This window comes from Lonchura striata, chromosome 4, assembly GCF_050655825.1.
Source record: "Lonchura striata isolate lonStrDom1 chromosome 4, ASM5065582v1, whole genome shotgun sequence".
Classification (NCBI taxonomy): Eukaryota; Metazoa; Chordata; class Aves; order Passeriformes; family Estrildidae; genus Lonchura; species Lonchura striata.
In genome coordinates this window covers 8,094,072-8,166,160 of record NC_140706.1, presented here as the reverse complement: position 1 = coordinate 8,166,160, position 72,089 = coordinate 8,094,072, and the positions used below count along the sequence as shown (strand labels likewise).

The window sequence follows — 72,089 nt, the reverse complement described above, 5'->3', positions numbered from 1 at the left end:
TAGATTTAAAGAATTTTCCAGATGAAGTGCCAGAGCACTTTGAACTGAAGAAGAAAGGGGTTGCTGTGAGGGGACTGGTTGGTGCTGGGGAAGGCACCGTGGGGTCGTGGGGGCTGGCAGAGCACCATTAACTCTGCTGTGGGGCACAGTGCAGTGCTTGCAGTGTGCTGACCAAAAGCCACACAACAGGACTGTGTGTCCAGTGATGTCCTGGGGGAATGGTCCTTCCTCAGAGCTGCAGGGATCTCCTGTCCATCTCTGGGGCCTGGAGGAGCCTTGCCCAGCTGCTGTGGTGCTGTCACATGTAGTATGAGCAGCTGATGGGGCAGAGGGAGCCTCCATCCCCCTGAGCCCTTGCGCAGACATCCAAGTCTGCATAAAGAGCAAAACCCCTCCAAGGGGAGGTAGCATGGGAGGAAAAGCTGGAATTACAACAAGTATGCTTCCTGTGTCTGTTCTGTGGCTTTCTCAGCCAGGGAAGGGGCATTGGACATCACTGGAGTCAAATGTTGCTGCTACTAACAGAAAAAGGGATTATCGAGGGCAATTTCTCCTTCTTGTCCTCCAAGGGAAAGATTCCACTCTGCTTCAGCACTGAGGGTATCTGGGCAAGAAGATGAGCTGCCACAAAGGATAAATTACTCCTGTTATCCCCAGATGGATCAGGTCTCTGACTGATGATACCAGCCCATGTGAAGGAAAGTTCTAGGGAGATTTGTGGAAGCACTTGCTCTGTAATCTCTCAGAAGGTGCAGAGTAACCTTCTGGCAATGGGCTGTAGGTAGAGGGAGTAGTGGAGGGAGGAACAAGATTTAATAAAAGGAATAATATTTTTTAAAATCTCCTTTGTATTTAAGTAACAGCTCTTCCAACATTCCCAGACCAAATTAATTAATGAAAAATTCCTGGCAGGTGGTTATGAATTCCATAGATAGGTGAAAAGAGATTTGGAGGTAGAATGAATAAACAATTTTGAGTAATGCAAAATGGTACTGGAGTGGGTAAAAGAAGAACCCAGGACTCCAGCACCTCTCTGGCTGTGTTTTCCATATGCCTTTTGGCCTTCAGGAATACTGTGTGCTCTGTGTGAGTTTTGTGTTTTTCCTGGGAGAATCTTTGTTTGAAGAGCTGCAAGGCAGCATGGATGGTCCTCAGGAGACTGCAGCACTTCAGAAATCCAATGCCACAGAGCAGAATCTTACCTTTGCCTGTTCAGGCTTGCTCACCCTTTGGGGTACGTGGGTGTGAACATGTGGGGCAGTGCAGGATTATCTGTGGTCTGGGGCAGTGCAGAAGGTAACGTCAAATCCAAAACTTGGCAACAACTCAAAGGCTGATTTTTGGGTGCTCAGCACCTGAAATCAGATTGATCCTTTCAGAACTCTTAATCACACTCCTGGGCAAGCTTTCAGGGTGGTTGCTGACCTGTGATCTCTGATGAAAAACATTTGTTTTGAAATCTAGCTGTGGTTTGAATTGTGAGCTCTTGGGAAGTTTAACACTTGATGCACAGCCAGATCAAATACAAAGACACTGAGTGTATGACAACAGATGCACAACACAGTTGTTGAGATACCTTGGATCCTTTTCATCAGTTTTGGGTGTCTATTTATTTATTTTTTATTTTACTAAGGTAGCATCCTATGCCAGTGGCAGGTGTAAGATTGTGTCTGGGCTCCCAGCACATCAGTCCCTGCCCTTAGCAGAGTAAACAGAATTGACAGCAGACGTGATGATGCTGAGCTCAGTCTTCCTCACAACAGGCAGCTCTGCAGCACATGTCCAGTCCCAAAGTCACCACTGAGCAGTTCCACAGGTCCACCTCAATGGGATAAAAAACCTTGCCCTTCAGTAATAAACTGCAAATTTAGAGTCAGAGACTCAGAACTGTGCTATTGTGGAGGATTCCTCAAGGACATCTTTGATTACAACACAGGAGAGAAACTGTGAAGTAAAATTGCCCCTTGACTGTACAGAAAGGCTCAGAGCTCTTACTTCAAACAAAAGGAAAGAGCCCCACAGCTCCTGCCAGTCTGGGCTGAGAGAGGCTGACTGTTGGTCTCAAATATTGTGCCAAATGTACCCTGAGCAGGTGATCCAGGACAGTGTTTAACATCTCCATGAGGATCAATCCCTCTGTCCTTGTCTGCTTCACCTTTACAGCTGTTATCAGCCTCAGGTGCCTCTGAGGGAGGTGAGGCGACCCCAGCAAAAAAAGAAGAAATAAAATACGAAAGAAAAGCTCCTCATGGGTTCTGGGGGCACCCATGCATGACCTCCGGTGATGGTCAGTCCCATGTGGAGAAGGACATGAACCTGCCTGGCCACCCAACAGCCCTTCTCAGATACATGAACTAATGGGGCTGTCATGGGGTTTTCACCAGTTAGAGGCAGAAAGGGCTTGGTTTTTAGGGTGCTGAGCATCCAGACCCACTGAACCTCAGACCCAAATCCTCAGGGAACCACTGCTGCTTCACCAGTGCAAAGCAGGCAGCTGCAGGCAGAAAAGACTGAGGGCAAAGGCAGGGTTCTTTACAGCTGTAGCCTTAAAATATTGCAGCACAGGTTGGATTTTACCCTGGAACGCTGCCTCGGGTGCCCAGGGCAGAGGGGGGCATCCTGCTTTCGCTGCCTCCCTCCTCGGAGCTTCACCAACACAGATGTTCCTTCTCCTCCGACAAAAATCATTCATGAAACATTCAATGGGACGTTTCTTCCCCCTCTTTCTCCCTCTCGTTTTTGTTGTATTCTTGACAAGCTTGAACTCCATAGGGGGGGAAAATAAAAGAGCAGCCCAGCCCCTGATCCTCCCGGCATCCTGCTGCAGTGCCCATTTTACATGGTACAAAGGTCATTTAGCATAGCATGGAGCCCTCAGCAAGTTGCACAAGGCAATTTCATCTGATCCGTGATGGAATTCCACTCAGCCAAAGTCCTTATTATTATGCATTTTTTACACATTAGGATTTTCCTTTTGTTGGCAGCCAGATCTCTTCATGAGGTGTTAAAAAGTGCAGAGGGGCTCTCTGCTCCACTTCGGGTAGCTAATCCTGCCTTTAAGGCTGGGATAACTGTTTCATTACGGGATGGGCTCAGCTTTAGAGCCGCTGATGTTTGCTGACAAGGATCTCAGAAACCAGCACAATACCTGAGATGGAAGCAAACCCATTTCTGCTTCTTGTAGGACAGCCACAACCCAACAAGGGCTGTGAGACTGGCTGTAGTTTAAGTTTCTTTTCTCTCTCTCTTTCTTTTTTTTTTTTTTTTTTTTCCTTCCTGAAGTCCTAGCCCCTAATTTTCTAAATGTTTTCCAAGCTGGCAAACATGCAATGACTCATTTGCACCTGTGAAAAGCAATCCTCCCAGTTTGATGGATGATATTGCAAACTTTAAAAAATAAAGGTTAACTGGTAAAGTTAAATAAATAGATTCTCTCCCAGCACCGAATGGAGCGATGTCACAGGCAGAGCAAGCATCTGCTTCATGCCAATCACAGCCACGTGTCTCTTGAGCAGTCAGAAAAGCAGCTTTATTAAGTAGTGTGGTCCTCAAGTAATAATTAGATAATACCTGAGCCTATGAAAATACATAGCTTTTGTTCATAGCCCACATAAAATAATACTGAGATTTATTACAATGCTTCTGGCTGGAAAAATAATCAAATGCAATCCTTGAGTCAGTGGGATATTTCAGTGATTTTAAACTGGTTTGACTTTATCACAAAAGATGAATTCAAACAGGAACAGGTGCAGAGAAAAGCAACTAGGATGGAGGATAATCAGGGCCTGGAAAGCCTGTTTTATGAGACAGGACTAAAAGAGATTGGCTTGTTAAGCCCAGCAAAATGAAGGGAACATGACTGCTGTCTATAAATACAGCAGGGATGTAAATACAAAGGAGGGAAAAGAGCTATTAAAGCAAAAGGCAGAGTTGGTACAAGAACAAATGGCTATAAACTGGTCACTAATAAATATAGCCAGAAAATCAGAAGATGTTTTTCAGCCACCTGAGCAGCACTGCTCTGACACAGGTCTGGCAGCAGTGGAGGGAGAGAGGGCTGGGCTGAGCTTGGATGGTGCCTGGCCAGCTTCTGGCAGGGATGGTGTGTCCTGAGAGCCAGGACTGAATCCAGAGCCCTGGGAGAACCCTGCCATCCCACCTTCATTTGTCAATGCAAATACTAAATAACAAGTGGGCTTGGAAGGAAAAAAAGATGGAAAATTGTAACAATGCTGGCAGCTTGCTGGGAAAATATTGCTTCTGGGATAAATAATTTCTCAGTGAGTAGAAATAAACAGTGAGAAAGGTTCAACCAGCAAGATAAGAACAGATAATATATGTGCAGTAACAATGAAATGTTTTTTTTTTCTGGTTTAAGCAGAGAGAAGTGGCATAGTGAAATAACCTGAAACCTCATTTCTTGATGACAATATGAATTTTCTTGCCTGAACTATAGCAAAACTCAGAAAAATTATGCAGGACAAGATCTTGTAAGTCTGTAAAGAGACCACCTCAGTTGCTAGCAATGAGCTGATAGCTCATAAGTTATGAAAGGATACACTTAATTTATCTCTTTCTTTCTTCCACCTTCCCCATTGAAAAAGATGGACAAGGACTTCCCTTTGACACCCTGCCCAAGGAACATGGGGAAGGGGTAAATTAGTGCAACTATTTAATTCCCTTGCTGAAAGTGCCTTTTTTTCCCTTTTGATTTAGACAAATGGAAAAGTTTGAGCGAATTCAGCAGTCTGGCACAGTCTCCTTGGCTGAAGCTGGTCTGCTGCATATGAAATCCTTAAACGGATTTTGGCTCAACAGAAACACACTGTTTTTGTTTTGTGAGTAAACCCAAGTGTTATTTGGAGTCATCCTCTCACAAACACAGGCACAGAGCAGCATGTTTTGGTCAAGCTGATTCAGTTCCTGCCTCAGCAAAAGGATTTTAGTTAATGGGTTTTTAAGTGATCTAATGTTCATCTTGTGAATGATGAGAGGACAAAAAAAAGCCTCTGTTCTGGTTTTATTTACAGATCAGGAAAACCTCTCGTATTCCATGGAGATGTGGGGATACAGAGGGAAATAAGTGGAAGGAGATCTCGATCCCACTCTCAGCAGCTCCTCTACAGAGTCACTGACTCTGTAAGAACAGTAAGTTTCCCTCAAGACATTGTTCCTATCCTGTTTTTCTGGTTTATCAGGTACCTGTCCAAGTCTTTTTTTGCAATTAAGAACACACTGGTCCCCTTCAGTAATAATAAAGGCAAAGAGAGGTAATGCAAATAGTTACCAAAGGGGAAGTAAGGCAAGCGTGACACTTCTAAATAGGCAATAACCCCACGTCCTGTGGCTGCAGCATATCAACACAGGCACACATCAATACCAGTCAATGCTGTGCCAGGAGCCAGCACCCAGCACTGTCCCACAAGCCATTACCACTCATACTTCAGCCACCCAAAAGCAGCCCAGGTGTCTGCCCTGGTTCCGAGATGCACAGAGCCCTTTTTCCTATGACTCAGTTAACTCAGGTAATGCCATGGAGAAATTACACAGACCTAGCATTAGTAACCAGGTAATAACCTGTTCTTAATGGTCCAAATGCAAGATCAAAGGTGTTTAGAGAGGCATGGACAAGGAAACTGCTGTGTTAAAACACAGTTAAAACTAAATGACAACCCATCGCTAGGAGACATTTGCTGAGAGACATTTAGTCAGAGGCATTTACTGCACGTATTAGCAGGGGTAATGCAGAAGGGACAAATTCATTACCTGGGTAATGATTTTACATTACTATTTGCCTTCAGTGGATTGTCTCCAGGAGCCATTTTTTCTCTGTCCATATGTACATACTATAATTTGTACCTGTTTGCTTTCATGAAGATCAAATCTGCAGTGAAACTTGAGAGAAAGGCAGAACACAGAAATGTGGCAATGGCCTTCAACTCTTGATTTGCTCAGAAGTGGGATGAAAAAGTACTCTTAACATGCTTGCAGACTGGGTAGCTGTCAGGACACAAAGAAGCACTGGTGTTATAGGTCTGCAACCCAGGTAAAGCCTCACTGAGGTTTTGAGGGTGAGGAGTTCACTGAAGGTTGTGCAGTAATTGTGGCATGACAGCTGCTTAGTCCTATTGATCTCCTGAAAAATGCCTTTGAGTGAAGAAATCATCCATGGTATGCACTGTACAGGGGAGAATAACTTCTGGTTTGTGAGTTTCTTGTTAGAAGGATGCACTGATAACATGCCATACGCATAAATTAATGATTAGTCTGCTGCAGGAACACTTATTGATCTGGTTTGTAAAGTGCCTTTTCTTTCTGTCCCAGAAATGCCCTTGCTGCTTCTGCTCATCTTTTAAATTGAAATTCTTTAAGAGAATGGAAATCCTCAAAGTACACTTGAACTCAAAATTAGACTTTCTGTGACAAGGTCATCATCTAGAAATGGGACAGGGTGTGCAATTTCATTTAGAAAGATAGAAAGAAGGTGGTCAGGATGAGAGAGAATAAGAAGGAAGAAAGGAGGAAGCTGTAAGGAAGGAAAATATATAGCGGTGAATCAAAAGTGTCAAGCTCAGATCCAGTTCTGGAGCCTGGCCTATCCCTGTCCCAGCCCAGCTTCAAATAGCCAATTTTTATGGAATTAATTGATAAAAATTGAAGTGAGGCTTTTGGGTTGGTCACAGACCCAGGGCTCCATGACAATACAAATCAAGGTGCAAATTTGGATTTCAAATGTCCTCAGATCTGGGTGTGTTTAGATGTGCAGTTTGGCATTACATTTCCAATAACGAGTTGCTTGAACAACCATTGAGCCTCAGCTCAGGGAGTAATCACTTTTCTGGCCAGGCTTTGCTTTGCAACTGCCCCATGCTGATATGGCCCCTCTTAGCTGCCAGCATCTTTTTTTTATCCTGTACTGAGGAAGATCCTTCTTCCTCTCTCTGCCTTTGTCCCTTTATCCCAGCCATTTCTCTGCCTTGAAGCCAGGAGGAGCCCATTGCAGAGAAGGTGCCTGGCCAGACACCATTGGTGGATAAATGAGGATTCACACACACCAAAGTACACCTAAACAGCTTTTTTGAAGTGAGGCTACACCAAAAGACTTGAGCCTGAGTATGAAAGAAGTTTTATTGGCTTCAGCCCAGTTTTTTCTTTTTTTAAGATCACTCCTGGTAATTCCTTGTGGCCTATTTTGCACTTTTCAGACTGAGACTCCTGGGGTGGAGGGTTCTCACTGTTCTGGGCACGAGGCTGACTCCACACATGGGAATCACACTTTGCAAAGGCTCAGGGTGAGCACATCAGCTCTGTTGGTACCTGTGGCCAGCCTGCTGAAATCCCTGCCATGAAGGTGTTCAATGCTCTCCCTCATGGACTGGGGACCTGCACAGACTGGCCAGGCTGGAAGTCAGGTGGGAAAACAGGGTGATGCTGCTCTGGAGTCTGTCCCCATGAGATGCCAGCCTAATGTGGCATAGATGTCAAGCAGCTGCTGCACTCACAGGGCTCTGCTTTGTGTTTCAGGGCTTCTCACTGTACCCAAACTGTACTGCTAATATAGGTGTCTTCTGGCTTGGATGTGACCTGAAAGCAAAACTAGACAGTATGTTCAGATCACCAGAGCTCAGAGGGCTACATCTCCAATCCTGATATTTTTATTATCTATTTATTCCTCATATACAGTTAATAATTTCTGCCAGATGATGAAACTACTTTGTGTCATCTGAAACCCAGCAAACCTACAGAAAGGAGGCCAATAACTACATATATGCATAGTACTGCATCATGACTGCCTGCTCCTAGATGATTATTGCAAGGACCCCCAAATTTCATGCTGCCGAAATGTATTTAGACATGAATATCAATTTGAGACTTCAGTTCTGATCATGCTAGATGACTCTTAACAACCATGACCAGCCTCTCCTCAAATCATTACCATTCCTATAGCCACAAAAGGCAAACTTGATGAGAGAATGCGAAGCTAGTAGGGTCTCAGGCTAAGCATACAACAGTGGGATAGCTATAAATGAACCTTTTCAACCATAAATTACATGTGGCCAGTAATTCCCTTTTCTCCCTCTCTCCCTCCCTCTCCATCCTCCCCCTCCACTCTGAAAACCCTGGGACAAAGGCTTGCCTCTCTGAAGGATGCCTTTCTGGAGGATTAAGCAGCTTTTGTTGACAAAATACAAATTACAACTCCTTTGCTTGGTGTCCCGCCTTCTCAGCTGGGCTCCAGTCCCTGAGGGACAAGGCTCTATTACCCCTGCGTAGATGAAGAGCTCAGAATAGGCAGATGTAATTATTAACACCATTCAATGGAGTGTCTTTCTGAATTATCAATTAAAAATCTCTACTGTTTTTTCCTCGCACTAAATAGAAAGCTGACAGCAGTTAATCTATTGTGCAGCAGAGCTTTATATGCATATTTAAACAGCGCGCTTCTCTGCTTTTTTATTCCAGGGGCAGTGTGGGGTGAGAGGGACTCCCATGAGGTAGCACAAAGCCCCCTGTCATTTGATTGAGAGAAGAGTCTTTGGAAAAATATTGTCGCCTTCCACCCTGGCAAACAGGTCCCGTGGAGAAACCCAAAGAGGCCGAGCTGCCGATCTTGTGGTGATGACAAACGAGCCCCCCCGGCCCGACCAGCGCCGTGCGGCCGAGCCGCTGCTCTGACATTAAAACACAGAGTTCACAGGCAGCAGGCACATGGGCACGGGGTGAAAACAGAAATTAAAACCAACAGCCACGCCAAGCTGGGCTGCCAAGAGCTGTCGGCTTTTGGCTGACGGGAAGACCGATGAGCTGGGTTTTGGGGAAGGGGCTGCGAGGATGCTCAGGAGCGGGAGGTCGTGGGTAGAGTTCTGTTAATTCTCCTGCTGCCCCACAAGCATGTCTCCACTTCTCACCAGAATAAACTGCCTTGCCAATCTCCCCAGACAGCGTGTTTCAAGTCTGCTGAGAGCTTAAAATTTTCCATTGGTGGCACCAGGATGTTGAGCTATCACTTATTTATTATCATGTACTGCTAACCACAACTCTCCACTTGTCAGCTCCAAAGTCCAGTCCTAACATTCCTAAAAAATATTTTTTCCCCTCAAATCCTTTTTTTTTTTTTTTTGGGCAACTTCTCTCCAGTCATAAAGTTGGACCTATTGTTTGCACAGAGCAAACTACTGATATATGGGTAAATTATATCCATTTTTTTCTTGCATGTATTGTGTATGTCATCCTTTTTCATAGCTGGGATTCCCACCAAATCCAGAAGCAGAGTGAGACAAGTTTTTAAACATTGGAAAAGTGGCATTATGCATATCAGGAATTTCAGTTTAAGGGTTTCAATTTCCAGGGTGGTGTCAACTGAAAAAGCATCCAAAGAAAGACAAAACATGCCCAATTTGGAAGTATCTCTGAGCTTGGGGAAGTAGAGTTAAAAATGCTATATCAGACAGAGAAAATAACTGCTAAGGAGCTGGAAAACATTTGGGGCTGGACATGTGCCTTCAGCAGTTTAGAAGCTTATTTTATTAGCACTTAAGTCCTAGAAGTAGCACTGAACTCTTGACATGTTGGACCACTTCCACCTATTGTCTAATACAACCCCTATTCTCTTTTTCTAGCACTTCAGAGTTACCTAAGAACATGCAATACCTGGGCTGGCAACTTTTTTTTCCTTTTTCTTTTTAATTATTAAATTCCCCTTGCCCCCAGAAGCCAGACCCCAGTAATGGACCCTAATGCACATGCAAGTGTTTCCAAGCTGCAGTGCTCTGCTCAAAAGCCTTTCTCCAAGATGAATAGCATTTGAACTTTGTCCAATTTTTCTTATGTGGTATGTGCCCTTTATTTACTCCGTCATGTATATCTCACTCCATTTAAAATATTCACAGTTTGTTTTCAGAGCTATCTGGCTGGCCTTCAGTCTGAGTTTAACAAATGTTAGGCGTTATATTCACTTGCATATATCAGGTTTTGTCATGAACCAGAAGGGGAAAAAAAGAATTTAAAAAATTGCCTTCACCATGATTTAAATAACATGTTCAGATCCTTTATTTTTTTGTTTTAAATGCCTTCATCTCTTGGCCTTATAAGGTGTAGACTGTCTCACACTGAACTCTAGCTGGGTGGCCTCAGTCAGCCAACAGCCCTGCAAGCTCATCCCATTAAAGTCATTATGTTTACTTCTTATTTCAACAAACCAACCTGGATTTTGAGGCAGGAAAAATTGAGGGAAGAAATCCTAGATCCATTTCAGAGGGAAAGGGTGTGAAATTCAGTCACTGCTAGGCTGCAAAATGAAAGCTCTTTGCATTGCTACTAAAAATGCAGGTTGTTTTAGCCTGGCAAGGGCTGTCCTTTTTTTTTGTAAGATCTAAGGAACCAATCAGTTCATATCTGAGTACCACCACTTAGAGCACCTCTGCACCAGACCTCTGGTCCCACTCCATGAGGAGAGTGTGCTCCTTCATAATAGCACTGATAACCTAAGTGCTTGGGAAAACTGAGGCATGGGCCCTTCAACACAAAATTGCTGGACAAGTCAGGGAGCAGACTTGTGAAGAGCAATGCACTGGGGACTGGAGAGGGGCTCAAGGCTCATGTGCACCAACAAGTACCACCTTTCACACTGGGGACACAACTTTTCCTCCTTGCACAGAGGATGCCTGTGGTGCCTTGTATACGTAGGGAGACTGTGATCCTTTTCCCAGGGATTTGTAGTCCAGGAGTCAGAGAGAAAGGACCAGAACCTGCTGACAACAGGCCTTGAGGCAAAATTGTCAATGCAAAGAAAATTATTGTAAGGCTGCGGTAAAGGGGAATGAAGCAAAGAAAACAAAGAATTCTGGGTTCCTGGTAGAGGGCCCTTGTTGATGGGCTGGGCTCAAGGTCCTCAGTCCCATCTCAGAGTGGCTGTGCCACCATGTCACTTAATTTCCCCATAATATTTTTCCTGGGGCAAGGGTGAGTTTCCAAGGCAGTCTGTGAAGAAAGGAGCCTTCAGCAGAATGGCTCTCCTGGATTGCATATAAAGAGCCAGGAGTGGATGCTTGGGAGTGAGGCAACCCCTTCAGAGCTGGACACAGCCCCAGCTACCTGTGACTTCCCTCAGGCTGTCACCATGTGCCCCATTTCCCTCCTGTCCTCCAGATAAATAGGACAATAAAAGGAAGATTGAGGAGTTGAGCTGATAGAGTGTCCAAGTACATTCCAGAGATACCAGGCACTACAAGGGCTTTTCAAATTCAGCTGGAGAGCAGCACAATAAGAACCAGTAAGAAGAAGCTCAGCCTGGAATTTCAGGGCAGTCAAATTCACAGGGGAGATAAAGCATGGAAAAACAATTTAAGCAATTAAAACAGCAAGGCCGATTAACCCTGAGCACAAAATATGGAGGGGAAGTAAGACATTTACCAATCTATTTCCAAATTCTTCAGTCAAACCCCTTTCTGGAAGGCATGTTTTGATCATAATAAAAGTGTTTGTCTCAACAGAAGGAAACCAGGGTGAAATCCCCCATGGATGGTGATTTCCAGAGGACCTCGCCAGCTGATCAAATTGATCTTTTTGAGTTTAACAATATCCTGAGCTCTTCATTGTTGAGATTTATTTTTATAAACTCAGTTCTGTCAGTTGTGTGACAAGAAGTGTCAGCACTACCCTGGCAGTTTATAGGAGGACTTTTATCCTTTTGTGTCTCACAAATGTCTCTGTGCACAGGGAGCAGGAGAAGAGGGGAGGAGAGGGTGCTGAAGTGACTCATTCCATGGAGCTGGAGAAGAATTCCAGCAGTCTGGTGGAAGGCTGCATCCTGCCAGTGCTTGCAGCCGGGAAGAATTGCTTAGCAAGCTCTTCTGAGGTGAAACAGCAAAGCAGCAGATGCAAATGGGTGAGCTGGATAAACAAAAACATCCCCCTAAGCAAGCTGTGGGAAAATGGATGCAGACTACTCCATCCTAGAGAAGCAGGAGCTGGCTGTGCTGCTGGAAGGAAGATCCAGCCTGTGCTTGGAGAGGCTCTGCAGGAATGTGCTCATGTACCAGCTCAGATTTAGTGTGAGACGCAGCGCTCCTGCAGCCACAATGAACACTGATTGTAAACTGTATTAACACTGATGCTCTGTTTGCAGCTGTATTTAAAGCCATGACCTCAGGCTTCTGCCCCGTGCAGGAGCTGCCCATCATTCACCTGTTTGACACCTAAGTTAGCTGATAGATTCCCGTGCAGGCTGAGGTAGGATCAGAGCAAAGGTCTGACCCTCCATAGCCAGACTCATCCACTGTGACCCACAGCTTTCAGAATTCGCTGCAACAAGAGCCTGACTCTGGACTTTTCTTTTGGTATTGGACTGCATACCCACATTAAAAAACAGCTTTATCCTGAGACTTGATTTAAATTAAATATTAGTATGATATTCTTTCCTGTGAGGATGGTGAGATTCTGGGACAGGTTGCCCAGAGAAGCTGTGGATGCCCCATCCCTGGCAGTATTCAAGGCCAAGTTGGGTGGAGCTGTGAGTGAACTGGTCTAGTGGAAGTGTCCCTGTAATCATTGACTGTCACCTTTGGAAATTCCTACTGTACTCCTCCATCAGCTTGGCTTTTAATTTAGAGGGAAAGCTATTTTCTGTATTATTTATCCTAGGCAATTTCCAAACTCTTCAGTATCCTGAACTCTTTCTAGGAGGTATTTTACATGACATTTATTGAAGCAGATTGGCTAAGATCAAACAAACATTATTACTGTATCATTATCATTAGAAAACACAAAATATTTATTTTTTTCCTATCATTAAGTCTCACATGATAACATGTTGGTAATCTATTGGCTGGAGTGGCATTTGACATGTGTCATTCCATGCTGTTCTTTAATATTTTGGGTGATATGACTCAAAAAGTCCTGTAATGGCAAAGTGAGGCAAGGAAGTTGAGGGGTTGGTTTGGTCTCTGTGACTTCTCCAAAACACTTTGCCATTGCAAAGGGTGTAGGACTTCTTAAAATTCAGGGCTGACCAATGCAATGCTGTGGAAGTGAAGCCATGTGGTTTCAGCAGAGCTTTTGTCTTTCTGATGTCTGTGGGTTGAATAAAGGCTACAGGAGAGTAATCAAGTTGTGTGTGAGTGTAGAACAGCTTTGGCCATGAGGATGGCATTGGTTTGAGCTCACACTGGGCATCACGCTTGGAAAGGCAGCTTTAAAACCGGGCTTAAATTCCCAGCAGAATATGGAATCAGAGGGTAAATGTTTGGAGCAAATGGCAGGAGCAGCAAAGGCCCCACAGCAAGAGCTTTGGTGACAACTCTCCTGGGACATGCAGTTCACTGGCAGTGCCATTGCTAAATCCAGCACCACCATTTGCCAGTGCTGCTGTGAATGTTCTGCCAGGACTGAGCTGCCATGGCTGCAGTCACACCTTCTGTTGAGTTGACAGTCCTAAATTCCCTCCCTTTGTGGATGAGACAGAAAAGATAGTTTATAAGCACACACAGATCGGTGCTCCACCTAAAAGAAGAAACACCCTTTTTCCTGAAAGCAATACAGACTCATCACTCACACAGATTTTTGTTTATTATACAATAGCAGAAATTATGTTGTGAAAGATCAAGAACATGGGAATGATTTTATAAAGACCCTGGTATCCCACTATCTTATTTCTAAGCCTTGGCCAGCAGCAGGTGCCTAAGAAAGGGTAAATGTAAAGATAAAAAGGTAAATGTAAAGATAAAAAGGTAAAGGAAAAGGGTAAATGTAAAGATTCAACAATTTGTACCTCAAGGACTTCCACAGCTTGGTCACATCTTTGCAAATATATAATGCTGGAATAGTCAAAGGATAGCTGGAGAGAAATGGACTTTCAGTCGCTGGAAACATCCAAAGTGATTTGACCCCAGTGAGTCAGAAGGTGAAGAAATTAGGTATAAAGTCCAGGAGAACAAAGGTGGGTTGTGGTTGTAGCTGAGGATCAGCAATGGGGGCAGGAGTTGAACTTCACTGCTGGGAATGGGAGCTGGCACCAAGGGAGGAGCTGCAGCCCAGCAGGACATCCCCTGCAGCCTCTGGAGACAAGTCTGCCAGGGGGAAAGGGCTAAGGGAACCACTGGAAAAATTATGTTGCATTTAATGTGAATTTGACAGTCTCCTCCTGCTCAAATCACCCCACAGTACCATATATGAAGAGCCTCATTCATTTAGGCAGATGTAATTTAATTGCCTCTGGACTTGATGATCTTTTGTGTTAAGATTTTCAGCTTTAAGCTTCAGTGTGTTGGCCCATTTTTTAAATTCCATCTGTTGGGCCAGGTCTCCAGTCCTTGTCCCTAAACAACATGACTAAAAGCTGGTGAAAAGCATTGATCCTGCCTCGTTGTCTGTAGCTCCAGCCATGTAGAGTCAGATGAGCCAAAATAAACACAAACTGGGCAACTATTCCAAGAATGAAAACACCTCATTTGTTGAATCTCCAGGTCTCAAAGAAGCTTTGTCCACTTCTACTTCAAACTTTCCAGAAAGAAAAACCCGTTCTTCCAGAAGAACATGGATGTAAAATTCCAGATGGATTGTTGCAGGCTTCGAAAATTAGGAAGAAAAATTGTCTGACACTGGGAAACTACTGTAACATGAATACTGTTTTGGACTTATGTTTCTCCTCAAAATAGTCCCAAATATAGCAGCATTGGACAATATGATATATTTGGTAGCTTGAACAAACCTGCAAAGTGCTTGTATTTTCAGGATTTAAATGATACATATTGCATTTCAGTACACTAGAAACACTGGAAGCATTATGAGATATTCAAATAAAACATTTTACTGAGCATTAAATGAGGAAGCATTCAGCTGGTTTTGGCTGGAGAGCCATGCATTTAGAAAACCTGAGCTTTTTTACACACTGTAATATTAGTTATTTGGCAATAGACTCTCTAAACCCTCATTAGTAAGATTGCTGATTTGGCAGCAGTGAAATGTGTCTGTTTATGAGCAAATCCTCACATTATCTTTCTCTGCTTTTCTATTTTGTTTTTTTTTTCCATTAAATATTTTTCTCTGGAGCCATTCCACCACTGCTTTTCTCTGATAACCCATTGGCCTTCCTAAATGCAGGACTTCCTGCAGGTGATGAATGTCTCCTTCTATGAGCTGCAGCTTTGGAACCATGCTGAAGTGCCCATCTCCTTCCCCTTTTTAGTGCTTTAGCCTTAGTCAAGCCAAGACTAGCATCTGACACTTGTGTGTGGGAGGAGATTTTCCCCAGGGATGATGTATAAAATTTGCTTGTTTATTATTCTTTTTTAGGTCCTTAACAGTCCCTGTTGCTCATTGTGATGAATATTTCTGTCATGTTTAGGGCTGTAAAATGAGTTATTGTTTGCTTTGCCAACCTGTAAGAGCCCTGGATTAGGAAACTCACCCACATGTAGGATCTGGATCTCTTTTAACAGTAGTTTGCTGTGGGTTCAGTATTTCCTCTGCTTCCCTCTACTTTTGTCCTACAAGTGGAAACCTGGTGGAGGTGAAATGTATCCATTAAAAAGACTTTGAGTGGGATATTCTCCTTTCTAGATCCACGCTCCAATGCTCCAAGATTCAAATGAGAGATTTAGGAGCACTCTTTACTCTTCCACTCTGTAGAAAACAGCAAGGCTGTAAGAATTATCAACCTAGAGGTGAAGTCTAGACCATGCCAGGTAATGTGAATTAATAGTCACTAATTATGAATATGTGAGGGGGGAAAAGCAAAGGTCATTTTGACCCGTTCTACACCAAAAGCTTGGAGTCTGTTCAGAAAACTCCTGCCTACCAAGACCCACTGAAAACAGTGCTTTGATCTCTGTACAATGCACTCAATTAGAGGGAGGGAATTTTCAAACAAAAGCTTTTTGAAATTTCCTTTAGAATGAATAATTTTGAGGGTGGTGGAGGATGGCAGCAACAATTGGAGGAAATAATCGCTCACTATTTGCCCAGACATTTCACTAAAACATGAAAAGCCATGAGGAAGCACCTTCTGGGGGTGGGTACAGGTACAAAGCTGCACGCTGAGGTCTGTGTGGGTGCAGAGCATGATAAATATCTGTACACACATGGCTTTGTATGGCCCTTGTCTCAAAGTGTTTCACCCTGTGGGCCTTGCTTCTCCAGCAAGGGTAAAGCCTGCAAGACCCCATCTGGAATCCAGAGTGGTTCTTTCTCAAAACTCATTCATCTACCATAAGTCTCACATTAGCTGCAAAATGGGACAAAGGCAGATACAGAGCTCACCCCCTGCCCATGGCATCATTTCCATTGGGAGAGCAGAGCAGCTCATCTGATGCCCTTCTAAGGAGCTTTGCCTCCCAGCCTGGACTGCAGGACACTTCCCAGACCTGGGTTATCCTCACAGCTCATCATTTTCCTTAATTCCTACTTGCATGCTGCCTCACTCTGCGTCTTTCTAATGTCAGCTATGCCAGTTTCAACACGCAGTCGACCACAGCCCTGTGGAAGTAAGATTTTCCATTCTTCCTGTCTTTTGATAGTATCCAGTAATTTTAACAGCTATAGATTAAGTTAAACATGAACCATGGGACTGTGCAGTGCTGTCAGTTGCTGTGGGATGAGGGACAGTAAAACAGAGCTCTCCTGATCTGGCAGCATTTCACAGTGGGGTAAGTGGAACAGGCTGGTCATGGCAAAATCGGTCCATATGGGTTCAACAGCAATTTCCACAAAGGACATTTAAATCGACGTGCTGAAATGGAGCGGGAAGCTCTTCAGAACCAGCACACAGAGTTCAGATTATGGTTTTGGCTGAAGAGTCATGCATACAAGTGTAATGATGTTATTTGCAGCAGAATAACAGAATCAAGCTCAGGAGAGGAGCAAGCCTGTGGAGATACGTGGCATCCATGCCAAGTCTTTTCAGAGACTGAGTTACAGATAGGCCTGTGGGAAATGTTCTTTATAAGTAAGGAAAAGGCTTCCAGGGAAATTTAGGTCTTAGGAACCCACCTTGCTTGTTCAAGGAATTGGGTTTCTGTGAGAAACTCTGGGTGTGAGGAGCAGAACAGTGGTGGTGTTAATGGGGAACAGCATGACAGCTCTCCTTCCACCCAGCAGCTTGGAGAGCGAAAGACATGATCTGGCACATGCTGAAATTCAGGACACGAGAAGGCTGTGAAGACAAACCTCAGCTGGTGTTACTTGTTAGGCATTTTAGAGACAAATCTGAATGCAATCTGTAACTGGTTTACTGCATATTTGTAAATCCTGTCACCTTTCAAAAGATTCCTACTCTTAGAGCATGGTTAGATGTGGTGCTTCACTAAATCAAGATAAGAAGGGGACATGCAGGTGAATTGCAGGTAGGAGTGATTGCAAGCAAACTCATGCAGGAGATGCCTTGATTGCCCTTGATGCAAGACATTGGCACTGGGAACCTCAGCTTTCCCTCCAGAGAAAGAGTGGCACTTCCAGGGTCATGAATATCACATCTCAGCTGTCCTCTGGAGATATCTCCTCAGGTCAGCTTCCTGAGATGCCTGAAATTGAGATGTGTATGAGCCTTTGCTGCTGGGAGGAAAGGACCCAAGGACACAGCTCCTGCAGCTGGAGAGGCCCACATGAGCAGTGGTTGTATCAAACGAGAAAGGAGGTAAATACCAGAGAATATGATAGAAATAAGTTTCTGGGAGGCATCCTAAAGTGTTTCTCCAAACTCACAATGCAAAAGCACCATGTCTTTCAGGGGAATTAGCATCTCAATAAAAGGAAACACATCTCCTGGTAGGTGAAGGCATAAGGCACTCACTGCTGCAGGGAGAGGTTTAGCCATATCCAGAAAGTATGTTCCTAGCAATAATGAAGATACCTGGGTGTAAATTACTTGTCCTAACAACAAGTACATTTGGAGGAGTAGTACTCCCTGTTAAGGATGAAGTAATTCCTTAATTACTTCAATGAAAAATGAGTATTCTGAGAGAGAAGGTTACTTAAAATTTGCCTGCAGTCATGATTTAATGCAGTTATCTCAAGTATTTGCCACTGGCTACTGTCAGAGTCAAGATGCTGGATTAAGATCAACTTTGGGTCTTCTTTAAAATGTCAGCTTCTGTATTCTGAGAATGGGGGAAAACAACCTGTAGATCTGTAGGTGAGATAGGCAGAAGATAAATACAATTTTCATGTCTTTCCTTTATGCCTCACTGACTTTGCTAATGTGGCATGAAGAACAAAGGCTATCCTAGCCTAGATTCAGTGTTTCAAATTCCAGCTGCCTTTGCTGTCTGAGAGAGGCTAAAGTGAGTTGTAGCCAGTGTTTGGATCTCTTGGAGCCTTTGTTGAGAAGTTATTCTACCAAAACAATGCTTTTCAGACACTGTCTTGATTTAGGTGGAATTTCATCCATCCCACAAAGGTGTGCTCTGACCTCCACAGGCTCTCCCATCCCCTGTATCACACCCATATCACACCCATATCACCTGTGTTACCTGGGGAAGTGGGAATCTGACACTTTCTACAAAGTCTCCATAGACACACAACATGTTCCCAAGGGCCTTTGGTCCCTTAGGGTTTGTCAATCCATGAAAGGGCCCCAAATCACTAACTTTTATTTATATCCTTGAACAGATCCCTGCCACTCCAAGAGTGAACCATTAAGTGTCCTAACTGCACAGAGCTTACAGTCCCTGTTTTTATCTTTTATTTTTGGGCTTTGGCTGATGGGCACATTCAGCATCAAAATAAGAAGTTAAAGAAACAGATTAAAGCAACAACAACCCACAGGAACACAAGCAGAACTTGACTCTGATTTTTTTTTTTTTTTTTTTTTTGAAGCACAAGAGACTCCTATAATTTATAATGGATGGAGTTCTTTTGATCTCTGTACTATCCACTTAAACTTTTCCGTACAGTTACTCAACCATGCAGGCCATAAGGTTAAAGGAAGATTTCCATGGTCAGATGGAGCAACAAGTTTTTTTTTGTTTGAGACTTAATTCTTTTTGAATGTGATGACAGCAAGTTATACAAAAATGCACCAGCTCATGTGTTTCCCTCTCCAATCTTTGATAGATGACATATGTTCATACATCCCAGCTGTTACTTAAATAAAGCTGCATGTATACAATATGTCAAAGACAACATAGGCCAAACTCTATGATACAACTACTTAAGATATATAGGCTAAAATCTGTATTTTGTCTCCCAAAATCCTAAACCAAATGAAACTGAGCCAACACAAACCACACAGCAGTGTCCTTCGAAGTCACAAGAGGATCAAAATTCAAACTGATGTTTCTGATTTGGATGGGTCATTTTTTTTGCCCCAGTATACAGTGGCAGTATGTTTTTGTACCCTAACTGGGAAGTAGGCTTTATGACTCTCTTTGATCCCCAGGGGAGTCCTAACCTTTGCAGAAATAATATTTGTGCTTAGCTGTGTTGGATCTGGGACCTCTTATGATTGGGCACAGGAGAGTGATGAACACAGAACCACCTGCAGCCCAACCATGCCAATACCTGCCAAAATTGCTCTTGGAGATTGAGACAGGGAACAGCACAAAGCTTACCTGCTTACAGGGGCTGGGTTTAGGAGCCAGCAGGGCTCAGTGTGTGTCCCTGCCTTCTGTCCAGTTAGGGATGGGACTGTTCTTCATTTCTCACCAGGAGATAATAAGTAAGCCAGGGACAGACACATAGCTCACACACTTAACAAGACATACCCACATAAAAGTGAAAATTGATTTATTTGTGGCTAGGACACATGGCTGGGTCCTGGCTCTTACGTGTCCTATTGCTAACCTGTTGATCTCAGACAAGGCACTGTGTCTTTCCTGCCCCAATTTCCATCAGCTCCAGCCTCCTCCCTTTTTTTTAAAGGGTAAAATGCTACTCTGCCTTGCCATTTAACACATAGGGCTCTCAGAAATCTTTCTTTCTTTTTGCATACCAGGTCCCTGTGTTTACATCAGGCCTCCAGTGACCATCTTTTTGGTATCTGTATTAAATCAAGACCCCCTCTCTTCCACAGATACCAGCAGCTCCACTTCATTAATCAATTAACCTGGGAGACCCAGGAATGCCTCTGCAAAGACAGCATGAAGATTCTGGCTTTTTACAGATGAAAGAGTTAATGAAGAACAACAACAATTTTGAACATACCAAGCCATGATAAATGGATGTAGGCAAACGCAGGTCTTGACACTCTCTGTCAGCACCAAAAAAGGCCTTGCAGTATTTTCTGATTCACAGACCTGACCAATCTGCCACTCTGTACTGCCTTTGAGGACATGAAAATCCCCACTCACCCATCTGCTGTGAGAACTTGTGTGTTGAGGGTTAGATAGGTGAAACATCTCATATCTGTCAGCAATGCCTGCAAACTGAGCGGGGAGGACTTCATGAGTGATTTGCAGAGTTTCTGGCTTGAATAATGTTAAGCTTGAAATGTCTGCAAGCAAATCTCTGCTGCTGAAAAAAAAAGAGCAGAGGCAGGTAAGGAGACAGAGTGCAAACTGCTTATGGAAGAGATCCTGAGTTTCATCATGTCAAAACAAAAGCTGATATAATCCAGCAATAAGTACTGTCAACCTGATGATGAGTTACCTGTAAGTGGAGCATCTCTGCTCCACATTGTGCAGCCTTCTGCAGAATGGGACTGTCCTGATGCTGGGCATAAAACAACAAAAAACAACAGAAGAGTGCTTTGCCAGCAACTTCAAATGCAATCAAACCCTCTCAGGGAGGAGTTTTCCACATTCATCATCTGCCTTATCAAGGCTGTCCTGAGCAAAACCTAGATGCAGGTTTTGTGAGTGCCAGAGAACATGAACAATGGTTGAAGCAGGGAGGGCGATGATAAGAAGAGAGTGCAAAGCACATGTTTCAGGTTCTACCTTTTCAAGCAAGTGCTGGGGCCGGGGGAAGCTGAGCTTGGGCTGAGTGCCAGCATTCCCTGCAATTTAATCCTAGCCCTTGGAGGAACAAGCTGTTATCCTCGCTCCTGCCAGTGTCTCCCCCTTATCTCACATTCGAAATACTTTAACCACTTCAAAACAAAGTATCTCCAAGGAACACTTCAGAAAATGTGTTTTCTTTTGTCTCCTGAAAACACTGATGAGAAGAAAAGCTCTTTTGTATTTTGTGTAAGAAGCCTTTCAATGTCTGGGCTCTAAGTGCTCTCTTCTGTTCATTCACTTTCCCTGAAGTTTCACCATGTAAGAGGAATCGTCCTTTCCACACGGAGGGCTGAAAAACTGGAGAGGGGGAAGCCTTGGCAAGGGGTTGAGCATCAGGTATATAGAAAAACATTAAAGCAACACCAAGGGGCTAAGGAAGGCCAGCAATTGTGCCTGAGTGGAGCCAGGACACACCTGGAGAAGCAGCAGCTTTGGTGCTTGCATGGCTGCTGGTTTTGCAGGGTGATGTTTTTCTCCTTTCCAGCTGTTATAAAGGCATTAATCTCATCCAGCTCTCAATGCAACGGGATACTTCTGAGCCTAAACACCGGGGAATGTTGTGTGCACTCAGAAATCTTGAAGGAGAAGAGTGATGAGGGACTTGGAAAGCTGCAGAGGCTCAGGGAGTGAAGTGTGGACCAGAAAAGAGGGGTTTGGCTTTAGGAGTCCTGTGAAGTGAGATTGAATCCAGTTCCAGGAGGGGTTCAGGGCTGCTTCCTAGTTGTTTTTATAGGCTTTCTTCTTTAAATAAAAAAATATTAAAAAAAACCCCAAAACCAGTAGGGAATTTGCCCTGTAGCAGTCAGTGGAAGCCTTTCACTGGCCTTCAGGGTGGGAGTGTATCAACATCCAAACTATTCTGCACTGGACCTACTGCAAGCATAGCCCTTCAAAGGATAATAAGAGTAAAAAGAGGGTTAACCCACCACTGCAAACTTATTACATGCCATAGAGATGACTAAGGCACAAAACTGATAAAGCAAATATTGCCAGTGATAGCAATAGCCATAACACAATCTGGCCAGCTCTCTTTGGGCAAGGAGCAGTCTGCTGCAAGAAGACCTTGCTTTGGCTGCCTGTGCTCTCAGTCAGCCATGCTCAAATTGCCAGGACCTGTCTCTAACCAAGTGCTGTAGGTGTGGAAGAGATGGTTTGTGACCCTGCTAGGAGGCTTGGTGCCCTGAGGTTTGCCTGCCCCCAGTACCCCCAGGAGTGCTCTGACCCTGCCCAGTTGTGTGCATTTTCTCTTCATGTCCTACTCTGTCACACTGGGGAAAACAAGCATGACCAACAGTGAATTCTTATGTCTCCAATTTCTCAGCAATTTTTTTTTTTAACCATTCTCTCTTCTAAGATGTTTGAAAACAACTCAGATGAATACTGGTCCTTTGCAACCTTATGTTCCCTGTGGCTTCAATCAGCATCTGTGGGCTAGTTAGCTTCCTGTTTCTTTCTCCTTAACTGATTTTTCCTACCTGTGGCAATAATTTGGGCTCCTACCCAGACATGCCACTGGAAAAATCTTAAAAATAGAATCTTAAAAATATCTTTAAGATAATCATAGATGTTGATTTGGAGAAGCTGGTATGGTTCCAATCAAAAAGGCAGATTTTCTTTTCCCCAGAAATATTTAGGTGACAGTGTTCAGCTTGTGCTTTTTGTTGAAGTTTGGAACAGATTTGCCAAATCATCCTGTTTGAGACTTACACTCAGTATTATGGAAGATTGCATCTGGTTCATATGATTGCAGAGTGGTGTTTGATGCTGGTTCAGAGAAGAGCTGTGAGACCAATCTGAGGGCTGACTGCATTGATGCTGCAGTGATTTAACAAAAAAAAACTCCCAAAACCTCAAATAAAATGTAAGTGCAATATGATGTTTTTCTGCATGCAATTTTCTTGTTCTGGCACTTAGAGGTACCTACATGATGTTTAAATTTCTTAACCTTAGAAAGAAAAAAAATGTTTCTCTCATAGATTACAAGTTGTATGCAAAGTTGTGTCCCATGGTAAAAGTTTATGCCTGATTTATAAAAGACTGTGGTTATGATTCAAGTGCTGATGAAATCACAGCTTAGCAAACACAGTCTTTATCTGGGATGGCAAAGTTGCTGAGGTTGAAGAACGTTTTTTGGGCACAACTCTTTTTTTGCTATTTTCCCCCCCTCTGATGATTTTAAAGGCACGGATTCTCATCCTGTGAGCAGTCCCTATTGTGCTTTGGCAGAGGACAGCTTATCTCCCCAAAGTAGGCGTCAGGGTGACTGTTTACGAACAAACCACACAAAACTTGGCTAAATCTTAATGGGCCCATTTACGCAGTATCAAGGGTGAAGTAGACTTGGACCCCACAGCATGTTCAAATTACATGGCTTTAAGTGAATTTAGAGCTTGTCAAGGGAGTTGGTTTGACAGCCCAGGAGACTAAAATCCTCTGTTTACCTCCTGAGCAGATATCACATGGACCATTCACAAGTCCCCCTCTGTGCTAATCCGCAGAGGATCGGAGCTTTGCTGCTCCCAGCCCCGCCTGGCTCTGAAGCCCAGACTGCAACAACCTGGGCTTTTAGCTCTGGAGGCACCTCCTTCCATCCCAGTGTGTCAGCCAAGACAGGGGCCATAATAAACTTCCCTAACGTGCTCCAGTCCTGCCCCAGGGAGCTCCTTCTGAGGGCTGAACAACTCTGCTCTGTACCCACTGAGTCAGGTGGCACTAGTACAGAAGAAGCATTAAAAAACCCCAGCAGCTTAGGGATAAGATCACAATGGGCAGAAAGGAACAGAAATGGGAGGGAAAGAAAAATGAAAATTAAATAGCAGGAAGGGTTGGCATCCTTTACACTTTCCAAAGCAAAGTTATGCAGGGAATTGCATTCAGGAGAGCTTTCCATTATTGGATCAAGGAGATCTCTGCAACTTCATTTTTATTCAGAGCAAAAGAAGACCAAACTTTCAAGATCCCTTCAATGTTAGAATAGTCCCTCCTCCTCCTCCTATGAAAATCTATAAAGACTTTTTTATCCAGGGTTTGGTTCTTTTGGAAGGAGACTACCTAGTTCTATACTGACCATGAAAAGTAGAAAATTACTAGCCATGTTCTCTGTTCAGAGTCAGAGGGTAATTTTTGGCAATTAAGACTAGAAGCAGGAGAGTTGTTAGGAAGAATGTTTGCTTCGGTGACAAAAGTTGACAAGGCAGAGGGGTGTGCAGGGAGCCTTTTGGGGTGATAGGTATCCAACTAGTAACAAACAGACAATACCCAGTCAAAAACCTTACGTATCACCACATTATTGCTGATATTCAGGTCCAGCTGAGTTGTTGTCAGATGGATGGAAGGATGCTGCACTTTCTGCAGGGCTTGAGTTGGATACATAGGAAAACCAACTGAATCATATGGTTTCCAAGCTGCCATTGCTTGTGCAAGTCCAGGTGTAGCTCTATTGCCTGTTGAATTTTGGGGTGAGACCTTCATAAGTTTTGTGTGCAGCTCCTTTATGTTGGATGGTTGGTGTTTCACTCCCTAATGACATGTGGCTAGAAGCTGTCTCAAATGGGGGAAAGAGTTTCTTTGTTTTGGCACTTCTTTTCACAACCAGCCAATGGAATTTTCCTCTGGCTTTTCAAAAAATCAGGGCTCACCTTTGGTCAGAAATGAAGCATGGAAAATTTCAGCAAATGTGGTTGAATTTTTTTGGAAGTTCAGAGTGTATTAAGGAACAAAAATGTGTAAAGATGGTTGATAAATAAGAGCATGCAATGAAGATGGGGGAAATGTCCTTCACCTCCAGTGACTAGAGGAGGCAGATTCATAGTGATAAATGTGCAGGGCTCTTCACTGCTACCATAAAGGTGAGGATCACTGAGTGCAGGTCTGAGAGCAGATCACTCAGCAGCTCCAGATAGCTGCTCTCCCCTCTGAGCATCAGCCAGTTTCTATTTGTTCACTGTAGAGGTGATTTCATGGCAGTCAGTGAAGCTTCTCCAGCCTGAGGAGAAGCAAACACAACATGCTGTGACAGAACTGTGCACTGAACCAAGCCCTATTTATTCCTATGGCAAGAATAAACATGAAGACTGGAATATTTTTACTTCCTGGTCCCCAACCCAGTTGAGTTTCTTCTTTGGAACTTTTATTGTTTTCCCTGTATTTGAACTGCAAATAGGAAGAGACAAAAATACACTTACAGGAAAGTAACACAAAGCAAAGCAAAAGCACCTCTAACGTCTCTCATTGTGCAGGTGTGACTCTGATCTCACAGAATAAATCTGGAGTAACTCTACTCAAGTGAATGGATTCATTCTGGAAAGTCAGAAGTGAGTCCAGTCCTGTATGTTTTGTTTTGCTGGGAAGGAGGATTTTAGAGCAAGCATTACACCCATTTGTTTAATGAAAACCCTCTTTCTTACACTGTAATCATGGGCACCTCTCACTTTTAATTGCTTTTAAAATGCTGGACTGCAGCAGTAATTTTATATCTTGGCTCCATTTTGGCCTTGATTGCATCAGTAGCAGCTGAAAAGTGAGGGCTGAATAGTGTTTCACTGTTTGGTAAAATAATTACTGCTCTGGCTCAACATTTCAATTAATCCTTTCAGTGCTGCTGGAAAATGCTTGTGCCTGTGAGTCCTAACCACATATTCAGTGGAAGGATCTTTCCCATTCACTCTCAGGTGGTTTTGCATAGAGTCCCTCATGCAGCTGAGATAGTGACTGAGTAAAGAAATGAAGAAAGGGTTATAAGTGTGGAAAAGAGTAAATAAAAGGCCCATTTGGAGGCACGTCCTGCAAGTGGGGAACAGCTGCTACTTCACATTGTGTGGCAGAGAGGAAAGCAGGTAAAAGTGTCCTTTTAAAGACCTGAAGCTTCCTCGCCTGGGCTCAGGCTTGGATCTCACAGGCTTGCCATTGGTCTTGAAATTCCCACATAACTGCTTCCACTCACCCATCCTGGGGCTCCTCAGTGGTCACAGCTTGGTGGGACAGGGTGTGAGGTGTGGACACAAACTGAGAAATGGAAGCTGCTCAGCTGGAGAAGGGAGGGTTGTGTGGAGACCTCACAGCAGCCTTCCAGTGTCTGAACAGGGCCTGCAGGGAAGCTGGAGAGGGACTCCTCATCAGTAACTGCAGTGACAGGACAGGGAGTAATAGATACAAATTAAAAGTGGGGAAATTTAGGTTGGATATTAGGAAGAAATTCTTTACTGCGAAGTTGATGAGGCACTGGAACAAGCTGTGGCTGCCCCATCCCTGGAGGTGTTCCAGGCCAGGTTGGATGGGGCTTTGAGCAACCTGGTCTGGTGGAAGGTGTCCCTGCCCATGGCAGAGGGGCTGGAACGGGATAATCTTTAAGACCGCTTTGAACCCAAACCATTCTACGATTCTGTGATTCTAGAACCCACAGTCTTGTGACAGATATGTAATAAATACAACAACAAACCCCTAAATCCTCCATCCCAGACAGCTGATGGCAGCAGCACACACAGGACTTGAGCCGTGCAAGGGACACCACCCAAGGGTGTTTGTTAGTCCCAAACTGCTCTCAAATGGACCTGGATCATGAACACTTCCTGCTTTCCTTGGCTTTGGGGTCTCCCTCTGAGCTTCTTGCTTACCCAGGACAGCCCTCTCAGGCCCCCACATAACACTGGGGCTTTTGCCAGTGCTGCTGCTTTCCCAGATGAGCCCTGCAAAGCAACAAGGCGCTGATCTTTGAGACAGCAAGAAGTTTCTTGTCATTGCAGAAAGCTTGAAATGGAGGGAAAATGAGGAAATCAGTTTTAGAAGAAAGAGAAAAAATATAATTACTTTTAAAAAAAAATTGAATCTCATAATTTTTAATCCAGTAATTTTTAGGCTTAGCTCACCCTTTTTATTTTCTCAGTGTTAGTCACCTTACATAAATTGACTTATCCAGTAATAATTAGCTCCATTCCAGGTAGTTAACACAACAGGGTATAGGATCTAAACCTTTGCAGTGTAATTACAGCAGTAGTGCAGCACCAAGCCTCATATCTGCATGAAGTGAGGGGAAGGTGCTGGAAATAATCTTGGGATTTTGTTATGTCTGTGCTCATGACCTCTTTGAAGAATGCTTGATTTGGAGAAGCTGGAATATATGAATGTTCACAGAGAAAAGTGACATTTGAGCAATTTTTTTTTTTTAACTATCTGAAATTAATTTGAGGAGAAATAAAACAAAACAAAACAAAACAAAACAAAAACAAACAAACAAACAAAAAACCCAAACAAACAAAAAAAAAAAAAAAAAAAAAGAAAGGTGGCCTGTAAAATATAAGGCTTTGATCAGAAACAGAAATTTCAGCACGACAACACAATCTGGCTTCAGCCTCTTTCCTCCACAGCAGCCTTCAAGGCATGTAAGAAAGGGCTTCTTGGCCTGTTTGTGCTCCATCTCCAGTTTATGGGAGCAGCACCTTTTCCAAGGAAAGCCATCCTGCCTCAGATGGGAGAGCCGAGGCCAGGAGAGTGTCCATGTGAACATTCCATTTTCTTGCTTGTTAGTGAAAAACCCTCTAAAAGGAAGGTAATGCTTTTGCCAGCAAAAGCGTTTTTGTGTCTCTGACATTATGATGTGCCTGTGATAGAGCACGACAAATTTGGCTGAGAATCCCTCTGTGACTTGGCACAGAGATCTGACCTTACTAACTTTACATGTCCTTGGGTGAGGTGGAGGAAGAGTCCTGCTGCTGCAAGGAGCAGTTCACTGCTCCAGAGGTGCAAGCAGGCAGCAGTCACGGATGTGGTCACAGCGCACAGACTGGGTATCACACCTGGAGAGTGAATATTTGTAACAGACACCCCACGAGCCACTCTTGGGCTGAAGCGTATTCTCCTGAAACATTTGCTGATTTTAGAGAGAGAACAAAGTCAAAACAGCAGAGCTTCCACAATCAGGGCTTGTTTTTTTGTTTTAATATTGGAGTACTACCCTTCTAAATTTTCTGAGTCAATTATTTGCTGCTAACTGTTCACTCAGCTAATCCCAGTACAAGGCAACTTTCATATTGCGTTCACAAGAGTGCCAGCCTTGTTCAGAGCCTGTCAGCACAAGGGATTTCTGTTTGTGAACAAAAGCCCTTACACGTTCTGGCTCTGAACGTGTGTGCTGTCCTTTCGAAGCCAAAAAGACTCTCTCCCCGTGCCAGTTTGTGTTTCCAAAGTTGCTCTGTGTCCCCTCGTCATCAGCCAAGCTGTGCTGTGCTACTGAACTACGTTTTTGGAATTGCAAGGAGAGCTTGTCTAGAGGGGGATTGAGGACAGACTCCACAAGCCCTGGGCCAATTGTGTCCCAGGCAGTGCATGCCTGTGCCCACAGGGATGCTGCTGTGTGCAGATGCAGATGGATCTCAGCTGTGCCGGGTTTGAGGTGCTGATGTGCTTCTCTGCTTCTGTCACATAGTTTTGAGTTTATTTTGGTGGAAATGAGAGCAGGAATTAGCTTGGCTTCTGCCAATAAACCTTCTTTAGCTCTCTGTGGATGCTTCTCCCTGGGAAGTCACAGCTCTACTTCCAAAGGAGCCCGGCACTCTGGCACATCATTTCTCAGAGGCACAGAGACACGAAGTCGCCTGTGGTTGGAGGCACGAGAGAGGCCCCACAAGTTTGGTGCATCAATGGGGTGACAGCATCCAGCAGCTTCTGGAGGAGCCTCAGCAGGAAAGAGGAGCTGCAGACCTCACACTGGCACTGGCCACACGGTGCCCTTTTGGGGGATACATCTGGTGACTGGCATGAGAGTTGAACTGACTGATAATTCAGTATTTCCCAGAAAGATGTGTTGGTATAAAACATCTTGCTCAGAGGATGAGCACTACCTATTATATTTTGTTGAGGGAATGCTGTGGTTTTCTAGCAGCAGCCAACCTAATTTCTGCTACTCCTGTGTGATCACCTCAGAAATCTTTCTCCTGAATATTAGCTCTTATAAGGAATATAGATGCCAGTTGTGAAACCAGTGCCCTTAGAGATTCTGCCATCTTTGTGGGGCTGAGCACAGAGGGATCTTGTGAGCTATGATACATAAGAGATTTAAGTAGGAGAATACCAAGAACAGTTCTAAACATACTAAACAGTTCTAAAAATACTGAACCAAGAAGCCTTAGCAAAACTGCTCATTCACTAAAGGGCATTGAACATCACAATGGTGCTTTAACACATATTTTTTTCACCAGCAGTCTTTTATCAGATAATTAATAAAGAGCTGTACAGTGTTACTGCTGTTATATCCTCCCCTTCAGTATATGCCCACATTCTATGCTGACATACAGGTGTTAATCAAAGAATGAAATTATCACTAGCAGTGATGTGAAGATAAATCAAATTAGTTTTACTGTCATGAGTATTTCACATACAGACATGAGAAAGGTCCCTAGAATTCCTCAAAACCTTTTTTTTCTCTCCTTAAAAGTGTTTTAGAATTTACCAGTGTAGTGAAGATACAGAATTCAATAATCACCTAATTTTTTTTTTCTCTTCTTCCTACTAAGTTTGAGAAACACTAGACTTCACTGTAGAAATTGGTAGCATTTTAAAGCAAACACAGTCTCTGCACTTTAGAGTGTTGCTTGCACCAAAGTATTATATGACATAAGGAGCTTCTGGATTTTCCCAGCAGAGATATTTCAGAGATGGCAAAAAGTAACTCATCATTCCTACAGCCTTGAAAAGAACACAGCAGCTCTTGCACATTTCTAAAGAGGAAACCTTAGATTAAAAAAAAAAAAAATTAAAAAGGATTTATATATATATACTAGCAACTTGTTGAAGAAGAAGCATAGCATATTTGTAGAAAGTCCACTTGTCTACCACCTGACTCTACCACCAGAAGTGCCACTCTGACAATGTTACTGCTAAATCTAGAGATCTTTGACTGATGGTAAAATCACTATTCTTCCTGCCAGCATTTTCTGAGGGAAATGGTGAGCATGCCCATAGGAAAGCAGGTAAATGGGAACTCTAGGAAAATGAAATGATCTTGCAGAAAATGTTGTACCTGGCTGCTGTGCTGGGAAACATGAGAGCAGGTCAGGCGAAGAACCCTTGATGTCTAGGGACTGAAATCTCCTTGGTCCCTCACTGAACCAGAGAAGGAATGTGGGAGAGCTGGTTCAAGTCCCTGCTCTCCACCAAGTGTCTGCATGGCCCTGGGCAAATCCCTTCTTTGCTCTGTGCCGTGGCTGTTCACCTATGAGTGGAATCAAAAATACATTTACAACCTCTCTGCACCTGAGGAAATAGCTGCACTGAATTCTACACTGAATTCTGAGGTACTTAGATGAAGGATAAAAAATTGATTGGTCTTAGACTTATACCAACACCAGGAAGATATTTTTTTCAGGACGACACAAACCTAATTTTTGAGGCTATTTAGCAAATGAGCTTATAAATTTCTAATGAAGTCAGAGGATGAATTCCCTAAATCAGAAATGGCACTGATTAGAATTATTGCTTACACAAAGGAAAAGGCTTTGAGCAGCATGGTCCAGTCAGTCCTGGCCCAAGAGATTTAAATGCAGAAACAGTCCTTTAGTCCCTGCTAAAGGGGACCTTTAGCATTTCTTTAGTGACAGGTTTATTCCCTTCCAAAAACACAAATAAACCAACAAACACACCCAAAAAAATAAGAGCTGGAAAAAATTTAGAAACCCCTACACAATATGTCTGATTATAAGCTCAGAGAGCTTATAAGTCAGAAAAAGTGAGGAAGAGAATGAAAGTTCAGAGGATGAAAAAAGCTGTGCTGAAGTGTGATATTTCAACATTAATACCGCTGCCACAAATTAGTTTTCTCATCATTAAGAATTCAGCAAGAGGTTAGTGATAGATTATAATAATGTAGCTACATGAAAGGAGTTGTTTTTTATTATATATTCACCTGAATTTAATTTTCTCCACTTCCTTAGTTGTCCAGTAGACTGTTCTCTAGGGAAATATTTACATTTTGCCTTTGAATGTACAGGAATTCAGTGGAGGCTGGATTTTTTTACTATTTTAAAGTGAATTAAAAAAAAATATTCATGATAAAACACAAGATTTCCTATGTTCTCCAGTGTTTGTGAGGCCTGCAGCCATTCTGGAATGATAATGATCTCCAGGGATATAATAAACAGTGGTGTTTTTCAGAATAACCTTGTTTTCCTTTACCAGATTCTTCTTTGAAGACCAAGTTGTTAATTCAGGAGTTTATTCCCCAGAAATCAGACTTAGAAAGTTGCCTATGTCTTTGCATTACTTATCTTGCACTGGGTCTTAAGCTGAGTTGGGTGGAAATGAAAACCAAATTAGGTGTATAGATGAATCAACAGAACAAGAGATTCTACATTTTGGGCTCTGTAGTTAATGTACTCAAACAAGGATTGCTAACCCTCATCAGGTGCTTGGCATTTACTTTTGCTTGGTGAAAATAAAACAAAGCAATAAAGGAAGGTGCCACCAAAGCAGCAACACTCAGATTCTGGAGAATTAAATTCAGTTACCTGAACCAACGTAAAATTACTTTGGTAGGACGGCGTGACCAAGCTCACCACAGTGTTTAAGGTGTTTAAATTCTTTTTGAAATCTCTGGTGTGGTCAGAGGTCTGTGATCTCATGTGTCATCACTATAGGCTGCTTCCAGATATATGTCTTAACTCCCATTTTTCTCAGGAAAATGGAAATAGCAGGCACTCCCTTCTAGGCAATAAAAAAAATCCATCTTGACAAGCTGAATAAATAATGATATCCATAGTTAGTGATTACTAATCTCATTCTGTAAACCCAAAAAAGCAGCCTTTGAGAAAGGAAACAAGGTAATGGGAAAGGGAAACCTAACATTCTCTAAATCTTTTCTTAGCACTTGCATAGAAATCAATCCCTGTAGCTATCAGACCATCAAGTGGGTACCATTTCTGATACTGCAATGCAAACTAACATCTCAGACAACCCCCCCGCTCCTCAGAGCCAGCTTGGTGAGTTTTATTCTGAGTCAGTCTCACAACATTCTGGTGAGGAAGGAAGATACAGTAGGTGCCTCAATTTTACAGCTGAAGAGCAAAATCACCAAAGACTCAACTCCACCAGAGGAAATTAGAGCTTATGTGCTGTCCACATGTCCCTGGAGAAGCATTTGTCCAAAATTCAGATTCCTAACAGTTGTCTGCTGCCTGTGTTAGAGGTGACTTTGGACACCTCAATTCCTCCTTTAACATGTAGGAAAAAGGTTTTGCACCCATCTAATCCAAAGGTCACTTCTGATTTACTGTTAATTAGATGTCTCCTATTAGACCAATCAGTATTTTACTAATTTTCTTAGACTTGTTCCTTACCTTTTCTGAGAAAATGTCTTTCACTTAGGGCTTGCAGAACCATGAGCATTTGTAGAATATTTACACAAAAGATAATGAAACCATTTAGCAGAAGAGGATTTTCTGTTTGCCTGAAGTGTGCACTCAATGGAAATGACATGCTACAAATCAAGTTATTTGGTTAAATGTGAAACAACCTTTCTAATAAATTACTACAATTTACCTTAAATATAAATCAATTATTATTTTCTTTCTGGTAAATAATAATTGGAATCCTTCCTACATTTCCTAGGACTTCTTTTATGAGCCATAAGAGGAACAATTTATTTCACGATATCTTGCAAATACTTCAAATTTTTTTAAATAGCTCAGTGACTTCTTTATTGACATTGTACAGAATTTCTGGAATCTATTAATGTGTTGTTGGATTCTTTTCTCATTTTCACTGTTGTGTACTGAAGCCAATCTGAGAGTAAAGTGTTCATTTAGGTTGGAAAGGAAGCAAGGCAAGTTTGTCCAGATATATGAATGACTACTTTTCTCCTAGAGGAAAAAACAGCAGAATAACTGAGTGGTTTTCTGGAACTAAACCTGTATTGGTGTGATTTGTGAGACTCCCACTCATCCTGGATTCCAGAAATGAGTTGTTCTAGTAACAATTTAAATCTCTCTGGAAGGCAGATGAAAGCCTCAATAGACCAAACTCAAGACTTTGGGAAGGTTTGCACATTTATTTAGGAATTTGGTTACCTGACCTAAGCCTAAAATATGAAGGCAGCGAGTGCTGTTCTCACTGAGAGAGGTCAGTTAAACCTGAGCACAGCTCTGAAATTCCAGGGCTCAGCCATTGAGTTTCCTAATAACTTGGTTTTTGTTATTCTTTATGTCTTGCCAGAACCACAGCAGATGAAGAAAGTAGAATTTCATCATCCTAGCAGTTGAGTGAATACAATTTCTGCATTTATCAAGTACCAGATAGCTGACACCAAGGCAAACAAACAGGCAAATATGAGTATGTTTCTTTATCTTTCGGCTCCCTCTTTACAGATCTCCCCAGGGCAGAAAACCTATGAAAGCCAAAGTGTTCTCACAAGGTTTTCTTTTTAGCTCAATTAATAGCCCTTTAGAGGTCCCCTCCACCACAGGCTCCTTTGGACACCAATGTTTTGTTGAACTTGCACACCCTTCCTCTGAAACAGAGTTAGTCCATAACCATCCACAACACTCCGTGCATTGATGAGCAAAATGCAGAGCACCAGTCACAGGTTTCTGAAGTGTGTCCTCAGCCAAATCAGGAACAAACTCCTGAGCAAATATTCGTCAGCCTTTCTCTCTTATATGCTTCACTTAAAACTCATCTGAGATCGTGAAATGCTGCATTAAGTCTCATGGTTCTGGGCAGACCCTGATGCTGTTGAGCTCTGTCACAGGTAAGGCTCATTTTTCACTCAGCCAGTCTGCCCTAAAGCAGGGGTGGCAGACATGGACTAGACAGAGAGTGGCTGCCTTGACCTCCTACATCAGTAGAAATGTTGATGCAGTTTTGATTAAGACACAAAGTGGTTTTTATGTTCAAAGTGCAGCTTTACAGGCTTTCTTCTTAGGGCCTTCTTCTTATAAGTGTCTCTTTCTTGTAAACAATTTCCACCTCCCCCAGATGAAATTCATTGTCCTGCAGAAGTACCTGATTAGTGTTTGGGGTGGGGTGTATGTGTCTGATGTGTGTGGCTGTTTTGCTGAAATCTCTTATGTTTAGAGACAGTGCCCATAAAAAGAGCAAGGATGAAGTTACTTCTAAACCACACACTGTAGTAACAAGTGTAAAACAAGAGCCACAAGGATGAAGAGACATGGTATGTCAGTGGGAGTGAGCATTAATTATCAATCTTTTGTCAGTCTCCTTATTTTCCTTACAAGAGACCCTTACAGACACTTCTAGCTTTCTGTTGCTGTGCAGAAAGTAAAGCAGATGTCTGGGGGGGCCAAACTCTGGAAGCAGAACTGAAGTTGGAAATCCAATGAAATGGATCAGAGAGGTTTTCCAGAAATAAGAAAACTGCTGACGTAGAGATGGAGGGAATGATCTGCTTTTCCTGTGCATGCCTGATAGAAAAAGGATGGGCTTAGAGATCCAGGTTAAATTGTTATTTCCTCAGCCTTGGTGAAGCCAGTTACCCAGCATGGTGTTCTCATTGCTTGAGCACCAAATCTTGCTGTCAGCTGTTGTTATCTACCTCATTGCAGCCATCTCCTTCCAGAGCAGTAAAGTGTTTCAGTACGAAAAAAAAAGCAGCAAAAATGTTCCTTTAGGCAGAATATGAGGGAATATGGAGTTTAAAGAATTATTGCCTGTTTTGCTGATGCCTGAAGGAAGGCCAGTGAATTCACAGCTACAGACTTGCACCAAACTGCACAAAACTTGTTCTGCCACTTTCAAAAAATCCTGACTTTCTCAGCACCCTTCTTCCAGATTTGCCTTGCTCCACTTCAATCCATGACAGCTCCTTTTAGTTCTTTGCTGTTCCTCCTTTTTTTTCTCTCTCACCTTTCTCTGACTGCCTGTAATTTTAACTATTGAACTGACCACTCAACCATATCCCACAGAATTTGACTGCACAGTAGTTTGCACCTCACCCCTTAAACAAAACCGCAGACACAACAATAGGGCATTTTCTTCAGGGGGAAAAGAAAACAGAAAAAAATGGATTTTTTTTTAGTTTCCTTTGGGGAAAACTTAAACTGAACAGGCCCTTGCAGTAGGAGGAGATTTCTCCAGCAAAGTCATGCACTCTTAGACCACACCAGGTGGTCTTGGACCAACCAAGACCTGGGAACAGGATCTTTGGATTAGGAACCCACAGGAGTTGGCAATGCCTGTTTTACCCTGCTGCCACTGAGCTGGAGAGCCTTGAGGACCATGAAGCACAGGAATAGGTCTCTATTTTGGCAATCATTGGTTGCATTGGCTGCTTGAGGCTGCTGGTAGCTAAGGTGTAAGGAGAGAATAGCTCCTCACACGGCAGCACCAGAGCTGAGGAAGAAAAAACACTCCACAGAGGATTAAAGTCTCCTTTGACTGGTTTGTTGTTTTTTGTTTTTTTTCCTGGAGAAAATTGCTCACAGGCACAGGAAAGCTTATGGCAGTAGACCCTGGGATGGCATCTGGGCCAATCCCTTGAATACCCCTCAGACCTTTATCAGGCTTTAATTCAGAGAAAAGAAACTTCTCCAGACTTACCTAACTGTGAGCCAATACAATGGAGGTCACAAGTAAAAACAAATAATGAATGGAAACATTAAAAGAGCTGCTTTAAAAGATGCCAACTACTTTCAATAATTCAGTGAATAGCTGCAGCAGCAGTATCTCTGCATAAAGGCATGTTTTAATGTTAGTTATGGCCAGTGCAAGGAATTAATGCAGGTACTAAAGTAGCTTTATTTAGAGAGGTGAAGCAGCCAATTCTAAAATGAGCACTGCTACACAGATTGTGAAAAGTCTGCTGTGAGAAGGAAGCACAAAATTGCATCCTGAAAATGAGAAGCATTTTGAAGGAGAAATTCATGGTAATGTAAACTGGAACTTTTCTTCAGTGAATCACTTAAAATGAAACTGCTCCCTTCTCCTTATTCTTCTCAAGCTGCTGACATACATACAAATGTGTGTTTGACCGGCAGCTTATTTGGAATATTTCTCTCCTTCCGTAATGAAAATGTGTTATTTCTCTAAACAATATGCCACTCAATACCAACAGAAGTCTCCTTAGCAGATAGGACACAGTTGTAAGGCTTCAAACTGTGCCAGGGTTAGGATCTAGGAAGAAAACCCTGGTAGACTCAAGTATTTACTTATTTAGCAATTCTTTCCAAGGTCATATTTTTAAGCTGGAGGGGAAACCATCCTGAAGAGTAAACTGAGTGACTGGGAAGTTGAAGCACAGAAGCTTGCTGTGACTGAGTTAGTAATGCTCTCTTTAAACAGTGGCCCCACTGAAGAATTGAACTTAAGTGCCTCGGCACAGTAAAGCCTATGTGTTGTCTTTGGGAAGCATTTTCAGCTTAATAGAGACGAAGTTTCCTTTATGCCTGATGCAGCAGCACATTTCATTTCACAAATTTCCTTTTCCACCCATTTAAGCAATTAACTTGGAATGAATGAGATGCCAGATGAATATTACTGCCTTAAGAATCAATAGCTGGTTCTGAGGTGGCTCTGGAGAAAAGAAGGGTCTATATTAGCCAGCTGTGCATCTTGACATCTTGCCAAAGCCACAGCACCTCAGCAGTTACTCAGGAACACTGTACCCATGCCTCTGTGTGCCCCACTTCAGCAGCAACTTGTGCCCTCTTATTTCCCTCCTGCTCTGGCTCATGGGCAAGGAATGGTGACCTTTTGGGTAAAAGAGCAGAGCAGAGGCTTTGCAGGTTGGCCTAGGGATGTGCAGCTTGCACCCCAGGCGTGGGCAGGCAGCATGAGCAAATATGGTGTTAATTACTCCCAGTGCCACCACAGAGTCTACAAGTCCTAGTAAAAACTTCTTACCTGGTAAAGCTGAGCCATGTGTAGTAAACAAGTCATTTTGCTGCTTCCCACAGCTGGTATGAAAAGGAAAGTGATGAAAATTCCATTATGGGTAGATAGAAACCTGCTGTCCCCTTGGATAACTCATGTGCACTTACAGGTGCCTCATTCAGCTCTGTCCTCATGTGGATCAACTTCTGGTCCAGTGAGGTGGCTCCTGAATAGAAGTGAACAGTGGCCCCCTTTCAGGTGCCTTCAAGCAATCATGGTGGGCAGAATTGAACAAGGAATGATGTTTTGATGCTGCCAGCTCACTAAGCATGTCTAAAACATGCTGATGAAAACAAATGTAGAAAATGATTGAACCCAATAAAGCAGTTTTCAAGCACAGAGCTGAAACTCGTCTGAATCACCCTTCACCTGGAAGACAATATCTTATAGGACAAATATTTTTCATTTGTAGGATGTTCACTTCTGGAGACACCTCACCTGGAAAGACAGGATCAGGTTAAGCATGAGGCACATGGAACAAGAGGCTTCTCTCCAAGGAACTGCTCCCAACAGGCAATAAGGGACAGACTGGAATGAGGAGCTTACTCATCACCTGATTATTTGCCAGTGAATAGTTAAGGCCATGAGAGGTTGTGAGAGAACAATGAACCTCCCCATGCAATCTGTTGAGGTTATTTTCAGCACAGGTCAGCACTTTCAGGCTGAAGTTTGAAATGTGGATTCTTATACTGTTCTTGCAAGACATTTGCTCCCTGCCTCAGGAAGCGGGCACTTATCACTGTGGTTATGTGGTCTGCATGAGCAAAGCCTCACACTCACAGGAAAAGGGATCCTGTGCACTTCTGACAGTCCACCTTGGCAATGGGAGCATCCCCTTTCCAGGCTGAAGAATATCACCCTGTCCTTAAAAGCCCTGGGCAAGGTGGTGGGTGGGGTAAAGAGAGACGGGAACATGCAGGGAGCCTTGGCTGTGATGACTGCCTGTGATGACTCAGCTGCATGGTGCTCCAAAGCAGCCTGGGATGCACATCCCTGGGAAAAATCATGCCTGTCCCTTTGGGGAAGAAAGTGGGGAAAATAGCACTAGAAATGCTGCATCTGCAGCCCTGTTGAGTGAGGACTAAGTTATGGTAAAATGAGTGGCTTTTTGAGACTGGGCTTTTGGATACATAAATTTCCATGTAATAGTTCTTTAATCCAGAGCATGGCAATAAAAAGGGAAATTGTGCACATTTCATTTTAAGCATAAATCTATTTTTTCACTGGCTTCTTATTTTGACCTTGTAGGTTTGGCTGTCTGTCAGAAAGCACCACATCCGATCCTACTAATTCTTTTCTTTAGGTCCTTCCTGTCAGAGAGCTGATGTGGTTTTGGTGAATTCCTGCACAAATTCACTTCATTCAGTTTGACCCTCTGGTATTAACAATAAGCTTCCTTCTAACAAGGAAACCAACAGAATTACAAACATATGCCTTCAGTTACACACAGGTATGCTGACACCTAAAAGTCTGGATTTTGGTTCCTACATGAAAGCAGTTCTGGTTCTTGGGGGCGTTGGGAACACGAGCTCCTATGGTAAGGCTTGACTTCAGGCATAGAAGATTGAAAAAGTTGGCATAATAGTGTCATCATAGAAAGTGACAGCCATGAAATGGTGTGGAAATCACCTTAATGTCCTTGTTTCTTAAAACAGCTTCCATCATGTGAAGTTTTTATTTTGGGACCGTTAAAAATACCCTTAGCATGGACTGAATTATCTTCCTTTCTGAGGTTCAGACTTTTTATTTTGTTTGTTTGGTTATGTTGCTTTTTTGGTTTGCTTCTTTGTTTGGGTTTTTTGTTGTTGTTGCAGGTTTTTTGGTTTTTTTTTTTTTTTTTTTTTTTTTTTGGTTTGTTTTGTTTTCTGCTGGAGGGAACTATCCCACCACTAAAACTGAATAAAAGCAAGTGTGCCAGATTGGCGTCAGTTTTGTTTTAACAAACACTTCAGTTATGCTTAATTTTATAGTTTTTGCTTTGTCACTGTGTTTTCTCAAATGCTACAGAACTGCATTCATTTTAAATGAGCACTAAAGCAAAGTGAACCAACACCAAGGATTTACAGACGTGTTTATGACGGAAGCAATGTTGTAAAATCAGGACTGACACAGCACGGAGCAATATTTTGGTTGTACTGGATGTGAAGATTCTCTCCCACTCCCTCAGCCTATAAATTATTGCTGCCACATCACTCCTGAACAAACTCATCAAATCAGTTGTTTAGAAGTTGAAACCTGGTAGTTCTTAGGTCAAAGTATCTTTTGTATTAAAGTATACAATCTATGCTAACCACTTTTTTCATATCCATACTAAAAGTAGGTGGAAGAATTGTTATTAAGAGCCACGGGTTTAAGAACTAATCTAAGTTGCACAAAACAGAAAACAATTAGAAATGGAATGAAATGTCTGGCAGTGTGAGGGGCAGGTGCCATGCCATCAGATCTCCTTTGTGAAGGAGACCCCTTCTACCTCCAGTCTGGTCCTTAACACTCAAGGGTGCTGACTTTGCTCCCAGTGATGTTTGCAAATATGTGTACACATTTCTGGTGCATGATCAATGCTGTTTTTCAATTTTATTTCCTGTAAACCACTGCTAATTGGACCCTTTTTTGGTAGAAATGTCAGGTTACACTACTCTTTCTGCAAAGAAGATGGTTATAAAGTAAAGGTTTTCAAAATCAGCTCTGATGCCGAAGAAGTATAATGGAGGAGAAATGTTTTAATTAATGAACAGACATGGAATTCTATTTTCTTATCACAGCAGTGATCCATATATATCCCATGATTCAAATTGTAAGGTAACAGCTTTCACAAAATATTTTAAAATTATGAATTAATTATTGACACTTCTAAATTCTCTGTAAGTTTTTCTAAAATCTTAGAACTAGTATTGAAAATTGGAGAGCTGTAATTAGCTTCCATCATCCCCATTTTTTGAGAAAGGACTCCTGGATGCATCTTGTGTTTCTGAATACAAATAAAGCTCTGCTTCTGGTACAAATGATTGCTTTAGAAAGGTTTTATCAAATAATAAAACATACAGTCCATGTCTACCAGTTGTGAGAAACAAAAATTGTTTTAGAAATGTGTAGGTTGACTAACATCTGTGCTAATGTGAAGTAAATACAGAATTTTAGCCAAGAATGTGAAAAGCAAGTGTTCACATATGTATTTCCAATCCTTTCTGAAACTTATTATCTCCTAGAGGCCATTGTTTTACATCTCGTGGCTCCTATTGCCTTGCCCAACCCAATAGATCTGAATATCTTCACTCAACAGATCCAACACCTTGTTGAAGAACCTAAATTTTCACATCAGAACTCATGCTCCTAAATAAATAATAAATAATTAATAAAGCTCAGCTGCAATATAAATCCAGATTTTGGACAGATGGCTGCTTCACATTAAAATTTGTTTTCCAGGAGTTTGCTGTATACTTTCCATGGATACTCAAAAGAGTAATTTCTTGGTATTATGATGTTAGCCCATCAGTAATCTTCAGTTTCCATCTCACTTGCCACACCCTATGAATCCATTTAGGCTCCTGCTGACCTATGTTTGTGAACATTGCAGGGTGAATTTCATCACATGGCTGGGATTTACCATCCCCTGAGATGCCAGTAGTAGACTTTGAGTTGTCCTATTTTAAAGCTACAAGGCTGATTGGCACTGAGAATAAATTGGGATGAAAATGCTGATGTCATGTCTTCACAGCTCCTGAGAAATGTGTCCCTTCCCAAGTCACTTGCTATCCAGATTTCTGGCCAAGGTGCTTTTGATAGACACTTTTCTTTCTTCCCCCTTGATGTGAAAATGCTGGTTTGCCATATTTGAAATTTTCAATTTAAGGTCCAGGTACTCTTTTCTCTGTGTTGGGGATAAACTTTCTGAATAAATGGCAAGAGCAGTCCCTGCCTCCGAATCAAATTGCAGCACTTCCAATGACACAAAAGAAAAGACCACACTTATTATGACAGAGAAGCAGCCCCTCAATACACCTAATTCAGATCAAGTTGTGAAACCTAGAAAATCTGTGTATCAAGTGACCATCAAGGTGTCAATCCTTCCTGTTGAAGATACTGCTGAACATTCCTTGAGTGGAGACATACAGGTGATGGAGTCAGGAAAAAAAAACAACAAACAAAAACCAGAAAGAAATTGAAATTATTGTTTTCAGCCCCAGATATTGCTGACTCTTGTCCCAGTGCCAGCCTTGGGCCATATTGCATTTGTCTGCACATCTCTTTACATGGCATTGAAAAAAGAATGGATCAGATGCTCTGTTTATTTATTTATATGGTGATGTTGCCTTGTGGTACTCTCTGGAGGCACAAAGAGCAGTGTGTGGGCCTGAGCAATCCTGTTGATTGACATTTCTGCATAGATTTCTATTCAAACCTGCTGAGACCTTACCTGGATTTTAGAGGACTTGTCAGAAGCAGAGCTAAACATCAACATAAGATTCATAAGCAGTGCAAGTCCTTGCAGGCAGATGAGTAACTGAAGGAACTCAAGTAAAAGCAACAAAAATGTAAAGATAGACTGACAAGTTAAGAAAATAATTAGAAAAGCTGCATTGCATGGGAGACAACTGGTGAGGGACATGCTTGTTCCAGTTTCTTTGAGGTTTGAAGCACCAGCCAGCAAAAAAGACTATTTGAAGATAAAAGAATTGTGAGGATTCTTCCTTACTGACAGCTCTGATCAAATGCATACCATCCATCAAAATACTGCATATATAGACCAAAGAAACGAACTATGGGAGGGCTAAGCAATGGAATAAGAGAGGCTGTTAAAAAAAAGGAAGCATATTCCTGAAAAAGGCGAAGCTGTGTTCAACTGAGGAAAAAAGAAGAGAACTATTTTCTGTAGATTGACTATAACGGGTGGTGAGACACCAGAAGAAGTTGCCCAGAGGTGCTGTGGATGCCTCATTCCAGGAAATGTTCCAGGTCAGATTGGATGGGGCTTTAGGCAACCTGCTGTACTGGAAAATGTCCCTGCCCAAGGCAGGAGGGTGGAACTAGGTGACCTTTAAGGCCCCTTCCAAACCAAATTATTCTGTGATTCCATGATTCAATGAAATAGGTAGATTCAAAAAGAGAAATCCAAAAATTACTTTGGAATCACCTTTGAAAAAGGCATAAAGATTGAACAATAATAAATTACCTAGCTATATTATGAATGTCTGGCAGAGATTTTGCAGACCACTAGACAGTGAAGTTGAGAAAGTATCAATGAGAAAAAGCAACAGCATAAAAGAGGAAAGAGTTTTTATTTTCCATATTTATTCACCATGAAGCCTTAATGCATATTTTGTCTGCCTCAACTCCAAGGACAAAGAGGAAATATTAGGAGAAACAAATTGTCAGCATCACATATAGTTCATTAAATGAGTTCTAAAGAAAGGCAAGTTGGAAATAATGGATCTTCTGGCTGTGGAGTGTGAGCTCTCATTTAAACCTACCTTTTAATAAAATTCTTTAAGTGGAAACATACAAGTTTGGGTACCAAGCAAGTGGTAGAGCTTATAGTAAAGAAAAAGATTGTGATAGGTGAGAAAATAACCTTTACTAATTTATGTGGGAATAATTCAAACAGCTTCTGTGACAGGAAGAGAAATCCACTGTGTTCTTTGAGGGATTCAGTGAGCACATAGACAAAGGAGAATTGGTTGACAAAGTCTAACTGGATTTCTTAAACACAATCAACAAAGCCCCTCAGAAAGCCTGTTAGAAAACCCACTGTGAGATAGGTAAGACCTTCATGTACAATAAACAGGAAATAATGTTCAGTTCCCGATGTTTGCCAGAGGCTTTCCAAGTAATGTCTGCTTGTGCTGGAGCTGTGCAACACACACGTGTTTATATCCATAAATGACCTCCATGTCTGGTGAAAGCACAGACCTTCCTCACCAGCCCAGACAGGACTGCCTCAGGGTAAAAATGAAAGTTCACTATGAAGATATGCAGAGGCAATAAATCAGCTTCACAATACTGATATGAAAAAATGCCAGATGGAATTCAGCACTGATAAATCAGGGTAAGGCACCTAAGGAAAAGCCCCCTCAATTAATGTGCATGCTCTTCAGATATGTTCTTAGCCATTACCTTTTAGGAAAGAGACCTTGGAAGGATGACAGACAGGTCTATAAAAAGCAACTTGATGTTCTATAGCAGTCAGAAAAATCTCCTCTGTTTGAATTTAATAGCTGCTTGGAGGGGAAACCAGAAAAGAAAAAGTCCTTATGCCACTTTGTAAATCTATGGCATGAACACATCTGCAATAATGTACACCAGTCCAGACTTTCCACTTTAAAACCTATGTGATAAAACTTCTACTGTAGTTGCAAGTGGATGTAGACAAACAAGACCTGTTAATGGACATGTCTTATTAGAACAGTCAGTAGAATAAAAAAAATAAAATCAACGTAAGATTGGGTACAACCCTCTCTAGATCTAAAATAAAAAAAGCAGCAAAGAAATGGTCTTATTCAAAAAATCTAGCTTAGTCATTCTAGCTATAGATCTAAGTCTAATAAAAATATTAATTACAACTATCTAAAAACTTGTATAGTCTAATACAGATGTAGAAAAGGTATAAAGAAGCTTTCAGGATATGGCATGGCACTCATACAAAGGTAGAATAATCACCTCTGATTATATGAAATTGAGAGAAATGTAGAGAGAGCAATTAGAAAATGAAAGGTTGATCATTTTCTAATACAAGATTCATAGAAATCAACTGTGAAACTAATAGGGGGCAGGTTTGAAACCCAGAGGAAGAGGCATTTCCTCATACAGCACTGAGTTAAACTGTGGGTCTCTTTACCACAGGATGTTGGGGAGGCTAAAAGTCTACAAAGCATTAAAAAGTGACCAGACCAAATAGATCATCGAGGGAAAACCAACCAAGTATTAACTGCAAGAGCAACAGCCACTGACTTAGGAAAGCCATAAGCCACTAAGCCCTAGAGCTCGAGGAATTTGCAGGGACACACAATGATATTTTTATTTGGTATTTGTATGCTTCCCTAGGCATCCATTTTTAGCCATTAGTAGCACAGTGTGTCAGGGAGATCATTGCCCTGACCCAGCACTGCCTTCTGAATGTTCTGACACCTGGGCTCAGCAGAATGCATCAGGATCAGGCTCAGGGAAGAGCCCTAACTCCAAAGGTGGAGCAGAAAGATGATTTAGTTCAGTCCCTTTGGTGACAATAACAAGGAGGGGGTGGAGAGGACATGCCTGGTATGTTGTGTCCACCCTGGCTGGAGCTCAGAAACAGCAGGTGCTGTGAGCTGAGGTGAGAAGCTGGTTTGGGAAATGATGATGGTCAGCTTGAAGAGCTTGAAGGGGTCAAGCACTCTGGTTAGGAGCCACAGTGCCACTGTGAGGGGTCACAGTGCCATCATTGGGCAAGCCAGGCCAGACACTTGATGGCCCTCCCGTGCCTGGGGCTCAGCACATGGCATGGCCAAAGGGCTCCACGTTGATGTCCTGGCTAACAAAACCTGTGGCTTTGAAGGGCAACACCAACTGTGCTGCCAGACTTCTCCCTTGGGAGGGATTTTATTCTTGTCCATGCATTGGTATAAAGCACAAGTGCTCTGGCTTTAGGAGGATTTGCTATTCTCATAATGATATATGTATTTTCACAGAGCATTGTTCATGAATGGGGTTCATTAAAATGAATCTGCAGGTAACTGCTCTGTTCAACTTTTTGACAAATAGCTCCAACTCAATGTGTAACTCCAAAGGGGCCAGGAAATTAAAATATAGCCCCATTCCTCAATAATTATTAATTTCCTGTCACTATTTTCCTTACTCTAAGAGTAAGGAAAGTTCTAAAAATCTTTAGAGGTTGATTAAAGAGTAATTTGTTAGTGGGATGAGGGGAGGGAGGTGAAGGAAAGGGACAGAAGATTATTTCGGAAAACCAAAAATAGTTTCACATTCCCACCAAGAAATGACAAATTGTTATATACACAGTCAGACAGGGAGATGTATATTTTGTTTTAAATTCCAATTTCAAAATGTACTGCATAAAGAGAAACCACAAATTGAAACTTCATGTGCTCATGCTGGCAGCAACACCAAACTTACGGTTTTCTTCTAAAAATAATACCCCCAAACCCTACCTAAACCTTCCTGAACCTCCTGTCCCCTCTTTAATAAGTCAGAACACAGGGTATTTTGATTTCTTGGTGACTCTTTTCCTTTCCTTTGAGTGAAGGACCAACTACTCTCAACCTTACTCAGGTAATATTTCCATTGGTTTCAATGAGAGATTTGCCTAGCTGAGGTGTACAGCATTTTTCCTGGTATTTACATGAAATTAAGGAAGGTGACAGGAATGAGGAACAGTCTTGGCAGGAGAATGAGAAGCAAGCACCATTTTGTAAAGGGATGGAGAGCAGAGAAGGAAGATAATGATGTCAGGACCACTATATAAAACTTTACTGTTTTTCCATCTTTTTAATTTGTCCCTTTTAAACAGAAAGACCTTTGAATTTGAGTCAAATATCTAAAGAAGATGAATTTGGAGGACTCAGTGTTGGTCATAGGAAACAAGCCACATCAAAATCCCCCAAATAAATAATCTCTAATTTAAGAAAACTGTACCACAGACTAAAGACAAACCAGTCCTTTCAGCTTTCAGAAGAGAAGTCAACATCAAAGGAGGAACCTGAACTAGAAGGCTAGAAATGCAAATCTGTTGGTCTTTTCACATTCAAATTCTCACGATTCTTCCACTTCCTTTTGCAGAAAAAGAATGTGGTCAGACTTGGGGGAATGACTTCACAGCTTTTATTAAAGGGTAGTGTAATCCTCCCCTGGATAATTGGAGAATCATTATAAAGAGGAATAAGCAGTAATGATCTGTCGCAGTTTGAGTGCCATGGTTTGGAAGTTCTGACCTATGGGATGTTAATTTCCCAGTCTAATTACATGAAAATGTGTAAATATGAGCATTTGTTAGGAAGAGAAGTATCCTGCTGAAAGGTGAGTGGCATTGAGTTCTTTCTGTTTTTATGAGGGGGAAAAAGGCTCCTACCCTGTTAAGTAATATTGCACATAATAGTAAGAGTCCAATATATAAAAAAACCCAAACAAACAACTAAACATGCATCTTCATTTTACTATTGTTCCATTTTACTGTGGAGGTAGGGCACAAAGAAGTTAAATGCTGTGAGGTCCTCGAGCAGTGGTGGATTTGGACTCCATTGGGTCCATCCAATAAAAGCAGTGGCACTGAGGACACTCCCTGCTGGATGTTAAGTGCCAAAATTTGGGTGGTGAAACTGCCACCATCTTTGACTGTGTGTAAATCCTCCAAATTCATCTTCATTAGAGATTTGACTCAAATTCAAGGGTCCTTCTGTTCAAGTGACCAACCTGGATGGCTTGGGGCTCTTGTAGACTCTAATCAAAGCAGGACAGGAATTATACTACATTATATGTAATTAAGAGCAATTTCTATGAACTTCCTGTTATTGTTCTCAAACAGCATCAGAGAAACCTTAACTGCTTGCAGCATCAACACTATGGAAAACCCCCCAAACCACTGGAACAATACCATACAGAATAAAATTAATTAATTGTTAAATTTAGTATCTCCATGAGAAATGCTCTATTGATAGCTCAGAATTGCTCTGCCTGGAAACAACCTGAGCACTGCCTTATTTCTATACATCTGTCACCACAGTTATTATCTAACAATAAGCATAACCTGAAAATAATCATTTTGTTTTGGGTGGGAACAATAACTAATTGACTGACATGTAATTGCATCAATATCATTATCTCCTGTTGACTTTTTGATAATATGCTGATGAACAGTTTTTATTTTCCAGGGTGGAAAACCCTATTTGTTTCCTAGCAGGAACACTGCACCAAGAAGTTTTCTTTAATATCTACCTAATTTTGCAAATTTAAATACAATTTTTTCCAAGAGCTGATGATATTTCAGTATTATGGATGATTTTTCAGGTTATTTTTGTTGATTATTGTTGTTGTTGTTGTTTTCAGACTTCTGTCTTCTGCAGAATGCAGACTGTTTTTTGTGTCATAGTAGAATAACAGCTTGATACCCACAACTTAGTTCACAGTCTTTCCAGACTAACTTTGAAGTTCTAGGCTGTTAAAGGTATTTAAACAAATAAAAGGTGAAAATGGGTGATTCTTGGGTACCTAATTTACACTGAAACTAATAGGAATTAGGCATCTTTCATGGACTTACCAAAAATCATATAGGACTGTAGTTGCACCAGAAGCTACAAAATAACTCTAAAATTCTGGCCTTTTCTCATGTGAGGCAGGCTTTCCAGAAGCAGTAATTTTTATAATGTAAGTTTTTCCCAAATGTTCATTTTTGTGACAGTCTTAGTACTCTCATCCTAGCTGGAAAACCTCCTCTACCAAAGTGTGTTAATGCCTCACATATTGCTCTTCTGTGTTTGAGGTTTATGGTCAAATACCACTCAAATACTTCATGGACCTTAGAAGCTTTCCTTTAGCATCAGGAGTTTCACATAGCCTGGTGCATAATTCCCAGGTTTTTTTTGCCCTACTAGCCCAATTTTCAGAAAAAGCCACATTGCTCCTGAATATCACATCTTTTTAAGGTCATAAAAATACCATCCAAGCACTTCTGAAAAAAAAAAATGTTGGGACCATGAGGATGTGTGTGAATATTTTCAAAGTTGCAATTTGACTAACCTAGCCTCTGCTTAGATCATCAAACAGGCGTGTGTTTGGGACACAGAGGCACTACAGTCCTGGCGTATTCAGCCCAGAATCCTCATGGTCATGTGAATAATTATCCCTTCATACCAGCCTAGAAATCTTGGACAGAAATAGCAATCACAGCAAGAGTGCTAAGAAATAATTTGTACCATACATCTGTTAATGTCCCTTAGCCCAGCTGGAACCTACATGCTTTCCTCCTTATCTTGGATTTCTCAAATTGTGTTGATGTGTATTTAAGCTGCTGGAACATTCGAGGCAATCAGGCAGGGGGAGAGACAAGAACTTCCCTGGTATTTTGATTCCAAACTGTGATCTCTCTTATCAGGATAGGTGAGGAAGAAAAGTGTCAAGTATCACTTGGTCTCCTGTTCTCAGCTTGTCTGGCTAACCCCAGGAGGAGCCTCTGAGGCCAAAGCCACCAAAAATGTAAAAGACCTAGAAAACCATGCAGAGCAGCATTGTCCAACATGGCAGCACCTCACTGGGATTACACTGATGACACCCCAGCTGGATAGGACTGAAACTGATTTTTTGAACAGCATCAGCCAAAGGAAGACTTTATTGTTTTGCTTCATCTTGGTTTTGAGAAGGACAAGAGAAGTCCCTAAGGAGTGTCATTTCAGGATATCAATTGTAAAGATGCAAATAACCTCATATCTGGCCCTGATTTTATCAAAAAGTTGAACTAAAGATCTCCTGACATCCCTTCCAACCTACAACAATTATCTCGCAACATGAGGAAGCCCAATCTTTCAAACCTATTTTGCTATTAAAGAAACAGTTTTCTTTTTTGCATGCACAGTATTTTGTTTAGCCTCTTGCTTGATGTAGGATCACATCGTATTTATATTTAACATGCTTTCTCATTTTCTCTCAAGAGTGAATGCACTTTTCCCCCTCCTCTCTTTTACTCTAATGCCACAAACTCTGCCTACTCCATATATTTTTATTTTACACAAGAATTATGCAATTCATCTGGGATTTGCTTTGGAGTGCTTCCAAACACACCCACACAACTGCTCTAAGAGTGATGGACTTGGCAAGTTTGTGTTTCAAAGGGTTACTGATCCAAAATGCTTCAGGAAGAGACTTCAAGACACACAAGTAACTTCACAAAGCAATAAGACAATAAGATAAAAGATTGTGAACAGTTTCTGTATTTAAATGTTTACAAGAGTTGAACCTAGTAGCTGAAAACATTTTGTCTGAAAATGGCTATTTCTCCACTAGTGAACCAGCATCAGTCAGTTTGATGACAACTAACTGGGTGCTCACTGCCTGTGACTGTTCAGGGTTTCATTATGTTGAAGGCCTGCCAGGTTTTTTCTTCAGAATAACACAGGAGTGTGGCTCAGCTGATGGTCAGAGGAATCTTTAACACCCTGATGATTAATTCTGTTCCATCTGCAGATGCGTAAAACAACCTTGTGAAGCCCTGCTGTCCACTGACAAGGCTATGAATCTAGAGTCCTGGTTTTGATCTTGGCTTCCCCCTTAGACTGCTCCACAGCCTTGAGTTGCCTTTCCCCTCCAGACCTTACAACAAATCCTCCTAGAAAATGAGGGTCCACAGTACAGCCCTCCATTGTTGAAACAGTCAAAGAGCTACTGATGAGAGCTGCAATGTAATGACTGGGATTCTGTTTCTGCCAGTGCACTAATTCCAGAACCCACACCCAAATTTATGAAATTACCTTTTAAATGATGAGACAAAATCATTCTTTTTATTCTCTCTCTCTCTTTTTTTTTTTTTTTCCCCAGGATGTTCCTGTATTTGCGTCCCCTGGGTGGCAACAGTGGAAAATGTTGGCAAGGAGAGCAGACAGTAGACAAGGTCCTATTGGCACAAATCTGAGGGCTTTGCCTGTGTCAGTGATGTAAGGATACCAGTCTCCTTCAAGAGGTGTGGTTTATCAGTAGAGCTTTTGCAGCGCCTGGGACGTCAGGCTAATGGTCTCACATACAGATTCTGTAAGATGCCTTTCATTCATCCTGCCAAACAGGAGCTGTGCTTGTGATGCTTTCCCAAACTGAAGGGCATTGCTCCATGAATGCAAGCAATGTTTAAAGCCTGAATAATGCACACAGTCTTCCATTTGCAAATTGCCTCCACCTCTCCCTTTGCCCTCCCCACCATGTGGTTTAGCTTTTGGCTCTGCAATAGATACTCTGAATCAATGTTAGCTTTTTGAGAGACTAACACTAAACACTGAAGGTCTGAGTCAAATCCAGCTGTGTTACAAGTCCATTGTTGGACTGTTGGTAGTTTCGGGTTATTTGTCCCTTGGGTTTCATCACAGTTTTTTGAACTGGACCTTTTGGCAGTGCAGACGAGCACTTCTATTTTGTCATTTGGTGCCCCATCGACATCCATTAGTTAATCATCCATGTGCTAATCAATCCAACCAGGAAGCCAAAATCTTTTTAAGAGAAGAGCATGTTGTTCATTGTAAATGTTTGCCTCACTATTAGAGCACAAAAGAGAAAGCGTAGAAACAGAAAGACGAAGCGCGTAAAAAATAGCCAGATCATGCAGCTTATAGGGGTGGGTGCAGTGCAACAATTTGGAGCTGTGAAGAACTGTCCTGATCCAAGGTGTATTTCAGTTTTCAGCTCAGTAAAATGCCATCTTCTGCACAAGCAAAAACTTGTCCTTTTTACCAGGCTGTAATAAAATATTTATGGTGGTTTTTATCATGCAAGCCACCATTTGCTTAATACTGTCTGAAGGTTATTTCTCCTAGGACAGACCAAGTGCATCTCCACACTAAGCTTCCAGAGCTCAAGACTGGTCTGCAGTCTTTTGCTGTCTGCAAAGACCCCCAGAGACCATGTTTGTTTGCTCTGAATGGCCTGAAGGCATGGCATGGGCTGGAAACCACCTTACACATTGCCCTGCTCACCCAGACCAAGGGAGCACTTTGGAGCCCCAACATCATGAAAGGAGAAATTCTGCTGCCAGGGTGGCTGTGTCATACCTGGTTCCACTGAGCCAGAGTCTGTGTGCTCACATCTGTGAAACAACAAACCTCCAGAAAAAATCCACTAACCCTGAGGAGTCAGCCTGAATCAGTATGTCCACTGGGCAGTACTGGGGAGTTTCAATTGATGTCATTCTCAGGGAGGACAGGGATTTGCTCTGGCAGCAGAGCTGCTGAAGGTCACAAGAATCTTAAAACCCTCTGCTGTTACCAGGAGGATCTCCCTAGTTCAGTCTTACCTGTCACTGACATATGCATGAAGTAGCTGTCTTCATCCTAAGAAATGACTGAACACACTTTTCCTCTTCTGGTCCCAGAGAGAGACCAGAAATATTCCTCCAAGAGATGGCAGGTGAAGTCAGTTGAGCCACTTTAGGGAAAAAGGAGACATATGGCTTAATATCTTAACATGTCCAGGATTTTCTTAAATATGATTGAGCTGTGTGATGTAACATATTCCTGCCCACATCTCTGATGATTCTTATTTTTCATAAAAAATAAGACAAGAGCATTGTTTCCTCAATACTGCACTTCCTGTTGAAGAAATCAATTCAAATCTATTATATGAGTCAGAAAATGTAATCTGCTGTGAAACTCACTTTGTTTTCCCTTTAAATGCTTCTATTGATAATGTGACCAGAGACTCACTCTTTGGACATTTCAATTTGTTTTCAATTTCCTCATTGTTCCATTCAATATTTCTCTAGATCACTTTCATGACTAATCAAATTCAAGGATTCCCTCAAGCATCCTAATCCCTCTTCAATCCATATATATGCTCCTCTGTCTTGCTTTCATATATTTCCATGGGATTTTGGAAGCTTCTTTTAAACCTCTCTTCTTACACAGTCCCTTTATCCTTTGCTCTATCCCTCCACCACCCAGTATACCAACTCCAGCAGGACCAGAGCAAAACTGAGGTGGAAGGAAAAGGAAATGCTTTCAGTTGGCATAAATGACAGTCATAAGACAGGACATTGGCCTAGGGGCAACTGGGATGTGTTTATTCCATGAAGTGCCATGCAGAAACACCTGAGCTAGCTGGGAACATGCTAGTTCAGGTTACAGAAGTGAAGTGTACACACATTAGCAGAAATACTGGAATTACTTGGGTGTGGCTTTTGGGGATTATCCTGTTCCACCCAAATAGAGAAGTACTGTGAAGTTTATGTAGCCAAAAAAAGTGATTATTTCCTTAAACTTTTAAAGCCCAAAAGATTTTTGAAAGTTTTTACTATTTTTTTTTCCATTTTTTCATTGAAGTGATTCATTATGAATGGTACATTTTGTACAGACGAAACTTGTAGAGCAGTTGTGAAGATGCCACTGCTATTGCTGCCCTCCCTAGAGACTCCAAAGGTAGTGATGGCAGAGTTAGAGCAGAAAAAATAACAGTGGATAGGCTGAGTTGAGTATTTCTACTTGCCTGGTCATCAGGAAGAGTGGCTGGAGTAATTGAACAGAGGGGAGTCAGGGAAAATAATCTGCTGCTTCAAGTAGGCTTCAAGAATCAGGAGACCTCCTTGTAGAGCCTTATCATTGTGAGTTACTGGAGCTCTCTCACTCTCCTTCTGCATCAGCACAGCTCCTCCCAATCTACATTCCCAAAAAGCAGATAAAGATCATGAACTTAAGCTCTCCAAGAACATTAACTTGGACGTCTCTGAGAGGTACTTATGTAGCTCCACCACCTTAGCTTCTTTCATGTTTTGCTTGCTGCCCCAAAAGGCAAATGCAATGAAATCTCCACATTCATTTTGGAAACAGTAGAGGTGGGAGATTTTGTGGTTTGTCTAAGGAAGTCTGTGGAAGAAATTTAGCTAAGGTCTCCCAAATGTCACTTTAGCACTTTAATCTCTGTATGATCCTCATTCTCTATTTCAGTTTTCCCTGTACAGAGGAAATTGCCTCCATAGGTGATCCAACATAATTGCTGCAGACTTAGCTACAATAAATTCATAAAGCAACCAATGAAATAAGCACCTTTATTCTCAGATAACGCATTGGTCTAGGATGCTGCTCAGGAAGCACTGTACAAAGGGTTAGTGATTTCCTCCAGCAGCTGAGATCCCCTCACTGCCTGCACGAGAGCTTGGTGGAGGTCCTTCGCTGGCATGGAGATCCTGCATTTCCATCTTCAAACCAGAAAGAAACAAGTGGTACAACTGGATTGGACTGAGATGGGGAATCTAGCTAGCCAAGATGAGGTTAATTTGGGTGATGAGCCAAGGTCTCAAAAGCTGATGCAGAGCACAACTGCCTGTCAGATGTGTGGGCTGAGCTGGTACCCTGTGTGGGGATGCAAAGCATCCACACGTGGCAGATCCTCACCTCCCTGCCACAGTAGTTTGCACTTCACTAACAGCACCAATGTTAAAACTTCCTTAACCTCCAGAAAGAATATAAACATGGCTTTCAATGCAGATTAAATACACACATACTTTTGAAACATTGTCGGTCATTACGAATTCGTGGCTGCTGTCCAGTGAGTGGAGGAAAACATTGCCCCTCCTAAGTTTAACAACAAAACCAAGAAAAAACCCCAACAAGTCAATGACTTATACAGTACACTAAAACAGCTTAAAACACAAACATTTCCAGAGTACAATATTTCAAGTAATCTTGCAACCAGAGGAGCTATTTTTTAACTGGATTCCTACTTTTTACTACCAACAGCCTTGTCTTATTTGCAGAGGCTCTGCTAGCTGTCAGACATCCTGACTCCACTTAATAAACTCACTTAGAGCAGAACTTTCTTAAGTCACAGTGTAAGTACATAAATTAGTTGTTTCAGCCTTAGACCAATGCACTTCTCTTTCTTCCATCTCTCCTGAGCACTGAGCTGTGATGAAGAAACTCAAGTCTCAAAAGAACCAACAGTTCATTAAAAAATGCTGCCATAACCCAACATGCCTAAAATACTGCAGCTCCTGTTGGCTTTGGCTGGAGCTGCAGGGATGCTTACTTGCGGGTACAACTAGGTGAAGCTTGGGTCCTTAAGTCAGGGACCCTAAGTTTAAATTCCACTTTTGAAATGCTTTGTGTGCAACGATTTCAGAGAAGGAAGTGCAGAGGTGACACCAGGTGTTAGGCAGGTTTTGTATTAAATAAAGTTTAATGCACCAGGAAGCTGAGAGACACTCTGGTGTGTCACCAGATAAGCAGGAGCAGGGCATATTTCATTAGTGGGTGGATCTTAGTCTGGTTCCTTGTGAAAATGAAGCTCAAACAAGCCACACAAACATGTCTCCGTCTCTGTCTGACCCTCCCTCATAGCACCTTTATCCACTGGTCAAATTTATTCACATTGGACAGAAAGAAACACATTGCAAAAGTAAATAAAACTGAAGGATATGGGCTGCCAAGTGAGAGAGGCATGCCAGAAGTCCTGCTGTCTGAGAGGAATGCCACTTAACCTTTCAGTGTGTCCAAAAGGGGATGGGATTTTGGCAATGTGGACTCACACCTTCAGAAAAGAAAAAATAAAAATGATGCAAAGCTCCAAGGCACTGGAGTTTCCTTATTCCTGTGCTTTAACAGATATCTGCTGCTGTTGATGTATAAAAGCTATTAACGACAAGCTGGAGGGACTCCTAGGGTTGTCTAAACCCTAGCTCTGCTATCCCCTCTCCTGAGAAGGGATGTGCAGCATGGGATCAGTTTAGTCAATTGTCCCTTTACTGGGAGGGATGAAGAGGCTTTCCTTCTCACCATGCCCATTCCCATCTGGAGACAGGGCTGGTCTGACCTCTCAGGGCAGAGGCACAAGGGCCAACAATTCCCAGGTATGGCCCCTTCAAAATGAGAATGGGGGAAAACCACCTTGCACTCGTGGGAGCTGGGAACAACACCTACTCCTGGTCTCTGCTCTTTTGCCCCCTGGGCAAGCACAGAGCCATGCCAGGCTGGTGACAGGCAGCAGCTGGCAAAGCTCAGCGTTGCAAACACCATGCTTCTCCTGCCAGCTGCTATGTGTTGTACCTGGTGGCAGCTGCTATTTTTATATTGAAACTCATTTCTTGCTAATAATCTCTGTGTTACATCTTGAGAATCAGATCTAGCCCTCTGGTAATTTGATCTTAATTAAACAATCTAGCTGCCAGACCAGTCGCTTTCTGGTGAGCTGTGTATTGCAATGTTTGGTGTTAGTCAAAGACAACAAGCTTTTATCAGGCCTGGTGTTGTAAATATAGCTCAATTTCCAAGAGATGCTGATAGTAAAGTTTGCCTTGCCCTGCCCTACCTCTCCCCTAAGCTGAGTCATAATAACACACAGGGTTAACCCAACTCCATTGCATGGTGTAATGCTCAGCAAGATCTGGCAGATAGGAGATCTCACTAATCTTACAAATCTCATCTTTCATGCTGAAGCAGTTGACTGGGTTATTTTTTTTTTAATTTGTTTTTCATGTGCTTAAGCTATTGTTTAATACAATCTTCTGAGTTACATAATGGTTTCTCTCTTCACTTGGTGTCATCTGAGCCATGCACAGGAATGCACATACAGCCTCTGAGCCACTGCTGCCTGTCCACTGAGCAGTTTAGAAAGAGCAGGTGCTACACCTTCTTACACACACGTGCTTTCCAAGAGCCAGCTACACCTGTCTTGCACCACTTGCCACAACCCATTGGAGAGTTTTGAGCAGGTTGTGCCAAATTACCATGAGATTACCAGCAGACAGAGCTATATTTTTCTCCCTCCTGAAAGAACTGGAGTTGCCAAACATAACTGATTGTTCTTTCAGAAGAAAAAGCCACATCCACTGCAGGGATCAATCTTTCAGTCATAGGAAGCCCAGGGGTAGGGGTTGTGGTCCACTCCAAAATACAGCTTTTTGACTCAAAATTTTATGGAAAATAAATGTCTTGCAGGCAGGAGGGAGCAGATGGGAGGCAGATGCTTCCTCCATTGGGATGGTTCAGCCAGAAAAAGGTCTGGCTGTAGTGGTGGCTTGAAGCCCTCTGATGGTTTGTTGCTCACACCAGGCTAGCCATTCCCCCCAAGTCTTAGGTGGGTCATTGCTAAGCCCTTGCTGGGCTCCAGGCAGATGGTCCCCAGGTGGCAGATGCACATCTGTCATGGCAGACCCTGCTCACAGACCAGACACCTGCTCTGGTTCCACCAATCCACCTCTGAATGGGAACTCCACCCTGCCCAGCAGCAGGTTCCAGCAACCTCTCTTCAAAAACATAACAATCTCACCTCATAAATAATTTTCCAGAGACAGAGGTACAAATTTTGTATAGGGTCATGGGTGGACTCAGTTCTATCTCAACTATTTTGTTTTTCCCTTTTTTTGCCTCTATTTGTTTTTCATTCTTTGCTGCAGTATTTCACTACTTTTTTTTCCCCCACTGGATGATTTTGCTCCTTCCTTGCCTGCCTTGTCTCTCACAGCCTCTCCTAGCCCAGTGACATTTGTGTTCAAATGTTCAAATCTACCCTGCTCAAGAGGGCTCAGGAGCAGGGTAAACAAGTTTGCCTTGGTGTTTAGCATGCAGCTCAATTGTACATTTACAGTAGATATTCTGATTTAATTTGCTTTTAAACAGCCTCTTCAAACAGCTCAGAACCCTGCACATTGTTCTTTTAGGTGCATTACAAAACCATAATTAATTAGCTGGGCTCCCCTGTGGATTTTCTCAGATTTTACCCAATCTTCCCGCCAATTTTAATGACCTTCCCAGTTAGGGGCTTTACATCTGTAAATGCTGAGTGCCATTCAGCACTTGGTAAACAAGGGGTATCTGAGCAAAATAGCCAGAGCTTGAAATCAAAGATTTTACTTGTTTGTAGTACAGGAGACACTGGTGGTCTGGGTGGCTATTAGCACCTGCCGTGCTGTTGGATGACTGAATTTTGGCTCTCTGCCTCATATTAAAACAACTCAAGACTGATCTGTTACCCTTCCATAACGTTGGGATTGTGGGGAAATCTGTACTGCAGAGCCCTACCATCCCACCCACTCTTCTTTGCTTTTTGAAAGCAAGAAACAGCACTTTGTTCATTGTCTGTGCAAAACTTGCCGAGAGCTCTCCAAAGAGAAAGTCAGCCAAGCAACTTTCAGCTGCTCCCTCTTCCTGCTGGCTCCAGGCCAACATTTCCTAGCAGGTGTCATGTACCAGCAGATAAGAAGGAGGAGAAAGGAAAGAAAAGAAAAGAAAGAAAAAATGAGCAACAGGATAATACTTGATGGTCTGTCACATGGGCACGGACCATCTACCACATGGTTCTGTGTCTCCTCGGATTTTAGCAGACGTGGTGCAAAGGCAACACGGACCTTCACCTTGAGCAGGCTGCTTCTGCAAGGCAGGGACTGCTATCCACATAAAGGAAGGCATCTCCATCTGGAAAGCAGCAGTCATCTTGTGGCTGTGCAGGAGGGACAAAAATATTGCTTTTGTTCTGATCAAAGTTGGATTTTAGGTGGCTCTTCCTCAGTCAGAAGAGTGACCCAGTGGGTTGTGTACATGGCTGGAATAGAGCATGTCAGGAGCCAACTGGCCTTTTTTGATGGATGTATTATGTGAACACAGGTTTGGCACAGTGCTTGAACCAAAGTTTGACATGAGTTGCAAAGAAATAAATAAGCTAAAGGATCAGCAGAGATGGGCTAGAAAGCACTGGCTTCACAAGGGTACATAACCATTTAATGGGAATGGAAACAGAAGAGATTATTTTCTCAGTGATGTCAAAGTTGTGTCCCACAACATGGCAAGCAGGTTTTCATGTGTTCTGAAAACACACATTTTCAGAAAGTATGGAACTGCAATAAGTTCCCTGTCTGAGGAACAGAGGGTGCACAACCAAAAGAATGCTTTTTACTACTAATTGGAGAAGCTTTAGTCTGAAATAAAATTACCTCTCTGAGGTGTACAACCTGTTCTTCCAACATGAATTATGACTGCTGAAGAATAAAGTGAACTAATGTCTGGTTTTGAATGTTCTAGTTTTAAATGAATGTACACTTCCTGCATGCCCAGGGTCTTTAGTTGCACCTATTTTAGTGCACTGAAGACTGCAGTGATGCAACCAGCCAAACCTCCTGGTCTGCTTGTTCTGTGTCAGCTCAGCAGCCCTTGTGAGCCTTCAAGAGCAGCTGTTCAAAGGGCTGAATGCTGAGTAAGACATAACCAGGCATTGGCAGAGGCAAACTCACTCATAAAAGAAAAGTGGTTAGGCAACAGTGTTCTGTCTGTGTCCTGGCTTTCCATCTGTAAAACAGGGATGATGGTATCACCCTTATCTTGCAGGGTAGTTGTGAAGATAGATCATATTAAAGGTGATTTAAAAGGTGCTCAGAGACTGGTGGGTAAATGAGCAATGTAATTTCCTCAAAGACTGGGATTTTCTTGCTGTATTTTTTAACTTTCAGAGCAGGACAACAGCTTGTACAAACTTCTCCTTCAGGTCTGTCCAATGGGAGCAGCTTTTGACCCCTTTGTTCCTCCTGGTACTGATATTATGCTAATTGTTTGGGTTTGCAGAGGCTGGAGAGCCTTCTGGGAGATGCCCTGAACTGCAGGAAATTGGGCAGAATGGCAGCAGAGGATAGTGGAATTTTTTCCCCACTTCTATTCTCTGTATTCAAGGTGCAATTGTTTTTTTCTAAGTGATCTGAATTATTGGTTTTGAATAATTAAGATACAATCAAAGATTAATATCAGGCTGGTTTTAGGCAGTTATTTTCTTAATCAGTTGATATGGTAATTAAAATCTCATGGGTTGCCAGATGATAGCTCTCTGATGTCAGTCCAGTCATGGTCTACAGGTAATGAACATCAACGAGGACAATTTTTAGCAGCTCTCAAATGACAGAGCAACAAGGGTCTCTCCCATGGGATTATCTTGCTAACAGTGACAACCTGAGTAGTGATGCTTTACAGCAAGATGAGTGTTTGTATTTCCCTCAACCATGTTTCTTTACCTTAGGGCTGAGAAGGAGACAAACCTGATGACTGGAAACCTTGGTTGGGTCAGCATTTCAGGAACAGGTAGGAGCTGTCTGGTGAGGAGCACAATTAGATATTGGGCCAGTCCAGTCCATGGTGCTGCAGCAATGCTAATCAACGGCCAGCTCTCACCATATTTGCTAAACCCCCTAGTTTTATGATGGAAAGGGCTGGGTTGAGATGTCTGTGCACAACCACGTTAACCCTGATGATGCCAGAGAATTCAGTCCAGACCGTGGTGTAGGAATTGGCCCACACCAATGCTAACCTGATCATAATTGAGACTAAGCAGAGCCAGAGCAGCCACTGAACGTGCAGAGGGAACCAAGAGGTTTCCAGGATGGGATTATTAAGACGAAGATCATAGTGAGTTTTTTAAGCTTTATAAAACCACTTCAGAGTGAAGAGTATGTTAAGAAAAGAGGGACCAGAGAATGGCATTAGCTCACAGGTCAGGCAGATGTGAAATCTTTAATGCTTGCTCTGTCAGCTTCTGCCTCATAAACTCAGCTCAGCCTAGATACTTCTGTCAGATCTCTTGGGCACCCATTTCTACAGCCCTGGCAGGTCAAACTGTGGCTGTGTCATCCAAGTTGGGTGAAGATTCATTTTTCCCTTGATGTACATATGTACATTCACACATGGGATCCTGCATGAGGAGGATTTGACACATCAAACAGCACTGGTTTAGAAAACAGCTGCCACTTATGAAATTTTGCTATGGATGTGACTGATCCCTTTGGAGAGAGCCAAAACCAGGCCCTTGTGCCATTTAAGTCCCCTTGGGATGTGAAATTTTGCTATGCAATTCTGTCAAATGGACACATGGCGTCTATTTTTAATTCTAAATACCTCCACTTTAGAGATGTTGCTTTTTCCTCTATTTCCTTTCATCACAGCAAGGAGCTTATTAAGAACTTACTTCTGCAGCTGAGCAGACTCAGACAATTTAGATTTTATTTGTTGAAGAATAACCATCTGTCAGCTACTGAGAAGGAGGAAAAGAATCTATCCCCGAAGATTTGGAGATCTGCGAGTCTTTAACCAACTCTCAGAACAGGAACTGAAGTATCCTGGGAAATCAAACAGGAAAATCAAGTAATAAAGTGTTCAGAGAGGCGGCGTGCAAATGTGCAGCATGAGGGTGGAAGCACTTGCCCATAGAAAAAAAAGGGCTCAGGTTAATAATCAAAATGACCTCACACTAATAAATTAGGCAAGGAAAGAGAAGGATGGAAAGGAAACTGCTGCTTAAATGCTCATTGTCAGAGAGCTGTTTAGCAGCTCTCAGTGCAATCAGCAAGTGCTCCCTGGTGCAGGTCTCTGGGTACCTGTTATATAATAGGCTGCTGAAGGGTGTGCTGCAGAAACTTCCAGAAAGGTCACAGTCTGTACACACGCAGTGTGGTGGATATGAGAACTGCTCTGCATAATTACTCACCTTTTTTAATGAACTCCCTGGTCTCTGCTGAGACTTCCAGTGGCAGCACAAGAGGGACCTGCATCAACGAACACCAGGAACGGTGGCTGCTTTTACAGTCTCAGAAGGATCCTTCACGGGTGTGTAGTGGAGCTGTGGAGCCAAACATGTATTTGCACATTCTGCTGGGCTCAAGCCAGTCCCACAGGCTGTCACCATCCACCCCTGCTGTTTACAATATTAGTTCTGTCCCACACGGGGCTGAGAGGTGACAAGTGGTGGTAGGATGCAGCTTCAAACACTGCTCTGTGGCTTCCCAGATTGTATGGCACTGGTCTGCAATTCTGTGCCTGTGGTCAGGTGGAGCTGTGAAAAATTTTGGGAAGTTCTTTGGAATCTTAGTGGCCTCAGTTTGTCAGCTGCCAATGAAGACAATGCAAACTCCCTCAGAAGTGCTCGCCTGTCCAAAGAGACTCTTGGCTCAGAGATATTTTTTTGGCTTCCTATTGCAACACCAGGCACCAAAAAAGAGTAAAATCCAGAATAACAAAACTTCACCATGGAGAAATGATGATGTCTTGCTTGCACGTCTCCACATCTCTGGGTGCCATCTACAGCCTTTGGTACACACACACAGGTACTGTGTGCTGAGTTCCTGCTCATACTGGTTCATATCCCAGTCAACACAAATGTGCTCATTTACTTTGCTTGTGGTCACCATGTGCTCCAACCTGAGCCAATTCCTTGCTTGGAGGACCTCAAGCTCTTTGCAGGGAAATTGTCAAGCCCACGTTGACTTGAAGGCTCAGCATCTGCTGCTCCAGTCTCCAGTGTACCTGGTCCCTCTCCTTCATCCACTGTCCTGTTTCCCTCTGGGAGGGCTCTTTCCTTCCTCATCTCCCAGAGTAGCTGGGAAACCAGCTGGCTGTACTGTGGGTACAGCCATCTGGAGGAGAAGGCAATGCCAGATGGTTCAGGGGATTGTCTACAGACCCTTCTGTGTCTCACCCAGTGTCGTGCTGGCTCTGAGCACCATCCTTACTCACCGCTCCTTGCAACCTCCCCCAGCTTTGATCCTGCTTGCTGGCTGATTCAAAGCTCACAAAATCTGTTCCCACCATGCTTGGAGCTTGAGGCAAGACCAGAGATGAGCCCAGACAATGCAGTGTATGTTCATCCAGTTTCTAGGAGATCTGAAACCTCTGCAGGAAACACATCTCCTCAGTGGCTGTTGAAATGTTGGTATCCTCCTTTGCAAAAAGTCAACCTCCCTGCCTTTGGAACTCTTACTATTAAACTAATAATGGACCTGTCTCATTTGATTCAGGCTTTACCAGAATAAAATTTAAGTGTTTGCAGAGGGTCAAAGCCTGGCAGGTTTACTCTATTCTCCCTATGCAATGAATAAATTCCCATCACTGATTATTCGGTAAGAGCAGACGGGCTCAGAGGCTATTCCTTTGTAATCTAAATGTTATGGACAAAAAGGATTGTGGTTTGGGGAAACAACCAGTGTGCCCAAGTCTGAGTGAGTGACACCTATGGGTTTGTAAGAAGTAAGAAAATGTCATGCCATCCTAAACAGAGACCAAAACCTGGTCTCTGCCCCCAATGGACTAAATGCCCCCAATGACATTAATCTTCCTATTGAAAGCCAATGAAAGCTACACAACCAAGGATTTCAGAGAAGTGGAGGAGAGAGCACCCCAGGCCATGGGATTTTCTGTAGCTATGTGATTTCTTTTTAAATTTCCCCTCTTCCATCCTATCTGAATTGTGCCTCCTCAGCAAGCCTAAGGAGGCTCAGCAAAACCCAAACTTGGAAAATGAGGGAGATTAAGTGGATTAGGCAACTGGCTCATAAGAGGAAGAGAAACCTTGTGATGGGAATAGAAGGAGCCACTAGGGAAAATTTGATGAGAAACAGGATTAAATTACATCCTGTCCTGTGTAACACACAGATTAATGCAAAGAACCCCAACACCACCTCTCTTTTCTTCCCACAGCAAGTCTCACCTGTCAATTACCATAAATTTCCAGATGAGACATTTGCTATCTGTTGGGGTTAAATGTGTTACTTTCATGTGCTAGCTGGAAGTTCATAATTAGCTCACACCTTCTTATCAGAGACCAGCTTAGTTTTCCTGTTGTTTTTAATTTTATAGCTGTTTTGCCTGCTGTAAATCTGTCTCCACTGGGGATGCCTCATTTACATCCATTTATTGCAAGAAAGACTGAACTAAATTAACCTTAATTGACTCCAGTTGTGAGGAATTTTATCCACCGTTTCCCATTCAGGGCAAAAGAGTCTCTGATCACGTAGATGCATGACCTTCAAAGATGCTAGGCTGAATTTTGTCCTTTGGTAAAGCCATCTCCACCCAGAGTTATTTTGTACTTTAAAGTGAAGTTGCTTCAGTGTAAGTTAGGGTGGGATCTACTCCACCACTAAGTTTTTCCAATATCTAATTATAAAGCTACATGCTAAAACAATTCCCTCCTTCTAGGAAACTTTGGATCCATTTGAAGTTTGGAAAATATCTTCCTTTTATGTCTGGACTCTCTAAGACTGTTAATGTGTTTTGGGGATGCTGAAATTTCTTTTCAATTCCATACAATTGCGCCGACAAAGATAAATTGCAATTTTCTGCCTTGTTTTCTGTTTTTATATTGCTTGCTTCATTTCTCACCATCCCTGCTGCTTTATATTCTGAAAATGTTGAAGTACAGTGGAGAGCAGGGTATGGCTCATTACTTGGGTAACTCACTTCTAGTATAGAGTTATCTGCAAAAGAGATGTTCAGGATTTAAGTCTTTATTATTATTAGTTTATTTTAATTTTTATTACTGGTAAGCTTTTCAATCAATCTATCAAGGGAGCAGATTTTAGCCAGTGTGTTTGTGCATCTTATCACATGCAAAGGTCTTGGGCAGGGGGATGCTTGAGGAGTGTCTAGCAGAAGTGTCTGACTCCTCTCTTGAGGTACAGAGCAGCATGCTGCATCTTGCCAAGCACTTATTCCTGTCTCTAGGCTGCATTTTCCTGTGCTCTTGCCATCCTCCCTTGCAGCCGTGTGCTGTCACCAACTGCTTAACCAACATCAGCAAGGGCTTTGTTCTAGGAGATCTTGCAGGAGCCTCAGGCTACTGGAAAACCTCTCCATGTTCATTTAGCACCAGCACTGCCCTGGAGCCCAGGGCAGGTGAAGTCCTGTTTCTAGGGAAGCCTACAAGGTGTGGATCCTGCCACATCCATTTCAGTGCTGTTTCCAGCTGACAGCCCCAGGTGTTCTGAGCACCTGCCAGGTGGGTGGACCACAGCACCGGCTGCCCAGTTAAGGAAGAGGATGATGGACGCTGATGGGTTCACAGAGAACAGCAGCGTGGCTAGACCCTTCTTGTTTTGAAGCTTGTGAATACTTCAACACAAGGATATTTTCTAATTCACTCCAGGTTTATTTCAACCAGGGAGTTTCTTATACAGCTGCATACACCAGAGGAAATGCATTTTTACTTCACAAAAGGAAGATAAGGAATTTGCTTTCCAGTTGTGAGTATTTTGGACACTTGTTAACTATTCTCCCCAAAAGACTGATGCCAAGAATTTAATTTTCTTCTTTTTAGGAGAGTGACAGCAGATTTTTATGGTTTTATGAACAGCTGTACAAAATTATAATTAACTGTTCCCTGAGCTGTTGATAGCTGGCAGCACCATTTAATGGTGAAATATCAATACTATAATAATTCTCTCTTGTAAAGGGTAGGTAGCCTGAAACAATTAGAAGCTTTTTAAAAAGTTGTTCTCCTCCTTGGAGAGAGTGAGCATACAATTTAATTTAACTTAACATTGCACTCTTTGTCCTTTCCTCTCTTGAAATAAGAAGGAATATCAGCAGCAATGCTCCACTTCCTAAAATATTCCCTACCTGCATCCCATTGTGAGATATCATGGGACAGTAGTGGATTTCACAAGAAAAAGCTGAAGGACACTTTTTATTATTAGTTAGGGAGAACATCTGCCCCAGTCTTTTGCCTCATCAGGGTAATTATTCCAATCATACAGGAAAAACAGACTCCCCCATTGAAAACAACTGGGTAAAAAACTTAGAGGTGAAACAGAATTCTTTGTCTGCCATGTAGGATATCTGATATCCTGCTGCCTGAGAAGAGTCTCTCATGAAAAAGGAAGAGGGGGAAAGAGTGTCTTGGATTGTCCTCCCTTCTAGACTGGGTCAGCTGGGAGAGTCTTTGTTGCAATCTTTCTCAACAGCTCTTTAAATTAAAAGATTTTCTGCTAGGTATCAAACAAGGTAGGTTTTCCCTTTTTTCAAACCAACCTCTGAAACAGTGAAAACATACATTTTCCCACATGCATGGAGAAAACACCTCTAGTTAAATCAGATGATTGAATGCACACTTGTCCAGTTTGTGCATGCAAATTCAATGTCTCTAGATGGCTCATCTAAGGTTGCCTGTGGAAAACATGGTCCTTATTTAATCCATTTTACAGGTGTAGGCAATGTCCTGGCTTAGCCAGCAAGCAGCACTGTCTGTGCAGGGCTGTGCACAACCCATCACCACTGGCAGCATTTCAGGTGGGATGTCCTAGTTTGTGATCCCTGACAGGGACCAGAGAAAAGAAGGGATCATTTAAGGGAATCCCAGGAATTACCCCACATCAGGTAAACACAAAAAATAACCCAAGCAAGACCTTTCCATTATTTTCTCCTTAGTACATCTGTTCTCTGGAATGGAACTGGACTCTGGACAGGAAACCACTGAGGGCTTCTCTTATCCTCCCCTTCCCATTTACACAACTGAGGAGCTTTCCAAGCAATAAAACCTTTTACCACCATAGCTGCAAGCCATTATTTCTTTCCCAAGCATGCAAAGCTTGTGAATGACCATCTGCAACTCTGTACGCATTTAGACAAGGAGATTTCTCTGAGAAAAAGGGGGAAAGCCAGAATGAGTCCAAACCAATCCAAATGCTTAGGATGCCATATATTTCCTATTAGAGGGGAGGTCAAGCAAGCTTTGTCAGCTAGGAGGATCCAGGTCCCTCGATGCTGTGTGCAAGAAATTTCCACATCTGTGCAGAGAACTGAGAGAGGCCAGATGAGTCCAGGGAGGAGCTTCAGAGGATCTGGAAGACTCAAAGCTGCGTGTCCTCCTCCGTCATGGGCTGCCTGACGTCCCTCTGAGGGACACCTGGGCTTCTCCTCTCCCCTGCAGCCTCACTGTGCATTTGTTGGTGTCAAACAGCTGTCTGCAAATGTTTGTTCCAGTGCAACAGAACCTTTTTCATCTTGGCTTGAGCCAAGCTGGGAAGAAAGGAATGTTATTTGAGACAGAAGGGGAGTGTGCTCACAAGGGAGGTTTGTCGCCCTATGCAACTTCCTCGTGTAGAGAACGAAGCCTTCGGGTATATATCACCCTTCTCCTCCCTAAGGTGAGGCCAGCTGGGCTGCTTTAGCACACCAAGCAGAAATAAATATAAGACTGATATAAAAATAATATATGCTCAGAGATCCTGGCTCTGAGATGAGAATGGGACAGAGAGAGCAGCTTTGCTCTGAGCTCACAGGTTCTGCAGGGCACTAATGATGGAACTGAATCCAGAGACTGGTGATTGGACCATAGAAATATTCTCAAACTGTTTCATCCTCGCCCTTCCCCTTCTCCTTCCTCCTCAGATAAATTTAATCCCAACACCCTTTGGGAGACTCTGTTGATCTCAGGCACGTTTCAGCAGTTAAAAAGTGTTGAGACATCATGTCTCCTGCATGCTATGACTTCCTCCTCACAGGGATGCCAACTGCTGGTGCAGTTTCCTGACTGAGTTTTAGATCATAAAAGCAGGTATTTATTTTTTTGGAAATGCCATTTAAACCTTTACCTTCATACCAGACAAGCAAAGGTTGAAATCAGGTAAAACTGTGTAATTTCATACTTATGTTCCTAATTGTGTTTTGCAGTGTTTCACATTACAGTTTTTCCTCATATCCTAAGCCTTTCTCTTGATAAATATACTTGTATTATGAAACTGCCCACTTTTTACATTCTTTTTCACTTTCTTCTCTCACATCAAAGCCAATATAAATAAAGAATAAATTGTTGAGCTAACAAAACTGTTAAGAGAATACACTCTTTCTCCTGGAGCTGAAAATATTTCCAATAGCCTAGCAGAACTGTCATAGATCAGTAATTGTTAATGGAATAAAACAGTGTCAAAAGGTAAACACAGTTGTTTGATAAGTCAGGTTGACTGTGCCTTTCTGGACCATGTCTCTTGCCTGTCTGCTTTTGTTTTGTTAAGATTAGCTGCTCTCAATTCAAGGGAGTAGCCAGAAAATGAATTTTGTATACACATCTCTGTTTGCAGCTTCCAAACCCTGCACTTTTTCAATTCAGCAGGGTGAGCACGTATCCTGCTGTGGAGCAGCTTTCACAATGCTTGCACAATCTCTCAATCAGTTGTTGTGGGTGCAACACTGAGTGAACCTCAAAAGACAAGCCAGTGAAAGCTGCACAGCCAAGACATGTGAAAGGCATCAAAATCCATCAGCTCAGCAATTCCAGCAGGTTGGACAACAGTCTGACCTTTGTCATAAGGAAAATCAGGCAGTTTTTAATGCTATTTTCTGTAAAAGCCCTTCTCATACTTTCTCCCAGCAGGAGTTTGTGACTCTGCAAAGGCTGAGGACTATAATTCTGAGTCTGGTCCTCACAGAATTTCTTTCTGAGCTCCCATTAATCTAGTTGTACTTCTTTTCAATAATGATTGGTGGCAACCAAAATTTTGTAGCAGAAGCCAGTCTCACAAAATATTAACCCAGGCTGGGAGGGTCTAAGAGTACAGTTTGCCTTTTCCACTGCTAAATGGGGTTATTTACTCTGGAGAAAAGGAGGCTCAGGGTAGATTTTCTCTCTCTCTACAATTACATGAAAGGAGGCTGTAGGCAGGTGGGGAGCGGTGACAGGACAAGAGGAAACAGCCTTAAGATGTGCCAGGGGAGGTTCAGGCTCGACATCAGGAAGAATTTCTTCACTGGAAGTTGTTGTTAAGCCTTGGAATGGGCTGCCCAATGAAGTGGTGGAGTGGAAGCATTCAATAAACAGTGGGAGGTGGCACTTAGTGCTATGGTTTGTGTGTCTGATGAAACTGATGGGCAAACACAATGTTTAGTGGTCAGCACCAGTCAGGCTGCATCATCAGGCACCACTAAAGTGACCCACAGCTCTGTGAGGGAAGCACAGGCATGTATTGTATGTAAGGAGAAGTTAAGAAAAAATTTCTTATTTCTTTCTCAAATTCCAGCTAAAGCTTTCAATGGATTCACTCCAGATAAACAATATTCTTGATACCTCAGGAAAACTCTGAAAGAAAATGGGATAAAGTTAAGCAGAGGGAATTGCAGGGGTCAGTTTGGGAAGTTTGCTGACTACAAGATCTATTCTAAAATGTGTGCAGAGCTTGCATAAATCTAATCTGTTGAATGTCCCTGTATGAACAGTTACACAGCACTGCTTGGGCTAGGAAATTCTCTAACCTCTTTAGCCCATGTGGTTAAATGTTGGTTGAGTGAGAGTACTCCAAGCTAAACACAAACTCTGAATAGGGGCCTATGTTCTTGTGCTGTAATACTCTGAAAAATTCAGAGTTCTGGTATTACATGCAGAAATATCTGTATCAGAAGTAGGATTTCTTACAAGGAAACCCATTAAAATGCCGGAGAACATGCACTGGGGCATTATACATGTGATGCTACTCTAGTTTTAAAACACTTATCATCTCAAAAAAAGAAAACCCTAAACAATGATGGAAAACAAATAATGAGAGGAATTCCAGCCAAAAGTATTGGGGCTTGTCCACCTGAAACATAGTGGTCTCCAGGGCTAAATTAATTCACTTTGTTAAGCAGATCTGCAAGGGAGCACACAGCACCTTTTACAATTCTCTTTGACTGACAATCCCTACCTTCTGTCAGAAATTTGCTATGTTTATGAATATGTGTCACTTGAGCAAATGCCTGATGTAACCCTTCTATATCACATGAAATCTGCACTCTTTCTGTGGTCTGTAGGTTGGTTTTTAGGTGCAGTTCTTCACCAGTTTTGAAACAGCCAGAGGGAGCGGTTACATTTTAAAGTCATTTACTTCGCTGTCATGTCTGAAGTTTGTGCTCTGCTACTTCCCTTTGATGCTGTGTCATGTTGTTTGCAGGCCACTCATACATTTTCAAGAGCTCCAGCATCTCTGTGTGGAGCATAGACCAGGATGCTGAGGCAGTTCTCAGCTTGTGCAACACAAACGTGATGGTTGCCCAGGTTGGGTCTTTTTGATTTTGCAGAAAGAAGCTGCTATTGTGCTCTATGAAGTCATGCCCCTTTGGCTGAATGCATACCAGCCCTCATTAGTGATGCTACTGTTACATTATGCTAATTGTATTTTTGAAGCTCTGTAATTCTGATTTTTCTGAGGAGCTCAATAAAAAAACTTAATTAAAAAAAGATCCTCTATGAAAAGGGCAAGAGATGCTCTCCTCAGGAGCTAGGGAGAGTTACAAAGCAAAAGCTTTGTATGTACCATCTAATTGATCTTAGACATAAAGACTACTTATTAATTAATTAATGCTGCTTCAGATGATTTGAGAGAACAGGAGCAGGATCCAGGCTGTGGACAACAGGAGGTGGGAGATACAAACAAGGATTTGCAGAATTTCCCTTTGGACTTTACCTTCCTCAGCAATTCCCTAATTAGGAGCAACTAGGAACATATACCCCCCAGATTGCTTAGAGAGCAGATTTCATAGGTTTCAAGGAGGTGATGACTTGAAGCCATTGCAAGATGTGGAAGAACATCCAAAACAGAAATGCTTTGCAAAGGCAGGGAACACCAGGAATTTCCACTTTCGTCTCCTGGATGGAAACTCTCAGGGGAGTCCAACTTTACTGCAGATCTCTCTGCAAAAGCAGCCAAATCTATTTCTAGAAGAATATTTAGTCACACAAATAAGTTATCTGATCTAGGTTTCAGTCTCTCCTGCTGCCTCAAGACTCAGTAAAATGAGACTTTTCCACCCTAGTTATCTCATCTCATCTCATCTCATCTCATCTCATCTCATCTCATATATTTTGGCAACAATCTCTGGAGAGCAGGAATGGCCTTTGCATAAAACTCACTACTGAAATAAGCAATAATAGCTAAGCAGTTACACAGAATACACTCTTTCCATTGAAAGACTTCTGAAGCCTTTCCAAATTTTATGGTTTTGGTTGTTGTTACTTTGGTTTGGGTTTTTTTTTTGTGTTGAGAAACGCTCTTCTTCCCACACGTTAATTTTTGTTCTTGGTCTGCAAGTCTGAGTGTGGCTATGAAGTCTGAATGGTTCTTGCTGGTCAGAGCCTATGGAGCTTCTGTCTTTCTGTCATTTCATGTGTCATGCAGACAACCAAAACCCACAGCAATAAAAACTTCAGAGTACAACAAACCCCCATGTTGTTGATGTACGCCACATGGTGTATTTTGTTTATAACTGGTCACACTTGGAAATGATTCAGTTTCTTTTTGCCACCCAGCCCCATTGTATAAAGCAACTTTTTCCTGTTTGAAGTCCAGTGTGTTTTTTGGGAAAAAAAATGAAACATTTTTCTTGTGTGAGGTAACAAATGTAGTTGGAAAATATAACTGCAGAGACACTGTTCTTATTTGCACCCTTGATTTTTCTCCTTTTTTTTCAGGCTTTGGAACCTTAATATTTGTGGCCATACAGCCATACACAGAATATTCTGAGTTGGAAGGGACCCACAAAGTTCATCTAATCCAACTCTTAAATGAATGGCCTTTATGAGGATCAAACCTACAACACAACACAACCTGGGTGTTATAAGCACCATGATCTAACCAACTGAGTTCACTGGGGTGATAAAGTAAAACCAATAAAAATATTTGCATTTCTTTAAAAGTATTTTAAATCCTCCTGTTTAAGTTCAGTGATATGTGTGATAGATTTTCATGACTTAGGGCTCCATCATATACAAAAATACTCATTGTGTCTTTTCTACAAAATCTTCTACACAGAATAGTTTGTGCTGCTAACAAAGGAAAATGCATTTTAGAATAAAATGTATTTACTGGCTAACAGGTCTCAGGAAACAGTACAAAATATCTTCTGTTTGTTGGGTTTGATTTTTTTTTTTAATTGGCAAAAACAGCAGTTTCAGTGAGCTGAGTCCAAATGTATTCTCAGCTGGGGAGAAAGGACTGATTGATGGTGGTAAATATTAAACTGTTCAAGGCCCCTGCTTCACAGCATATAAAACCAGTCACATCAGCTCATGTTTCACTTTTTATGTCTTTTCTTTGAAAAAGACACAAAAAAAATCTGATAAGCATAGCTCAAAGCCTCATCAAGCTGCCCGTACCACCAGCCTCCTCAGCATGCAATTACTTACACATTTATCATGAGCAAAGGACACCCTTAGATAGCAGGGCTGCAAGGGGTCAGGATGCAAATTGGGTGCGAATTTGCTTGAACGGTGTGAAGCACAGCTCCTACCCATTAAGGCAGTGGGTGCTGACATCTAATTGCATTGGCCTGCTCATGGCTTCTAGGGGACAATCTAGCCACAAAAACCACCAGGAGCTGGTCTGCTTCAAGCCTTATTGGCATGGACACACTTCTTATGGATACAGAGCACACAGAGGTGCTGGTTAAGAGGAAGACACGTAGTTGTGGAAGTGATGAGGATTGTAACTGAATTAAGGTTTAGCAATTACAAATAGCAACACTCCATAATTTTGGCAGCTCCCACAGCTTCCTATTAATCTGGCTTCTCCTGGCTTTCCCCAGAGACTGCAGGGGAAAGGCAGATCTCTCTTTCCAGTCTTATCTGGGCAAGCTGGGCTTGGGGAACAGTGTGCATTGACCTTTAGATTACATGTGGGAAGTTTGTTCATGAGGCTGCCTTCACAGAAGAATAGAATCACTAAGGTTGGGGAAGACCTCTAAGATCAATGAGTCCAACCAGTAACCCAGCACCACCATGTTCACCACTAGCCCATGTCCCCAAGTGCCACATCCCTGTCACAGATGTTCTCTTTGCTCAAACCCTGTTGAGCTAAGCTCAGAGGTACTTACTCCTTCTTCCCTGACCTGTCAGCCCAGGTGTGTTTTGAATGCCAAGACAAAATCTTCTCTATTTTTCTCCTATGGGAAGGAGATTTCTCCCAAGCTCAGGAAAATCACACGGTTTGTCTGGCTTGTGCCAGCCATGTTTCTGTGCATGGGCCTGAGCAGCAAGTGATGCCAAAACAATGTTGATCCCTACACCTAAAAAAGAACCAACACAATCAAAAAAAGGACAATACTTCTTCACTGAGAACAATGGCCAGAGCTTGACCACAATTACTCACAAAGCTCATGGGCTCTGGCATGCCCAGAAATTGCTGGCATTTTGCAATATTTCAGAGGTGTCAAGTTGCCCTCTAATTTTTAGGGTCATGTTGAATTTAAGAAACCACAAATAAAGATGGACTCAGAGACCCTGAAAAATACTCCCTGGCAAAATCCCAGCCAAATGTTTCATGCACCATGTTTTTTACAACTTAACGTGTTGTGGAAGCTGTGGAGAGGATTCAGGCACTGCTATGTAAAACTGCTCTTAGATGGGAACAATTCAGTGATTTTCCTATCAGTCATGACTCTGTAGTCCTGGAAGGCAAGTGGAGGTGTGTGCAGCAATTCTTTTGTTGACAATGACATTTGTAACTGGAGAGACTAAGAGTAAGGTTACAGGATGCAAACACAGGGTTTTTGCAAACAAGATGAAATTCTGCAGCACATGCTGGTTGAACTGTTACGAGTTACACATAAAAAGGTGTTGTTTTCAATTGCTGCAAATTGACAGTTTGCTAGACAAAGTGGTGCTGGATGTCAAATTTGTCTGATAAAAAGCACTCAACTTTGTCATATCCCCCTTAGAAGACTGATAAGGTCTAATGACTGAACGTAACACATTGCTGGAATTACCATAATATTATCCACAAACCTGGATGCAATTGTGAAAGGAAAAATTTGAGATATAAAACAAGAGCTGCTCTTTTTCACAAGTGTTGCATGCTGGAAGTGTGAGGATGATACAGGTGGAAGAGAAAATCTTGCCAGGGTTAGG

The 72,089-nt window shown here is 42.4% G+C and overlaps 1 long non-coding RNA gene across 1 annotated transcript; it reads left to right on the top strand.

Moving 5' to 3' along the window:
• Nucleotides 1-32,999: 32,999 nt before the first annotated feature.
• LOC146767517 (uncharacterized) lies at nucleotides 33,000-69,881 on the top strand. Its single transcript, XR_014954658.1, has 4 exons — nucleotides 33,000-33,666; nucleotides 49,320-63,462; nucleotides 64,053-64,222; nucleotides 64,423-69,881. It is a non-coding gene; the product is annotated as an uncharacterized LOC146767517 (long non-coding RNA).
• Nucleotides 69,882-72,089: the final 2,208 nt, after the last annotated feature.